Source organism: Papaver somniferum, chromosome 10 (genome assembly GCF_003573695.1).
Source record: "Papaver somniferum cultivar HN1 chromosome 10, ASM357369v1, whole genome shotgun sequence".
Classification (NCBI taxonomy): domain Eukaryota; kingdom Viridiplantae; phylum Streptophyta; class Magnoliopsida; order Ranunculales; family Papaveraceae; genus Papaver; species Papaver somniferum.
The window spans coordinates 70,285,333-70,357,421 of NC_039367.1; the positions used below are offsets into that span (position 1 = coordinate 70,285,333).

A 72,089-nucleotide genomic window follows, 5' to 3' on the forward strand; every position below is an offset into this window, starting at 1 on the left:
ACTTGGAGTCACCTCTTATCTCCAGACGCGTGACTCCTGCTTGCTTGGCTATTGACAGCCCTATGAGGAAGGCTTCATACTTCGCTGAGTTGTTGATGCATTGGAAGTCCATCTTGAAGGAGTATGAGAATACTTCCCCAGTTCGGGATACTAAGACCACGCCCGCTCCTCCGGTGTTATTGCAAGGGGTGGCAGAGCCGTCAAAATACAACAACCACACTTCTTCATCGAGAACATAGATGTCTGGAAATTCTCCAGTAAGATCCTCGTGTAGCCCCGTAGTGCCTTCTCCAAGGAATGCTGCTAGTAAGTCTGTGATTGCTTTCCCCTTGATAACTCTAGGCGATGCACATGTTATGTCCATCTCTGACATTTGGAAGCCACTTGGTTGTCCTTCCCGTTAGGACTGGTTTTGAAAGTAAAAACTTTGCAGGATCAGATTTAGATACGAGTACCACCTTGTTGGACAGTAGGTAATGCCTAAAATTATGAATAGAATGGATTAGAGCTAAACATGCTTTCTCCGCCTTGGGATATCTGAGTTCAACATCTCTTAATATTCGGCTGAAGTAGTATATGGGACGTTCGATTCCCTCGTCGTCCTCTTGAGCGAGCAAAGCCCCGACATCGGTATCACTGAAGGCAGTGTAGAGACACAGCGGCTTCCCTTGTACGAGAGACTTCATGATGGCTGGAGATGACAGTATTCGTTGAATTTTTCGAAACGCTTCTTGTTGGGTTGCGGTCCAGACGAAGCTGGCTCCTTTCTTCAGCAAGGGGGTGAATGAGGCAATAAGTTAGGCCAGACCAGGTATAAATCGTCAAATGTAGTTCACCTTTCCCATGAAGCTTTGGAGTTCCTTCAAAGTTCGTGGAGGCGGCATCGTGAGGATGGCTTGAGTCTTGGACGGGTCTACCTTGATCCCTTCTGCAGTTACTTGGAATCCTAATTATTTGCCTGAAGAGACAACGAAGCGCATTTCAAAGGGTTCATCTTCAATTTGTATTTTCGACACCTCTTGAAAACTTGCCGTAAGACTCCGGTGTGGTCTTCTCGAGCTCTTGACTTGACCACAATATCATCTACGTAGTCTTCTACTTGTTAATGCATTATGTCGTGGAAGATTGCCGTCATAGCACGTTGATATGTTGCACCGGTGTTCTTTAAACCGAATGGAATAACGGTATAGTAGAAATTTCCAAGGGGGGTTCGAAAGGCTGTCTTACTTGCATCGTGTTCATACATCCTTATCCGATTGTAGCCGCTGTAACCATCCATGAAGTAGAACATGCCGTGTCCACTAGTGGTGTCCACTAACATGTCGATGTTGGGCAGAGGAAAATCGTCCTTGGGGCAGCACTTGTTCAAGTCTCTGAAATCTACGCAGCACCGGATCTGTCCGTTTTTCTTCTTTACTGGTACAACATTAGGTTTGATGAAGCCGGCAGCTAGCAACTTATGAATTTCGTTTTTGATTTGCTCTTCCACTTCGTGTCTGAATTGCCTCGGAGACTATTTGATCGGCTTGGATCCAAGTATGACATGTAGATGATGGGTGACCAATTTTTTATCCATACCAGGCATTTCCTCATATGTCCAGGCGAATACATCTTGATACTCCTTGATAAGTTGGACAAGACTCGCGCGTTCGTCTGTGGACAAAGTCGAACTGATAGAAACAAGCCTGGGAGATTCTTCATTCGCGATGTTAACAGTCTCGAGCTCGTCAGTTGTGGAGTTGGTGCCATCTTGTATCTGTCGCGGAGCGTCCAATATCTCCTCTTGTGGCCCGTCGTTCTTAAAGCATTCATCTGGGCGGAGAGACTGGGTACCAGTCTCCCCTGCTAATTGCTAACAACGGTGTCGGTATATTGTTTTCCCCTTCTGATCACGGCTTGCCTCGAAAGCTCGTTCCCTCTTGGTGTGGACGTGGGTTGCGGTTTCACCTGATAAAGAAGAATGCCTGGTCAGCAAAGGTGCGTCGTGGTGGATAGCCCTCAATGATGCAAGTCGGTCCTCCTCCTGGATTGACGCCCACGTGGGGAGTGGGGTGCACAAGACTTTGTATGATCCTTGCCGCAGGGTTTCCCTTGGCTCGAACAGTTCCATTCCGCATATTGGTGCGTAGGGAGACAATGATGCAGGAATACGGATGACTTCCTTATTCAGCATGGTCTTCAGGCACTGGTGATACGTTGAAGAGACGACCTTATTGTCATGAAGCCACGGTCTCCCTAGTATCATATGATAGTCCGACTCCTTCTCTATGACTTCAAATTTTACTTTTGACTGAACGGGCCTTACTGATAAATTCAGATTGACATACCCGTATGTACTGGTCTGGTTTCCTTCAAAGTCTGTCATTGTGGTAGGTTGTCGTACGATCTTGCATGGGCAAACCTTGGCTTCCCTGAGAGTCTTGAGAGTAATCACATTCGAAAATGCTCCTGTGTCGATGAGGGCCCTCCTGAACTCTGAACCCTTGATGCGTGCGGTAACATGCAGGGCCTGGTTGTGACCTTCCTCCGCCATCATGTCGTCATCTATAAATTTGACATTATTTACAGATGTTTCCGATGCGTTTAGGACTTCTGGACGTGAAGGAGACAGGTGTACGTCCAGGGCTATCTGGTTAATTGCAGCAGACGTCTCCGTCCGCTGATTCTTCGAGAGGTGTAAAAGTTCACACAAACTTTCCACTAGAGATGCCGCTTCCTGATCCACTGGTCTCTGGTTCGTAGTAAAGCTGTTGATTTGAGAGGGACCAGTCCCCGGTGTAGTAGTCTCCGGAACGCTCATCTCTGATGTGATCTTGACGAGGAGATCAAGTACGCCATTTATCGCTTCCTTGATTATCTCCATGTTCTTCGTATGAATCTCTTGTACCCGCGCTAGTTCACTCAACGTTGGAAGTCTCCTGATTATACCATCAGGTACGCCGTTGGGAGGAGGGGTATCTCTGTTGGAGGAATCACCAGTATTTGAGGCCGTTGAGGCGGTCCTAAGACCAACCATTTTGAAACCGATCGAATGGTATTGAAGAAATTGACTTTACAACCGAGAGATTAACCTCCCACTGTGGTCGTCAATTGTTTATGGGTGAAACTATTTCTGCTAGTTTTGGTAATTTGGGATGTGTGGATGAGAAATGAATCTAAACCCTAAACAAATGCACTACACATGAGTGCTTGTGATTCGAGAAATCAATCTGTACAACTCCAGCCTAAACCAAGAAATGGTCGTTCCAGACTTGCTTCGGTCACAAAGTGAAGGAGATGGGGTTGATCTTGGGGAGGGAAGAGAAGAAGGTGTTGAGATTGTGGAGGTGTTGGCTGTGTATGACTTGTATCGGAAAGCTGAACTGGCTTACAGAATGTAAGATATCAGTTCTGGTGTTTGGATACGATTATACCAACACTTGGTTTATGTTGTCTTGTTTTGTCTTGGAAATAGGGAGGAGAACCTATTTATATAAGTCATTGAACCTAACCCACGTCTCTCATGGGAAGTGGAGAAAGTGGAGTGATGGATTAGTGGAGTTGCGTGTGTTAGTGTCACACGATCAGTCTTGACCACTTATCCCATCATCACTAACCGTCCATGTCTTCCTGACACGTTCTTGTGATGGCGCGTTGTGCGCTGCACGCTGTAAACCGCCAGACCAATACCCCAGTAAGTATCCCCCAGTTTGTGACATGTTTGATGTCTCGAATATGTGGATCGTGGGACCCACAAAAAGTAGCCTGTGATGCTAGATTAAATACTAAGTTATTTAGGAAGTCGATACTTGTGAAGTATCATGTGTATTTTATGCAGGTAATGCACCGAATATATTCAGCATGTCTGAAGGATCGCTGTTTTAAGGCTTAACGGAGTAAGTCGCGGTAAAATAGCATCACGTTCATCCATCTTCGAGTGATCGTTTGGAGGTTGTACAGGTAATTCCTGACTTGGCCGATCACTTTGTGTGGAAGAGTGGTGGAAGGTGATCGTGGTGATGCCTCACTGGTCTCCTAACTCCTGTCTTAGGCTGTTCGTCCAAGCTGGTGAAGTTGGACAGACGAGATGGCTTGCGACCCACAACTGCGACCTTCGGATTAGGGTTTAGGAGGTGCTTGAACACCAACCTTTAGCTTGGTCGAATCCAAGCACGGGACACGTTTTTGGCAGGGCCGATTGGGCATGCGTGTAGACGGCATGCTGGTGTAGGTGTCTGTACCTTACTGTCCCATGGAGATGCGATCTAAGCCACTCAATTTGTCTGGCAAAGAGGAGCGGCTGAGATTGATTTGCGACAGAAATCCCATGCCGCAAAGGAATTGAAGACCGCACGTCGTGCCTACTTCGGGCGCGCGTTTCGAGACGACCAACCATGGTCGGTCTTGGCCGATCAGTCAAGTATGTATGCGGGCCCACGGTGATTGTGTTGACATGCTCTGGGCCCTTTGAATCTACATCTACACCCTCCATCTATGCCTGCGAAGATGGATGATTGAGACTGATTTGCGACAAATGTGATATGCCGCAAACCCTAATTAGGGTTTCACGTCCACCCTGTATTGGATGGACGAATTGGCAAGCCACACTTCTCTTTTGGGGAGGACGACCATGTGGGGCCCACGTTGGGCCGGTGGTGAACGCGCCAATACCTGCTTGGTGGCTATGGGTCCGATCTAAGCCATCCAATCATGCCGGTGAAATTGGATGGTCGTGATCAATTTGGGACTTTTGGTGGAATTTCCTGCGACCCTCAATTCTTCACGTTGACACAACTTCAGACAAACATATATTGCAATCTGGTCAGGTTAAGGAAGAGTCGGTCATGCAGGTAGGAAGAAGGTCCGCCGGTGTACACCACGACGCTTGTTCGACCGGCTTTGGGATGATCCACGCCGTCCAACCACGCCCGTGAAGTTGGACGGACGTGATGAACTTGAGACTGCCATAGGCGGCCTTTGTTTGTACGATTCCTCCAAGCTGCTCCATACCAGTCTGGACATCAAACTTCAGGCTGGTGTTCGGTGGTAGTTTGGGAGGCATGGTAGGTATTCGACCGACCAGGGCATAAGTGGGCCTGCTGGTGGTCATTAATGTAGTAGCATGCTCCTGCTGAGGATCGTCTAGGCTGGTTAAATCATGCGGACGACTTGTGTGGCCATGATTGTTTCTGAGACTGATATGGACAGTCCAGATTCAAATATGTTTAATCGGGTTAGTATAACACACAGAGAGATGTAGCCTTCACGAGTATTTCGTGCGTACCTCATTATCAACGTTTGGAGATTCATGTTACTCTGTTGAGAGCAACACTCAGTCGTCATGCCGCACTAATAATGAGAGTTCAGCGGAACAGGAAATATAAGGTTAGTCATGTATTAATTGATAACGCTATAAATTCACAGGGTATAAGAGATTGTTTCTACATGCTCCAACCTGGATGAATTAGTAAAGTGGAGAAGTATTCATCACTTATCAGTGGCTCTATCCTTTGAATGATGTCAGCGCATAATTTTTTGGCTTTTTATAATTTTAGCCTTAAATGAAAATCCACCATCAACAACTAAACTAGCTAGCTATGTATATGATTACGAGTTCAACCAATTTGCCACTTGACAAAATAAGGAATCAAATCATACATGATGATATTTTTAGTGAAACATGAATGATAATTATGAAATAAAACTAATTCATTAAACTAAAAATCATGTTTTGTGAAATCAAACTAATCTTTAACCAATAATAGTAAACTAGCTACTCATGTTTATGGAGTTCGTAAAACGAATAAAAACAAAACTTTCATTTCTAAACCCTAGAAAAAATAAATAAAGAAGATATATTAAATATTGGATCCCTTTTATGTGAACAAGATTTTTTCTTTTGTAGCTTTTTTCTTTCTTCTTTCAAAACTAGGTTAAGCCTTCTAATTTTTCTTCTAGCCCAAAGTATTTGTCCATCTGCTATAATCCACCAAGGTCCATGAGTTAAAATAATCACTTTGGAATTTTTATGAAAAATTGGTTACCAGAGTGGTGACGTCAGTGACGTAAATTGGAAGGAATACTCCTTCTGGTCACCAGAATATACTGCTACCGGCAACCGAAGTCAACTAACTTTCAACTGTTGACTTCTAACGGTCCATGTGGTTAGGGTCAAAGAAACAAGTTAGCTGGCTTGACTCGGCTGTCTGGGTATTACTCACTGGGTCAAATCGGATCAGTGCCAGCTCACCGGACGGTCATCGACTCATCATACTTAACCGTTTACCGACTGTTTTTCCGACGAATTCAGACATTAATTTAGTCTTCTTCCTGCAATATTTTCACACCCTAACATACATGTTTTGTCCAATCTCAGGCCATTTCTCCTAGAATTCTATCCACATGAATTCATACCAATAGCAAGGGATGCACATGGGTCGGTCGGTTTGGGTTTCACCTAAAACCACCGACCGACCCACTAGTCCTCGGTTTTAAAATTTTGAACCACCCCCCTCCCCCCCCCGATATATCTCTTGGGTTTTAACCGCCCCACATCAGGTCGGTTGGGTTTGGGTTAAAATGCAGGTTTACCCAGTTTTTTTTTTTTTTTTTGCAGTAGTTCAATAATCGATTGATTCAATTCAGAGAACGAGTATATACGATTAAATCCATTGATTCAATTCATATAAATAATCATTGTAATTAATTTATTAGAAACCAAAATTTTACATATTTTTTAGTTAAAGATGAATTCGTATGTTGTTGTCGATTACAATTGATGAATTTATAGGTTGTTGAATCGAAGATGAATTGGTGATGAATTAAATCTTCGATGAAGTGGTGAGACTTTGAGATTGAGAATTGAGATGAGACTCATAGTGAAAGAAAAGAAGAAATAGAGAACTGAGGAATAATAATAAAAAAAAATGAACTGAAGTTAGAGAGAACAACATAGGTCTTTTAGGTTCTAGGGCATTGAAATATGGATACCTAGGATTAGCTCTCACCAATGGATGTAGCTATCGGGTTATTACGGACATGTTCGGTCGGATTTTACATAAACCATAGAACGAACCATCTATAACGGGTTTTCAAAATTAAAAATGCATACCAAACCGTTGGGGACGGGTACAGTTTAAAACGCGGATAGGTCGAGTTCGAATAAAAGGTTCCTTTTTCGTGTAGCTCTACTGGCAACATCGAACTACTCATCTTCCATGTCTTTGCTTGGCTCAAATTCAATCCCTAAAAATGTTATAGCATAGCTCGGTCGACCTAGCATGCGTTGCTATATCAAGCATGTTTGTCAATGTTCGTGTTCCAAACTATGAGTCTTGATTTCTAGTCTACATAGCTAAGTCTCGGACTAGGATAGAAAAGTGTTGTTGAGCTCAAGGACTTCATGACGATTCATCATACAACGACGAAGATCTACTCAAGGAACCGTGGAACTTCATCAACAAAAAGGTATGTGGAGACTTGAACTTATCTATCACTCAAAAGTCTATTTACTTTATCTCCTACTTCTTATGAGACAAAAGTCGTATGCTATATAGACTGGATCATACACATTTGATATTTCGAGCCGAGTATATCTCGCCTATCTATATCTCGAAATCATGTGTTGGTAAAGCGTTTCGCTTTGATCAGGTTTATCTTCACCTAGTGACGAAAGTCATAATGTTTCAATCACTTTGAAAATCGCTTTGACGAGAAATGGTGTAATAACTATATAACGTCCTCTAAGAATGTTTTAATGGTTGGAATGAGAGTTTAGGTCTATATAACCAGTGATGGATATAAGCATTGTGTGGTAACACATATGTGCATAAGTCATATTCCTTAATCCGAAGTTTGCGAACTTTGTTGATTGAGAGAAACCGGAGGAATTGGCTTTGCCAAGTCCGTGAACTCAGTTTGCGAACTCAGTCCGCGAACTGACGGAAGTTCTCTTACCGAGAATTTCTGCTGGGATTTTCAAAAACTCGTTTGTGTGTTTAGTCCGTGAACTGGCGGAAGTCTCTTTGCCGAGATTTTCTGCTGAGTTTGGAAACTCTGTCGGTTGCCTTAAGTCTGCGAACTTGTTTGCGAACTTGAGTGGGTTATGATCTAAAGATGTGCTCTGAACATGAAACTTAAATTACTAAGGAATGCAGTATGCAAACGGTGGCTATAAAGTTCATGAGCCGATTCAATCGAATCGAATCATCTTTATTTCAATTGTGTCTTGTGTACTTACATAAGATATCATATCAATTGAACAACTCTCTAACTAGTTCTTTTGAGTCAATTGAACTAGTTATGGTGAAGAAGAACAAGGTTAATATGAAATGCTCATATGGTTAACCTTTTGGGTTACTATGTTGAACCAACATACACGTATACGTTTGGGAACGGTTTTCACAAACCCAGTAAACGTATATCTCAAGTGTGTGTGACTAGCTAAGTTTTCGATCTAACTGTTGAGAAATATTATCTTGAATCTAAATCAGGTTTTCATCTAATGGTGAATATTGTTTGCTTTGTACCTAAGGAAAAATCCTGATTTGAAGACTATATAAAGGAGATATCTAGCATTGGGAAAAACTAATCCCCACACGTATGTGTGATACTAGTGCGCTCGCTAGAGTCGATTCTCCTCTAACCTTTGGGTTTCTTCTCTAAAACCAGGTTAACAACTTAAAGACTTCATTGGGATTGTGAAGCCAGACCGATACTACTTTTACCGTAGTTGTGTGATCTGATGGTGCATCTTCTATCGTACGAGTACAATCTTATTGATTGGCTTGATATCGTGAGATTTCTCCGATAGGCAAGATAAAGAAGTCACAAACATCTTCGTCTCACTGTTTGTGATTCCTTGACGTCCTCTTGTTTATACAAGTAAGACTGTTGAGAGGTGATTGATTAATCTAGGCTGTTCTTCGGGAATATAAGACCGGACTATCAATTGGTTCCTGTTCACCTTGATTTCATATCATAAGACGGAACAAAAACCTAGGGTTCTTCTGTGGGAGACAGATTTATCCTTTGATAGACTTTTCTGTGTTAGACAGATTTGTTTATTATCAAGTCTGCGATTTTGGGTTGCAACAACTCTTAGTTGTGGGTGATATCAGCTAAGGGAATCAAGTGCGCAGTATCATACTGAGATCTGAGGCGTAGGGAGTACAACTGTACCTTGAATTAGTGGGAGACTGATTGGGGTTAAATTATAGTCCAGTCCGAAGTTAGCTTAGAGTAGGATAGTGTCTGTAGCGGCTTAATACAGTGTGTATTCAATCTGGACTAGGTCTCGGGGTTTTTCTGCATTTGCGGTTTCCTCGTTAACAAAATTCTGGTGTCTGTGTTATTTCTATTTCCGCATTATGTTTGTTTATATAATTAAAATAATACAGGTTGTGCGCTTGAATCAATCAATTGGAAATCCGACCTTTGGTTGTTGATTGATATTGATTGATCCTTGGACATTAGTCTTTGGTACCGTCCAAGTATTCCTTGTGTTTTATTAGGACTCGCTGATTTCTATTAGCTTGAGTAATATCAAAAACAAGAGAGAGATATTAACTCATTGTGGTACTTTTTATCTAGATTGAGTCTGACTGTCTAGTTGATTCTCTAGCAAAGTATTTCGGAGTTAGTCCATACCAGATTGCTAAGCGAAATATTGGGTGGTGTTGTTAGACCCCCGCTTTTATCAGAGTAGGCAAACACGTTAAAGACCTTATAAGTCTGTGTTTGTAGCGATCTGATTATGGACGAGTCTATCTCTAATAACGTACCAGTTCATAAATCACCAGATGATTCTAAAAGATTGGATTCTCCTGAGAGAACTGTCATATCTAAGTCAATATCTAAACATTCTCTTGATGTAAAAACTGTTGATTGGGAAACTCTCCTAGAAGAACAGTTGGATGAACTTTCTGATGAAGGTGATTCAGATATTGATAGAGATGTTGATGAGGAAGTCTCAGAGTATGTTAAGTTTTTGGATTCATGGTAAATGAAGAAGATTACAACTTCTCATGTATCACCTCTTCTGATTCCTCTCCGTCGAGAAAACAAGAATTGAGAAGATGTTACGCATGTGTTTATTTTTCGAATCGTTCTTGCGAATCGATCGTCAAGAATTCTGAGGAAAACCTACGTATGAAGTCACTTGAATGTGATAATCTTTATCAAAATTACTTTTTGTTAGAAGAGAAAATTGCAGAATCTAAAGAAAGGTTTAACTCCCAGCAAACAAGTTTTGACGACAGAGAAAATGCTCGAGAAAAACGCCTTGAGGCTGATTTAGCTGCTGCTCTTGATAAAATCAAGATGTTGGAAGATGAATTGAAAAAGTTCAATACTAGTTCAAGAAAATTAACCACTATGCTAGGAGCAAGTAAAAATCATCGTGATACACGAGGATTGGGCTATAAGGGAATAGATGCTCCAAGTACTAGCAAAGAGGTAAAATTTGTCAAGGCTAGTGATTCTTCTCAAAAAAAGGTTTCAACTGATGGAAAAAGTGAAATACCTTCACCGGAAGTTAAGGTTCAAAAGAGCAAAGTTTATCAACCTCCAAAGTTAGCACACACGGATCGAGGTAAGAACATTCCTTATGTTTGCCACTATTGCGGAAATAAAGGTCACCTGAAAAGGAGATGTCGTTTCCGTATAAGGAATGAGAAACTTCATGATGTTCTTGTTTGGGCATCACAAGAAGTTGTGAAGCCAAGATCATACGTTAATACTGATCCTCTTAATGTTACAGGTTGTAATTGTCCAACCTTTAGGCAAAGGAATCAGTGCTATGATAAACCTAGATTTGCCTACAAACGTCGTACAAATCCTTTTCATAACCCTAATGGTTATCAAAAGGATAACTTCGTAAAGACGAAGACAAGATCCGATGCTCCCAATTGGAGAAAGACTAACTTGCAAAAGAATAGTCAATCCAATTCTCTTCCGAGAATTCTAGAAGAGAGTGATGGGAAGAAGGTTCCGACTGTTCCTAAACGCACTCAGAAGTGGATACCGAAGAAAGACAATGATGTTTTGAGTGTGAAAAGCAATGATCTTCCAGAAAACTCCATGACTATGGAAAAGGCAGTATCCATGATGTTGGAACTTAACAAGTTTTTTGGAAAAATGGAATTGGATGTGAAAGGTTCTAAAATTGATCTCTTTCATGATAATCCAAAGGTCACTTGTGGTGAGCAAGACTTTGTTCACCCAAACGCAACTTGATTGTGTTGGAAGTGCATCCTCACCAAGGAATGCCCTGCTTTGTATACGGTGAGGGAAGCACAAGAATTGGGGCACACATATTATGTTCGGTAAGACGGTAGAATTCGATTGGATTCATCTGAAAAGGTATGTCTATAAACTTGATCAAGATTTGTACTTTTATTATCTTAGAGAACGTATAATGATTCACATACCTTTCTTATCGTTCTTTTCTACCTAACTTGATCTGTGTTTAAGGTTCTTAAATGTTTAGGTTTGAAAATAATAGTTCGTGATGTTTGGACTACATGGTACACCTACCAGGTATGCATAGCATATTTTAAAATCAAAATCCAGGGGTTTAAGTTCGCGGACTTGAAAATTCGTTTGCAAACCCGTATGCATACTCGACGTCGATATTCGGTAAACTTGTTTTGGACGTATCTTCCTCGTCCGAACTCGGAATGACCTCATTCTTTTTGAATTTTCTTCCTATTTGAATTCTCTTCAAAATGGAGATGAGAAACTTTGAATTTGGATGATTTAAGATTGGTATTTTTCCTGTCTCTTGTTTTTGAGTGTTTTGCTCCGTTTTGTTGCACTTGTTCCACTTCTTGGACTTGGGCACTTGGATTCTTGGAGTACTACTCTTCTAAGATAATTCGTAGCTTTTACAAGAATGTTGTTGGTGAATCACAAAGAAGGAAGTTCAAGAATGGAAAGTAGTACGCAGTGCTATGGAATTCTTGAATGTTCACAATCATCCTTTGTGAACTATGGTGCATAGTCGTTATTGACTTTGTATGTTCTTCTTTGATTAAGAAAATCTTTTTATACGCCTTTGGTAGATATTATTAGTATAAATCCATGCGAAAAAGATTGATTCTACCCTATAAGGACAAATCATCTTGTATGTGCATTACGAGTTTGTCTTGTTGCCTAGAAAACTTCTTATGAGAATGTGTTTTTATTTTTGAGAAGGATTACTAGAGTTTGGAATAGCCATTATTGTGATTACACATTGCTATGTCCAACGGTTTCATCTTCTTGTTTTTAGATTTATTGGTTTAAATTCTAAAAATATTTGGAGGATGATGTTTTTGCAGTATTTAATCTTTATGATTTGTTATATTGCAACTTTTTATGGGATATGTATTGTTTGCGTCCGTGAACTTGAAGGTCCCATATGTTGTCAAAAGTAAAGTCGTTCATAAATTGGTATTCATATTGATGAAAGGACGAATGTACTTTTGACAAATACAAAAGTTATGCCTATGCAGTCATGTATTTGATGGAAAATAGGATAAAATATTTTGTGTGACAAGGATAAAGTATATTATGTCGTTATGCAAATAGTGATGGAAAGATAGAATATATCCTTGTATGTATTCCACAGTAATGATCATCACTGATCCATATCTTATGTATTACTGTGAGGCTCCGTAATGTGTCTTATGTCGAGCACGATACAACGAAGTTGATTAATTTGATTAGCTTTGTTGGTTATTCTGTAAGATACTTTATGTTGAGCATCTTTGATCTAAATTAATCATCTTGGTTGGTTATTTAGTTATTTGCTCCGAAAGTCTTCTTTTGTCGAGCAAAACAATTGACAATTAAATTGATTACTTCTGTGATTAGTTTGGTTGTGTATTCCAATTAGATTAATTATAGGTTCTCTTGTAATTAGTCTAGTTGAGTATTCATATATTCCACAAGTCCTTGTGTTGAGTATATGAACGGCTATACTAATCATGTTCTATTGGTTAATGTAGTCGTATATTCCGTAAGGTTTTCCTTATGTTGAGTATGTGAACGATTAAGTTAGTCATTTTCGTATGATTACCTTAGTCGTTGCTCTGTAAGTTTACTTATGTTGAGCACAATCAATTAAATTGATCACTTTTGTGGTTTAATTTAGTTGCGTATTCCAATTAAATTAGTCATGAGTTTACTTGTGATTAATTTGATTGAGTTTTGGATATAGAAAATCGTTCCAATGGTTTTTGGTGTCCATTTAAAAATCCTTCTTTTCTTTTGAATTAAGGTCGCTCTTGTTGTTCTTTCGGGAATGACATCAAATGGGGGAGAGTTCTTTTGAACTTGTGCTTAATGGAAATATCTTGCGGGGTGTGCGTCTGTGGAATTTTATAAAGGTTATCTTGTATCTTAAAACTCCTTGATGAATGCATTTAGATTCGGCTTTATGATTGCATCTAAATTAAGTTCGTATGTATTTTTCTTTTAGTCTATGAAACGTCTCTTCTCGGAAATTTCATTAGGATCCCGTTCTTGTACCTTTGCCAATTTTTTTGACAAAAAGGGGGAGAATTAATGTGTAGTTCTACTACATATACATATGGTTTTCGGATCATTGTGTAAGGGGGAGTGGTTTCCATGTGAGATGGAGTATTGACTAAGGGGGAGTGATACATATCACCGTAGTATTATTGTTAAAGTCGTGATGCAATTGGACTTTGATGTTACATAATAATACTATGTTACTGTATAATGATGATCGAGAATCTCGATTTCTCTCATTGTTATAGCTACATATCTTCAACAACGGTGATGCTAAACTTACAACCTTTGGGATCATTGGAGTACTTGGAAGGACGAAGATTTCAGGGAACGTTGAAGATTAGACTATGGAATAGGAGCCACTAAAGTTTATCTTTTTTGTATTCCATATGTATTAACAGTTTTTTCACTAAAATTGACAAAGGGGGAGATTGTTAGAGCATAGCTCGGTCGACCTCGCATGCGTTTCTATATCAAGCATGTTTGTCAATGTTAGTGATCAAAACTATGAGTCTTGATTTCTAGCCTACATAGCTAAGTCTCGGACTAGGATAGAAAAGTGTAGTTGAGCTCAAGGACTTCATGGCGATTCATCATACAACGAAGAAGATTTACTCAAGGAACCGTGGAACTTCATCAACAAAAAGGTATGTGGAGACTTGAAATTATCTATCACTCAAAAGTCTATCTACTCTATCTCCTACTTCTTATGAGACAAAAGTCGTATGCTATATAGACTGGATCATACACATCTGATATTTCGAGCCGAGTATATCTCGCCTATCTATATCTCGAAATCATGTGTTGGTAATGCGTTTCGCTTTGATCAGGTTTATCTTCACCTAGTGACGAAAGTCATAATGTTTCAATCACTTTGAAAATCGCTTTGACGAGAAATGGTGTAACAACTATATAACGTCCTCTAAGAATGTTTCAATGGTTGGAATGAGAGTTTAGGTATATATAACTAATGATGGATATAAGCATTGTGTGGTAGCACATATGTGCATAAGTCCTATTCCTTAATCCGAAGTTTGCGAACTTTTTTGATTGAGAGAAACCAGAGGAATTGGCTTTGCCAAGTCCGCGAACTCAGTTTGCGAACTCAGTCCGCGAACCGACGGAAGTTCTCTTACCGAGAATTTCTGCTGGGATTTTCAAAAACTCGTTTGCGTGTTTAGTCCGCGAACTGGCGGAAGTCTCTTTGCCGAGATTTTCTGCTGAGTTTGGAAACTCTGCCAGTTGCCTTAAGTCCGCGAACTTGTTTGCGAACTTGAGTGGGTTATAATCTAAAGATGTTCTCTGAACATGAAACTTAAATTACTAAGGAATGCAGTATGCAAACTGTGGCTATAAAGTTCATGAGCCGATTCAATCGAATCGAATCATATTTGTTTCAATTGTGTCTTGTGTAGTTACATAAGATCTCATAGCAATTTAACAACTCTCTAACTAGTTCTTGTGAGTCAATTGAACTAGTTATGGTGAAAAAGAACAAGGTTAATATGAAATGCTCATATGGTTAACCTTTTGGGTTACTATGTTGAACCAACATACACGTACACGTTTGGGCATGGTTTTCACAAACCCAGTAAACGTATATATCAAGTGTGTGTGACAAGCTAAGGTTGCGATCTAACTGTTGAGAAATATTAGCTTGAATTTAAATCAGGTTTTCATCTAACAGTGAATATTGTTTTCTTTGTACCTAAGGAAAAACCCTGATTTGAAGACTATATAAAGGAGACATCTAGCATTGGGCAAAACTAATCCCCACACGTCTGTGTGATACTAGTGCGCTCGCTAGAGTCGATTCTCCTCTAACCTTTGGGTTTCTTCTCTAAAACCAGGTTAACGACTTAAAGACTTCATTGGGATTGTGAAGCCAGACCGGTACTACTTTTATCGTAGTTGTGTGATCTGATGTTGCATCTTCTATTGTACGAGTACAATCTTATTGATTGTATTGAGATCGTGAGAGTTCTCCGATATGCAAGATAAAGAAGTCACAAACATCTTCGTCTCACTGTTTGTGATTCCTCGACGTCCTCTTATTTATACAAGTAAGACTGTTGAGAGGTGATTGATTAATCTAGGTTGTTCTTCGGGATTATAAGACCGGATTATCAATTGGTTCTTGTTCACCTTGATTTCATATCATAAGACGGAACAAAAACCTAGGGTTCTTCTGTGGGAGACAGATTTATCCTTTGATAGATTTTTCTGTGTGTGACCGATTTGTTTATTATCAAGTCTGCGATTTTGGGTTGCAGCAACTCTTAGTTGTGGGTGAGATCAACTAAGGGAATCAAGTGCGCAGTATCCTGCTGGGATCAGAGGCGTAGGGAGTACAACTGTACCTTGAATTAGTGGGAGACTGATTGGGGTTCAACTATAGTCCAGTCCGAAGTTAGCTTGGAGTAGGCTAGTGTCTGTAGCGGCTTAATACAGTATGTATTCAATCTGGACTAGGTCTCGGGGTTTTTCTGCATTTGCGGTTTTCTCGTTAACAAAATTCTGATGTCTGTGTTATTTCTATTTCCGCATTATATTTGTTTATATAATTGAAATAATGCAGGTTGTGCGTTTGAATCAATCAATTGGAAATCCGACCTTTGGTTGTTGATTGATATTGATTGATCCTTGGATATTGGTCTTTGGTATCGTCCAAGTATTCCTTGTGTTTGATTAGGACTCGCTGATTTCTATTAGCTTGAGTAATATCAAAAACAAGAGAGAGATATTAACTCATTGAGATACTTTTATCTAGATTGAGTCTGACCGTTGAGTTGATTCTCTAGCAAAGTATTTCGGAGTTAGTCTATACAGATTGCTAAGCGAAATATTGGGTGGTGTTGTTAGACCCCCGCTTTTTCAAAAACTATGTGCTTTTACTCTAGAATCAACTTTAACTTTCTATTATCTCCTTAAACTCTAAATCAATAGAATCCTCATTAGTTCTCCAACCTATTTAATCTTGTATCCATGTATTTTCCTAAATCATTAACCATAAAAACTCCTCCAATTCTTGACCAAGATCTTCTTCTACATTATGGAATCAATAGACACATCTTCAATCTCTTCTTGTACTCTCGACTAGAAAAAAAAACCCAAATTTCCAATTTTATTCATCACCAACAAATCATTTTCATACCCTTCTTCATTTCTCAACAACATTTGCATCTCTCGGAATCTCATCTATTGTTGTTAAGTTTAGATTAGAATATCAAACCTACTCTTGATCTTCACCATCGATTTCCATAGGCATCAACAACATCACCTTGACACATAAACCATACAAACCCCACATCGTAACTGAAACTAAATGGAAACAACATCAACAACTCAAATAAATCATCAACATCGATCACCACCACCATACTCTGTTTAGCTCAGTCTCCATCATCAATGGAAACCATAATAAAAGTCGTTAATCTCTCTAAAGAACTTTAATTTATATATCAACTGAAGAACGAGCTTAGATCTTTTTCTAATTTTTGCATAAGAAAAACTGTTGAAACAGAAAAATCATAATAAAAAAAAAAATCTTGCTTAGAATGTTTACTAAAAAAAATCTGCGCTTAGATTTTCCTCCCTCTTTATACATGTAAAGATCTATTCAGAAACAAAATTTAAAAGAGTTTTGACAACTCTTAATTATTGGACATGTTGTCCATTTAATATAGTTGCTTGATCCATTCACAGCTTCCCCCACGTTCTTACTATTTCCCTCCAAGTGAACTTTTTGTATACCTTTAGCAATAACCTATTCTATTGCTTAAAAAGAGCTAATGCTTCGTCTAATGTCTTTCGAGATATTCCCCTTTCTTCCTTATAATTACCTGTAAACTTTCTTTATCTTAGAGCAAGCTTTATGGTGGAAGAATTTCATCCTCTATACCATCTCAGTATTTGGAATCGTCCATGGAAGCTCAAGTCTTATGCTGGAATCATAGAAATGCTAAAAAGAATAGCGTTTGACTTGATCAATGATATTTTACTAAAATATTTACATGGTTGAAATTAAGAGTGGCTTTTCTACATTTGACTTATGCTAAAAGACGAAAAAACACTATTTGAATAATTTTTTTTTGTCTTTTACCAAGCTATTTAGAATAACATTTTCTTTGGATTGCACACACCAATTCCACAAAAACATGGAATATGGCTTGGAAAAAGTGTGGATGGTGCCAACTTGGAATCCATTAGACTTGACATTCCACACTTTTTCCAAGTTTAGAATAGGTTGGATTCCACCATAAAACTTGCTCTTAGTCATATATGAGTTGCAAAAATATCTTTATCAAAAAAAACATCAAATTTATTTTCTCAAAATCCACATTAGGTGGTTTCCAAGTTGGTTAATATCCCTTGGATTATTTCTTCGGTTCACAAAGATAAACTTTTCCAAATTTGATTTTTATAAATATTTTTGGTTTGTCTATAAATCTCTAAAAATACACAATTTTACTCTATTTTATCTCTTCTACGAATTTGCTTACAATTTTCTTTTAGTTGAGCATGGGAATATCTTTACAGGTGCTCCTTGTTTATTCAACTACAATATCTAGAGATCTGAAGAAGACAAGTGCCAATCCATCTACTACATCAATCTCAAAATAGTCATACTATTCCATCCATTTCCAAATGTATGAATACCGTGTATGAGTGATCAAAAGAAGGATTGCACCGCCGGACACAACACTGGAATATCCAAGAGGATCGCGCCGCATTTAATCGAATTTGGATAAGGATTAAAGAGTTTCATAACGATGAATTAATCAAAATTCCACAACAAGAAATGTAAAATTGCAGAGGTTTGGTTGTGTGGAATAATTTGTGGACCATCCACGTTTCTTTAACTATCGTAAACTACACGTACATTGAATGGTATCTCGTCATTCGATTCTTTGGCTAACCGTATCTTGGAACAAGCGACCCTACTGCTGTAATAAATATTTTGTTTTTAGAGTAGGAGCACATTGTTAATTTGAGCTTAAATATGATTAAATGGTAAGCTCATAGCTAAAATTGTCTGGCATCAGTTTGAAAGTTGAACAATAATTCATAAACCAAACCATTTGTTTAGGCGGCATATTCTTCCAACATTCTTGAAATGCTCCCAATAATTGAATCTTTCATGCAACAAATGGAATATGCTCCCCACATTTGAGCAAGCAAAACAGCTCACTCTGTAAAAAGTCGTTATTAGTCCCATCAAAAAAACGGAGCAAAATGTCATCGGAATACAAAAAATCTCCCAGGTAATCAAAAAGAAGTACTAACACAATATGGATATGTTCGATATGAAACTCGGTACATCCCCTACCAGGAACCATGGTGAGAACTACTGAAGTAATTTATGGAACACTTTTTGTATAATCGATTGCAATACCACATTGGTAACGCAATGGTGCTACATTGAGATGTTTTTTTTTTTGAACAAATCCAAAATTACATTTTCCAGACATTCACGAAAAGTCATGAATCCAACAAACAAACAAACACCAGACCCAAACCAATATAAACCGTCAGATGTAGATCATACTCATCAGATTTGATATCCACCTGTCGTAGAGTCCTTGTTTCCCCATAAGCACTTCTAACTTAATCAAAAATGAATAAGTTGTTTTTACCCGTAGGTCGCTTAATTAAACTAACTAATCACTCTTGAACCACTAACATGTTACATAGTATATAATAGTTATAAATTCCATTTTCAATTTTTTTCTTCACAAAAAAAAGAGAAACAGAGAAAATATCTTCTTATTCTTCTTCAACAATGTCGTTGGAGAAACTGATTTATAGTAATGGAGAAGAAGAGAAGCAGAGATTATCTGAGCCGTTGGTGTCTTCGTCCAATAGGTCATCATCACATCAGAGCTTCCATGAAAGAAGCAATGAAGAAGAAGAAGAAGTGGAAGAAAAGATATTTGAAGAATTACCAAAAGCAACGATTGTATCTGTTAACCGTTCCGACTCTAGTGATTCTAATCCTTTGCTTTTATCTTATACTATTCAACTTCAATACAAACAGGTACCACTACCTTTGAATTTCTCCAATTTCACTCTCATTTTTGGATGAATTTTTTATTCCAGTTGAGTTGGTTTGTGAATTGTGAATTGGTAACTTGAGAAATTGGAGCGAAATGCTCCTGTCTTGAGATTAATTTTCAGTTGCATTTATCGCGTTTTTAGTTTGTCGTTTGGTTAATTGTGGTTAATTCTTTTAATTTTTGGTGTCTAAATATGGTAATTAAGGTTTATAATTAGGGTATTTGGGATTCTTAACCAACTGCAGGCAGTGTGTTTAGGCTGAAACAAAGTGCATGAGATACTAAAGGGCCAATGGACCCCACAGCTACGGTTAAGGCAGCAGTATTTAGTGTTCTAGGACTAACTACAGTTGTTTTGTGGATTTCTTTTGACTGTGGGATCGGTATCTGGCTTTCTAAGTGTACATTTGCTGTTAACAGTTCAAATGGCGGTTACTGAAGAAAGCTCCTCAAGTTATCTACTTGCATTTACAGTTGAAGAAACGAGCAATTATTGAAGAATTCCATGAGAAACAAGAGCAGGTGTGTGTCTATAGTTCTATTGATGTTTGCTTTAGTGTTTTTTTTTTCAACTGTAAACAAGTTGCTAGTAATGATTTAACACTTGATGTTTCATTCCGGATTGAAGGCTAAAGATTGGCTTCGGACGTTAGGAATAGGAGATCAAACAACAGTTATGCATGATGGTGATGATTTAGACGATGAGACTGTTCATTCGCACCACGAAGAAAACACTAAGAAAACGCAAGTGGTGCTGTTGCATGTTGGTTGTTCAGTTAAATTCTTAACGTAAAACACCTTTTCTTCTATTTCAGTATTGATCATTTTCTATTGGTTTCTTATGCAGGAATGTTCCGTCACGTGCTGCTCTTCCAATTATTTGCCCAGCACTAGGAAAACAGCAATCTGTTCTAGATACAGCTAAGGTCGCAATGCAAGGGTATCTGAATCATTTTCTGGGGAATTTGGACATTGTAAACTCCAGAGAGGTATTTTTGCCAAAACAAATTCTCCTTGTAAACATACTTCTGAACTACAAACTTTAGATGCACCTTTCCTACTCTAAAGTTAGGGTGTTACGATGTAAAGGTCTGCAGGTTTTTGGAAGTGTCCAAGTTATCATTTGCTTCAGAGTATGGTCCTAAGCTTAAAGAGGATTATGTAATGGTGAAACATCTACGGAAAATCACTAAGAGGGAAGATGATGATGGAAAATGTTGTCCGTGCCTCTGGTTCAATTGCTGTAGAACCAATTGGCAAAAGGTAATATCATCTTATCCATGAAACCCAGGTTTACATTCTGGATAATGCCTTTTTAAGTCAGAGATTTCTTCTTTGGCATCATCAATGTCATATTGTTTCACTTGGACTGCTGTAGGTCTGGGCTGTATTGAAACCTGGATTTTTCGCCTTGCTTAATGATCCTTTTGACACCAAACTCTTAGATATAATCCTGTTCGATGTACTACCATCCTCAAATGGAAAGGGAGAAGGCCAATTTTGTTTAGCAAAAGAAATTAAGGAGCGTAATCCTTTACGTTATTCATTTGTGGTATGCTGCTATTGACCTTATAGTTTGAACTTTCAAGATTTCAGTAAATGGAGGACTATTGGATTCTTAGTTTAACCTGTGAAATTTCTTATTGTTGGTATTGCAAATGAATTAATGACGATAGTCTTGCTCTAAGTTTTTGCTTGATCAATGTCTGAAAATCTCAAAAGGTGTCTTCTGGAGCCCAGAGCATGAAGTTAAGAACAAGAAGTAGCAATAAGGTTAGAGATTGGGTTGCCGGGATTAATGAAGCTGTAATACAGCCACCTGAAGGATGGTGCCATCCTCACCGTTTCAGCTCTTTTGCTCCCCCAAGGGGATTGACTGAAGATGGTAGCCAGGCCCAGTGGTTTGTAGATGGGGAGGCTGCATTTGAAGCGATTGCCAAAGCAATTGAGGAAGCCAAGTCAGAGGTTTGTTCATGTGAAAACTTGCTTACACATATAAGGAATTCGTTATGTTGCATTGTTGCCTAATATGATTAAGAAAATTTTGAAGTTCATTGGAAGTTTGTGCAGATATTTATTACAGATTGGTGGCTGTGCCCAGAGCTGTATCTACGACGGCCTTTTAGTGAATGTGATTCCTCTCGGCTCGATGTTTTACTGGAAGCAAAAGCCAAAGAAGGGGTTCAGGTACTGTTCACTCTTAATCTATATCATTGCCATGGTATAGTTGTTCCATATAATTCTTGGAGAAGGCACTTCTTACCAATTAGTTTTTGGGTGAAGGTCAAATGTTATTGGTAAACGTGTAACAAAGTAGAAAATGTCTTCATGTCACAAATCTCTCTATTTCTCTTTTAAATTATGATTTGTAAATTTTGGTTGACATCTGGTTTGCTCCAGTTTTGATTTGGTAAGTAACACGTTGCAGATTTACATTCTTCTTTACAAGGAAGTTCCCCTTGCCTTGAAAATTAACAGTATGTACAGCAAGCAAAAGCTTCTTAATATTCATGAGAACGTGAGAGTACTGCGTTATCCTGACCATATCTCAACAGGTGTTTATTTATGGTACGCAATATTCTTTCTGAAGTATGCTTCATTCATTTGTACAATTCCGAATCAGAAGGTTCATTGTCTGGCTGGTTCATTCAGTACTCTTTCGGGACTTGATATGTTGTAGACTCTGATGGACTTCTTTTCTTCCTATGTAGGTCCCACCATGAAAAGCTTGTTATTGTCGATTACAAGATTTCCTTTATTGGAGGACTTGATTTATGTTTTGGTCGTTATGACAACTCCGAACATAAAGTAGGTGATTTCCCTGCTGTGATTTGGCCGGGAAAAGACTATTACAATGCAAGGTAAGTTTTCATGTTATCTATCTGGAAATGGAAGATGATACAGTGCTTTAAATTTGACGTGTTTTAACTTTCAATGTTCTTTCTTGTCAGGGAGTCGGAGCCGAACTCTTGGGTGGATACGATGAGAGATGAATTGGATCGTTGTAAGTACCCACGCATGCCATGGCATGATGTCCATTGTGCTCTATGGGGCCCTCCTTGCCGTGATATTGCAAGGCATTTTGTTCAGCGCTGGAACTATGCAAAGGTTCATAGTTTGTTACTTTAGATATATGTTAAATGCTTAAAGTAAGTCTCCTCGAGGTTGTAACCATTATTACCCTCTTTCAGAGAAACAAAGCTCCGAATGTGCAAAAAATTCCTCTACTCATGCCTCAGCACCACATGGTTATTCCACATTACTTGGGAAGAAGAAACACAGAAATAGTGTCCGAAAGTACAAACAAGGAAAATAGTCACGGGGACACACCATTCCAGGGTTCTCTTGCCTCCCCAGCGTCAGTACAGGACATACCGCTGCTTTTTCCTCGGGAAGCTAATGGACTAGTTGTGGAATACGAAAACCAAAACTTGAACAGCTCGGGCGAGATTCCCAATCCTAGGAATCAGCAAAGCAGCTGTGATCCAACCCTTTCAGTCTTTTCTCTGAATTCTAAAGCCAAACCGCCAGCTTCAGATCCCATGGATATTCAGAGAAACATGTGTTTAAATGAGCAGTCTGGCACGCAATGTTCAGATGCATGGTGGAAAGGACAGGAGCGGGGAGATCAGGTCATTTCTGCTGATGAAGCTGGACAAGTTGGTCCTCGCGCTTCTTGTCGTTGCCAGGTTTGTTTATCCTTTTTACTCTATTGAAATGCTTAAATTTAGTTATAAGGTTCCAATAGAGCAAGGTGGTTTTTCACATTTATTGGTTACGAGTCTTATTCTGTCTATTGCATTATATCTTTTTTTTTTCTTCTTCAAATATAATGTTATGTTGGAAACTGTCGATGTTGTAGGTTATTCGAAGTGTCGGTCAGTGGTCAGCTGGAACAAGCCAAACTGAAGAGAGCATTCACAATGCTTATTGCTCTCTGATTGACAAAGCAGAGCACTATGTTTACATCGAGGTAATGTGTCTGCAGGGAAAGAAATTTGATCATTCATTCTTAAATAAAGATGAAAAAATGCTAAAGATTATGGGCATTGTGCATGTATAGATACCAGATGCATAAGACAAGACTGTGAAGTCATAGTTTTAATTAGCTATCGTGATCCCGTGTTTGCAGAATCAATTCTTCATCTCAGGTCTTTCTCAAGATGAGATAATACATAATCGTGTCTTGGAGTCATTATACAAGCGCATTTTACGAGCATACCAAGAATCGAAGTGTTTCAGAGTTATTATTGTCATGCCACTCCTACCTGGCTTCCAGGTACTAAATCTTGGTAAACTCTATAAATTATCAATTTAGTGCTGTTCAGTTTGTTTCATCCTTTATATTGTATCTTACAGGGTGGTCTGGATGATGGTGATGCGGCATCTGTAAGAGCAATAATGCATTGGCAATATCGAACAATTTGCAGAGGAAAGAATTCAATATTGCAGAATTTATATGGTGTGCTTGGTCCTAGAACACGTGATTACATTTCTTTCTATAGTCTCCGAGGTCATGGCAGACTCTGCGATGGTGGCCCTTTAGTAACCAATCAGGTGAAGTTCCATTATTGGATGTACTACTTCTATATGCATTTGGTTGTTAATGCCATAATTGTATGGCCAATTACTGCGCATGCCCAAATTCTTGGTCTGCTAAGTTTCGTACTTATCATTTCCTCCAGGTATATGTGCACAGCAAGGTATTGTTGATTGATGACCATACAGCCATGATTGGATCAGCTAATATAAATGATAGGAGTTTACTTGGATCAAGAGACTCCGAGGTAATGTTGTATCTATTCTTTCTTTTGCTTTTTTTCCGTATATCAAGGTTATATATACATGATTAAAATGAATCAAACATCACTTGTTGTCATGCTATTCCAGATTTGTGTAGTTATAGAAGATAAAGAATTTGTAAATTCATCCATGAATGAAAAGCCATGGAAAGCTGGTAAATTAGCTTCTAGTCTTCGTCTTTCTCTGTGGGCCGAGCATCTTGGTATTCGTGGTGGAGAGGTTAGTGAACCTGAAACAGAATTTACGTTTCTTTACGTCAAATGCCAATAGGTGACCGACCAATTAAGTTACAACTGCTTATTGGCACTGCAAAAAAATCCATATAATTCTCGCATCTTAATGATTTATATACATTAGTGTCTAACATTGTGCCACAACCTTTACAGATCAATCGATTACGTGATCCTGTCACCGATGCAACATACAAAGATATTTGGATGTCAACTGCAAAGGTGAGAGTTGATAAATTTAGTGCCAATCGTTCCATTTTTGGGTGACACATTGAACGACTCATTATAGTAACTTACTGTGTTACGATGTTGTCATGACTGATTGTACATTTGATGGTTTCGGTTCATATCCAATTTGATTATCATAATCTAATTTTACAGGAAAATACGAGTATCTACCAAGATGTCTTTGCTTGCCTTCCCAACGATAAAGTACACTCGAGGTGTGATTTAAACACGAGTTCTTTCCTCTCTTTTAGCTCTTTCTTATGCTGGATCCTCACATTTTTGTTTACACAGATCTGCAATCAGACAAAGCATGGCATACTGGAAAGATAGATTGGGATATACCACTATTGATTTAGGAGTTGCTCCAAGCAAATTAGAGGCTTTTCATAAAGGAGATGTGAAGGTAACAGATCCCATGAAAAGATTAGAATCCATAAGAGGACATCTAGTTTCATTTCCCTTAGAATTTATGTGTCAGGAAGAAGATTTAAGACCCATGTTCATTGAGAGTGAGTTTTATGTATCTCCTGAAGTCTTCCATTGATCATGCAACTCCCTCATAAAAAAAGTAAACGGTACGCGAGTTATAACCTCAGAGGTGTCACCATCCTTCCACAAAAAACCCATCAAAACAAAAATAACACAAAAACCCCATCAAAACAAAATTAACACAAAAACCCCAAATTTAAATATTGCTTTCATCAAATTTTATTTTGGTTTCATCAAATTTTACGATGAAACCAAAATAAAATTTAATGAAACCAACATTTAAATTTGGAATTTTGTATCAATTTTTAAAAAATTTGGGGTGTTTGTATCAATTTTGTTTACGATAGAGTTTTAATGGATCTCAACATTTGAGTGAGATTTTTGTACCACAAATTTGGTCATCTTGGATTTTTATGATTAGTTTTGAAAAGTAAATGTGTAAATTCTACCTCCCTCCTTTCATTTTCTATTCCCCCCCTTTTGGGCCGAAAAGCTTTCTAGTATTGATTGTTTTTAATTAGACTTTTAGTTAGCGGCCAGATTCGTTGAAAAAATGGATGCGCCATTGTACAGTTTTACACCAAGTGCTTAGAAATTTGAAATGCAAGTCTTTCTACAAATTTGTCATGTCACCCGTAGCTTATTCCAATTAATACTTGTAGCGAAAAGATGTCAAGAGCACTAAGTCGGTGGACAAGGCTCTGAACAAGAGCAGGACTCAGTCAACATGACTAGCCCTTAACCAAATAAAGACAATTGTGAGTAATAACAGTACTGTCAGATAGAATAAAACTAACTCTCTTCGTACACTACTCAATACACTGTCATAACACCCTCTCTCAAGCGAGTGCAATCTGGAATAATACACTGTCATAACACCCTCTCTCAAGCTAGTGGCTAGTGGCATTTAGCTTGTCTCTAATAAACTCAAAACGAGCAGAAGTCAACATCTTTGTCAAAATGTCAGCAATATGAAGCTAGTGGCATTTGGAATAGTGACAGTTAGCTTGTCTCTAATAAACCTGCCGTTTTTAGGGGCCATCCCAAAGGATTTAGGGGCCATCAATTTATACCCAGCCAAAGACTCTAGTTAAGGGGTACCCTATATGATATTGAAGTTACATAAATGCCCTTCTGGTAAAACTGTATAAAAACCAAATCAAAAACAATTCTACTCATTTCAACTCTTCTTCTTCCAGTTTCATATTATCTTCCGATTGTGGAAGAAAAAAAAAATTTCCTCGTTCAACCGAAACATCGCCGCGAATCGTAAAATCAAAACATCGTCGATTCGATTATAAAACAATGGATAAGAGAAATGAAACCCACAGACCTAGAACCAAAAATGTTGCTCGGGGTATCGATCCAAACATTGGAATTTTAGCAAGAAATAAAGAAATTCTTGCTGCAAATGAAGAAGAACGCGAAGAACGCGAAGAACAAGTACCCGGCAATGTAGTCGGTGGTGGCGATTCCGAGACTCAAACACTTCGTCAACTTCAAATGGCCCCAATTAGGTAAGAATCTATCATTTTTGGGGTTTATTTCGCTTTAATTCGTCGAATCGAGAAAAAAAATTTCTAGGGTTTTCGGTTATTTATCCAGATTCGGACGATATGCATGCTCATTTACTTCCGAATGTAGTCGTGTTCTTCATTTTTCAAGAACATCGACAGTATTCGGGAGAAAGATTTGATGATTATCTGCCGAATATTGGTGGCCATATCTTCCTGGATACAAACTGCTAATAATCGGTAGTTTAATGAATTTTTTGGCTACCGAATATATTTAAGTAGACACAAAGTATTCGGAAGAACACTCACTACCGAATGTATATATTGAAAAAATCTCAAAATTTATGATATAGGAAAAATCCCATTTTGGGGCCAGTATTTATTCGGAAGACAATATAATGTTTTATACCTCCGATTGTGTAGGATAAAATTTTAGAGTTTCTGAACTCCAGTTGATGAATATTCGGTTGTAAACGTGTTTAGTTATATTCCGATTGTTTTTCATTCAAAAAATATGTGTCTTCTTACTTCCGAATTTGTACATTCGGGTTATAGAGGTGCACTTTTTCTTCCGATTGTGTAGGATGAAAAATTTACAGCTTCTGAACTCCAATTGATGTATATTCGGTTGCAAATATGTTTAGTTAGCTTCCGATTGTTTTGTATTCGGGAACAATATGTGTCTTCTTACGTCCGAATGTGTACATTCGGGTTATATTTCCATACTTTGTCTTCCGATTGTATAGTTTGTAAATATTGTTCCTTTCTTTGTTGTTTAGACAAAGTCGAGAAGGGAGGAAGAAAGTGACAGCTAGTGCTAGGAGGGAAAGGAGTGCCAAAGATAATTCAGGTGCTCAACAAAGCGAACAAGAACAAAGCAGTCAACAAGGAGTGCAACCAACTGTTGAACAACAAGGCAGTGAACAAGGGGTGCGACCAAGTGTTGAACAAGCCGCTCAACAAAGTGCAGGACCAAGTGTTGAACCAGTTGATCCAGTGGCAAGAGTAGAAGAAGAAGGACAACCAAGTGGTACCCAAAAAGCCAAAAAAGGAAAAGATGTTGTAAGGAAGGATATTGCTAAGAAAGCATCACATCTTGTCCCTCAGCACTTGAAGAAGAAGGGTATTCCAGCAGGCACAATCCTTGGACTACCAGCGGATGGAGGAAAATTGCTATTTGGATACAAAGACTCATGGGCCAGAGAAATATATGAAACCGAGGTAATAAAATTACTATTTTTTATTAATGTATTGTCTATGTGTTATATCGTAATACTTGTATTAATAGGATCATCAAGATGCGGTCCGTCTACTCAAACCTACCGCCGCACCAACAAAAATGCTTGCGTGGCCTTTATCCGGTGAATGTGAAAGGTTCAAGACAATTGTTGCCAACTCGGGGTTAGCTAATGCCGCCGAGAATTCATTGTTGGAACATGATCGTGTGGCCATATCGGCGTTCGTGGAGAGAATGTATCCTGAGACCGATACTTTCCATATGCCGTTTGGGGAGATGACGATCACCCCGGATGATGTTGTGCAGATTCTTAACCTTCCCGACCAAGGCACAGCTGTGAAGTTTAACTACACAAAGCAGTTAAGTTGGGCACAACTTTATTCTCTAACTAACAAGTGCTTAGGTTGGGATGAAGAGACAACAACAGCAGAGTTTAGGAGGCATGCAAGTTACAGAACAAGACAGATCAACATTACAGCTTTGATGAATATGTTTCGAGGCACCTTGGAGAAGGAAAAGAATGGAACGTTAACTGATGAGCAAGTGAACCACGCTGCCACCGCATATCTCCTTTGTGTATTGGGATGTGTCATATTCCCCAATACTTCTGGCAACCGGATCGACGCCAACCTTATACAACTTTTGGATCCTCTCCATGAAGTCGGTGACTATTCTTGGGGCACGCATGCCTAGCATTCTTGATGGAAGAGTTGAGAAAGGCTTCGAGGCTAGGAACCTGCCAAGTTGCCGGGAATGTGGCTCTATTGCAGGTTTTTTCTTTAACTCTATAACTCACTCTATAGTTATTCAGTAGACAATACATATGATGCATATCCATAACTCCAAATGACGCATATTCGGTAGGAAATTATCCATCTCTTTTCCCGAATGTTGGTTATTCGGTGGTTAAGTACTTACTTTGTTTTCCGATTATATACAATCGGAAATATTCTTTTGATATTAGAACCGAATATACAGGCCAGAAAAGCTATAGGTTACTGAACTCCAAATGACGCATATTCGGTAGGAATTGATCCATCTTATTTTCCGAATGTTGGTTATTCGGTGGCTAGGTACTTAATTGTTTTCCCGATTATATACAATCGGAAATATTCTTTTGATATTAGAACCGAATATACAGGCCAGAAAAGCTATAGGTTACTGAACTCCAAATGACGCATATTCGGTAGGAAATGACCATATATATTTTCGAATGTTGTGTATTCGGTGGATAGCTACTCAGTTTTGTTTCCGATTATATATAATCGGAAATTATGTTTGGAAATTACTACCGAATATACACAATCTATTTACTAAAACTTGGTTTCTTATGTATATAGGCATGGATCTATGACCACTTCCCTATCCTGAAGTTGGCCGGAGAGAACCCGGGGTGGTGCAAAGGTACTCCTAGAGGAACAAAGTATATATTTGAAGACAACCGTTCTAGGACAAAGGAGCAGCAGTTGATTCGCATGAGGGAGATTTTGGACCAATTGAAGGCCTCAGACGTATGCTTTGATCCATACAAGGAAGATCGAGTCAGTGGGCATATAAATGTTCGGTCGGACTTGTCCCTTTATTTTGGACCATTGTGGCACCCCACAGGATATGTGATGTATAACCCCTCTAGGGTGATGCGACAACACGGGTATATACAACATCAACCTCTGGAGAAAATGGGGGATTACTACAAATTGGAGTTGGAGTTGTGTTCTTCTAGTGGTGACAATCTCACGATTGTTCACACAGGCCCACCTACTGTTCTTGATAACTGGGATAAGAGGAATGACTTCATTATCGACACTGGTAGACGAACCATCCGAGGTGATGAAAATTCTCCAGACTATATGAGTTGGTATAACAAGGTATCACATCCTTTGGTTATCCGTGAAATCAAATCCAACACTACTGCGGCGGGTTCAAGTTATAATTGTATCATCAAAGACAAACCAGCTGGTTATGATAGACTGGTGCGTGTTCTTATATTTTTGTTCATTTTATATTATTCCTATAAATCTTAGGTAATTACCGTTTGATGTTATGTCATTACGTATAAAAAACAGGTGAATAGGTTCAAGCGTGTTTCCAAAATGTTAACTGCATGCTTGAAGAGCGGAGATCCCATGCCAGCTGAGAAGATCAAAGAGGCTAGAGATCTAGTTGATAATATGGATAACGAAGATTATGCTGCCCAGTTTGGGGAGAAAGTCACGAAGAGGCATCAGCCCAAGGTGGCAGTATCAAAGACGGGTAAAAGAACTCGAGCTTCATCGAGCGCTGAAGCTGCTCCAACTGAAGCTGCTCCAACTGAAGGTGCTCAAACTGAAGGTGCTCAAACCCGTGGTCGTGCAGGACTGGGAGGTAGTCACGGTCGTAAAGTAAAGAAGAGCAGATAAATGACAATGATTTTTGTTGTACATTCGGAAATTTGTTTGGGTAACTAAGTTAGACAAGTTCAAATGACAATGATTTGTGTGGTATATTCGGAAGTTTTGGTAACTAATTTAACTTCCGATTATTTCAAAGACAAAATTTGAAAAGTATAAGTTTTTCCAAATTCTGATTTTTGGGCCATCGTACATTCGGAACTTTATAAAAAACCTATCCTCCGAATATCACAAGTTCAAAACAAACCACGCCATGGCTCCAGGTGGTTCCAAGGGCCAATATTGAAGGTTAGACATCCCATATTCGGAAGTTTTGGTAACTAATTTAACGTCCGATTATTTCAAAGACAAAATTTGAAAAGTATAAGTTTTTCCAAATTCTGATTTTTGGGCCATCGTACATTCGGAACTTTATAAAAAACCTATCCTCCGAATATCACAAGTTCAAAACAAACCACGCCATGGCTCCAGGTGGTTCCAAGGGCCATATTGAAGGTTAGACATCCCAATTCGGAAGTTTTGGTAACTAATTTAACTTCCGATTATTTCAAAGACAAAATTTGAAAAGTATAAGTTTTTCCAAATTCTGATTTTTGGGCCATCGTACATTCGGAACTTTATAAAAAACCTATCCTCCGAATATCACAAGTTCAAAACAAACCACGCCATGGCTCCAGGTGGTTCCAAGGGCCAATATTGAAGGTTAGACATCCCATATTCGGAAGTTTTGGTAACTAATTTAACGTCCGATTATTTCAAAGACAAAATTTGAAAAGTATAAGTTTTTCCAAATTCTGATTTTTGGGCCATCGTACATTCGGAACTTTATAAAAAACCTATCCTCCGAATATCACAAGTTCAAAACAAACCACGCCATGGCTCCAGGTGGTTCCAAGGGCCCATATTGAAGGTTAGACATCCCATATTCGGAAGTTTTGGTAACTAATTTAACGTCCGATTATTTCAAAGACAAAATTTGAAAAGTATAAGTTTTTCCAAATTCTGATTTTTGGGCCATCGTACATTCGGAACTTTACAAAAACATTATCCTCCGAATATTACAAGTTCAAAAAAAACTGTTTCCTGGAACCAAACAACACCATAATCGGAAAGAAAGTTGACTCATAAATAACCGAATATTACAATCAGTAGGTTGTTTAAAAAAAATCTACCGATTTCGTATAATCGGCTAGTTTTTATATTAATAATACTCCGATTACATCCATTACATAAAGTTCAAACGGCCTTAACCTTACAATTTCGTCAAAAGCACCTAAATCCATACTCCTAATTGACCATAAAAGTATTAAAACAGATCATAACTTCCAGTGACCATAGAAATTGTCCCTCTTGATTTTGTAGCATCCTTCATGTTCAAATCGTTTCCCGTAGAGGTCCACATACCGGCGATCCGCAAGATTTCTCTGAAATTACGAATGAGTAACAAGTTAGTACTAACTTTTGTTAATGTGAATTGGAGTTACAGAGATACTTACTCGTTTTTCATACATCCACCAAGGAAAAGCGTTCCTAACAAACCGTTCCTCATCTTCAAGTTTGTCAATCTCCTTATCTAGCGCATTCTTTCTCATCTTAATGTCATTGGATGATCTTCGAATTCGATTACCATCTAAGGCCTCAAATACCATTAAGATACGGTTCCATATCTGCTCTTCGGATTCCGATTTGTGGAGATTGTGAACACGATCATGAGTAGTTACCACAACCCACGCTCTATAAATAGCACAATCTTCTTCTTCGGCAAAAGCAATATCCATGTTTTTTGTTATGAGAATTAAAACTGAAGAGAGGAAAGAGTTTGGTGCAATTGGGGTGATAGATATGAGTTTCTTTATATAGGTTTAGGGTCCAACGGCTCTTTTTGTTTTTCCCAAAAACTCCAACGGCTAATTTGACGAAAATTGAATGTGGAGAAACCAATAATCGGTAGGTATTGGATTTAGCATATCTACCGATTATGGTAGCTTTAAAAATTTGAATTTGCGGCAACTTATAATCGGTAGGTTTTGTAATATATTTAACTCCCGATTAACGCTGAATCCAAAACACGAACCAAGAAATACTGCACCTCGTATAATCGGACGTCTGGCAAATATTTTGGCCTCCGATTGCATTCGGAGGGTAACAATGTTATCATATCCTCTGAATATATAAGGGTAATTTCGCCATTACGAATTACGCGAGATAAGGGCTGGCTACATTTTCCCTTTGGGTGACCTTTTTTGTTTTATTGTTGGCCCCTAAATCCTTTTGAGTGGCCCCTAAAAACGCCAGGCTAATAAACTCAAAACAAGCAGAAGTCAACATCTTTATCAAAGTGTCTGCAATTTGATCCTTTGTTGAGATATATCTGACCTGCAAAGCTTTTGCAACAACCAACTCCCTAACAAATTGAAAAGAAATCTCCACATGTTTTATTTTGTTGTGAAAAAATTGGACCGGCAGATAAATGTGTTGCACCCATGTTGTCACACCAAAAAATAGGTGGACCAAGAGAAGAAAAATGAAGCTCCAGTAGGAGAGATTGAACCCAAAGTAGCTCAAAGGTAGCTTCAGCCATGGCTCTATATTCTGCTCCAGTAGAAACAAACTTCTGTTTTCTAAGGCACTGACATATGAGATTTTAACCAACAAAGAGAGCCATCCTACTTGTAGATCTTCTATCAACAAGATCACCTTCCCAGTCAGCATAAAAAACACATGAAGAGGTAAAGCAGTAGCTCTCTTGAATTGAAGACCATAAATCTGTGTGCCATCAAGATACCTGAGAATCCTCTTCACTGCACTCGAATCATCCATGAAGGATTATGCATGGATTGGCGGGCTTTATTAACGACAAATGAAATATCTGGTCTGGTAACATTTAAGTACTGCAAAGCCCCGACTGTACTTCTATACAACTGAGGATCATCACAGGCAGATGTAGAGGAGGTGGCATGAGTATCGGTGATAACAATATGAGTTAAGGTTGGCTTAGCTGCAACAGTTGAGTCTTTTCCAAAACATTATGAATATATTGTCGTTGATTAAGATGAACAACAAAATCGTTACAGTAAGTGGCAAAAATACCCAGAAAGATGTCAGGAAATTCTAGCCGAACTGGTGCACACAATTCGTATAGAATTCTAACAAACGCGGAATAAACAAGATCTTGGAATATCATGATGAATGATAAGTAAACCAAACACAAGCAACAATAGTAAAACGAGAAAGATAAATCAACTCACAAGACACAAGGTTTATAGTGGTTCAACAATACATACAACGTGTATATATTGTCTACTTCCACTTTGAACCGCACCAACTCAAATCCACTAAGCATAAACGATTACATCGTAAAACTTGTGTGAATCCCAGAAAACCCTTAGTTATACCGCAACAATTACCCGATACTATCACCTTGTCTCTTGTTCCTCATCAATTTGCACTCACTACGAAACCTAGCTTTTATCCAAAAGCTATTACAAGGAAAACTCTCTTTTTCTCTCTATGCTCACAATATTTTTCTCTTCACAATAATTCTACAAGGCCTAGTTACCTATTTATATATGTTACAAACTTGGCCAATAAGAATCTTAGTCGGTTAGGAAACCTCTTCCTAAAACAAACACGACTAAACTAAAGTAGGAAATAAAAGACCCAAGGATTGGCGAACCGGTTGGCCAACCCCCCTGATTTACGAAATTCAGGGCCTTGGCATTGGAGAACCCGGTTGGCCAACCCTCCTAGTTCACTAATTCAGAGACTTAGGGTTAGCGAACCCGGTTGGCCAACCCTACAATTCGTGAACACAATTATTAAAAGTCTTCGATAACAAACAAAATAAGTGTAAGGAACCTAAATCCTTAATAGAAAATTCAGACCCAAAAGTGGAAATGAGAGATTAAGTACCAGAATCTGAACTCCCTGTGACTAAGATGTCATCCACATAAATGAGCACATAATGAGATAGTGGATACCCTATAAAATAAGGATGTATCTGTCTTAGAAGAAAGAAATCCCTGAGAGACAAGTAATTGATTAAGCCTCTCAAACCAAGCTCTAGGAGCCTGTTTGAGATCATCTCAAGATATTTTAAGAGCACAAACATGATTAGGATGTAGTTTATCTGCAAATCTAGGAGGCTGCTACATGTAAACTTCCCCGTTGAGAAAATCATGTAGAAAAACATTCTTAACATCAAGTTTCCTAATGGACCTTCCTTTGAACAAAGCAACAGATAGCATAAGTCTAATGGTAGTTGGTTTAACCACAAGATTAAAAGTATCCTAATCCCCTCTATGTGATTGTATCCCTTAGCACAAACATGAATAGGATGTAGTTTATCTGCAAATCTAGGAGACTGCTACATGTAAATTTCCTCGTTGAGAAAATCATGTAGAAAAACATTCTTAACATCAAGTTGCCTAATGGACCTTCCTTTGAACAAGGCAACAGAGAGCATAAGTCTAATGGTAGTTGGTTTAACCACAAGATTAAAAGTATCCTAATCCCCTCTACGTGATTGTATCCCTTAGCTACCAATTTTGTTTTACAACTCTAAAAGGAACCATCAAATTTTTTCTTGACTCTGAAAACCCATTTATAACCCACAATACTCATTCCTGGTTTGTAAGGAACATAGTCCCAAGTACCATCGATCCTGAACTCGAGCATCAATCTCCTCACACATAGAAGTCTTCCCAACCGGTTTCTTGTTAGCCTCTGCAAGTTGTAGGAGCATCCAAATCCTCAGAATTAACAACTTTAGGTTTGGAAATGTCATTCTTGCTTCTGTGACCATAGGATGAGTGACAACAACAATAGCTGGCAAGACTGCAGGGAAAGGAATGTCATTACAGGAATGGGTTCATTCACAAGAATTGGTGCTGAAATAGGAGGAGGTGGAATAGGGGATGGAGGTTGTGGTATAGTGATAGGTGTCACAAACGCCTTAATTTACTATCTATTGTTTATGTTTTCTTTGCTATTTTCTTGTAAATTTTGTATCTTATATTTTCTTTTGAGTTATTAGGTACTTTGGAGTTATTTCAAGCAAAAGAAGAAGAAAACACTTATTTGGAGGAAAAAGGAGAAAATGGGTATTCCATGGGCGAATGATATCGGGAGCTCATCTGAGGATAAAAGACAACCAGCTGGAGTTTAATAAGAATTTCTAAAAGCACTCTTGGGTGTTGATAGCTGTCCCATACTAATAGACCTAGTTAGGTCGAACTCAGCTGATTCAGACAACATTTCATTTCTATTGTTCAGCTGCAAATGGGGTGAACTGCTGGTGATTCAAGTTTGAGAAGATGATTTCGATGTTCAAGAAGGCAAAGAAAGGATGGGTTTAGATAGAATTTGATATTTCTATTAAGGAGAGTATGATTGTTGCTTCTGGGATTCGAATTGCAGGCAGAGGAAATGGGTTTGCTGATGCTGAGAAGAACAAGGAAGAATTGATGGTTCTGGTTAGGGTTCTGAGTCACAGATGGAGATTCTAGTTCGAAGACAAACAGAGAACAATGCATTTGAAACGGATTTTTTATATGGCAGCAGTATGATTTGAATTTGGGGATTCTGAGTTAGGGTTTGACCAAGAACATATGGCAGTGAATGAGTTGAACTGAGAAATTGTGAAGAACAGATTGAGAAGAAATAAAAACCTGGGTTTGCGATGGGTTAAACTCAAATTCGAGTTTGGGTTGATTATGGAAGTGAACTGAGCTTTAATGCCGGGAGTTGGTGGAGGTTGCTCTGAAGGATTGATGTTGTTCAAGATAGTGGTTGCTGATGTTTCTGAGTTGCAGAACAGGGAATGTGAGAATGGTGGTGAAGCTAAATGCTAGAAGCTGAGACTGCAGATGGATAATGGTTTGATGTGCTGGTTAAGGAATGAATGTAGTGCAGGAACTGAGCCAAGGAGCAGCTGCAGTTGCAGGAAAGAACAACGGAGATTTGCGAGTCTGAGACAAGGAAGAACTTGGTGGTATGAGTTGGTTCTAGAAATCAGTTGAGATGGTGATGGTTGAGATTGCATTTCAAGTTGTAATGGCTAGGTCAAGAGGATGGATTTATGCTGAAAGGGTATGCAAGAAGAAGTTGCGGTGATTGGTTAGAATGGATGTGTGAAAGTACTGCTGTTAGTTTGAGTTTGTCTATGGCAGAGAAGGTTAAGTTGCAACTGGTGATGCCATTTTCGGCAGTAAAGATTAAGATGAGGTGGACTGGTATTGCAGGTGGAGTTGTGATTATGGGTGTTGCAGGTGGAATGTTAGCTGAACAGGGAATTGCAGAACATGGGTCTGTAAGTCAGACTTGCTTGAGGTGCAGTTAAACTGAGATTGTGCTGGTTTTGTAACTGAATAAGAGCTGATAATGCTGTTTTGGTGAGAGTCTGAGCTGAGCAAGAGTTGCAGATAGAGTTACAAGTGCTGCTGAGAATACAAACAAGGAACTGGTAATGGAATTGAATGGTTCTTAATGTGTGCAAGACAATGGCTCTGGTTATGTTACAGAGCTGAGTAACTACTGGGGTTATGAGCTTAGTCTTGGATCTGCAATGGACTGAGACATGGGTTGAAGGAGTTGGTGCAATATAGTTATGGAGTTGAGGTTGCAGTGAATATTGAAGCTGCAGAATGTTTGAGTTCATGGTAATTGTTGCTTCCAGGGAATGAAATGTGCACTTGGTGGTGAGTTGAATTGTTGGAGGACGGTGCTTGCAGCTGAGACAGGGAACGTATGAGTTGTGTTGCATGGTTTAGTCTTAGGCAGAGATGGAGCTGTTGAAGATGGCTTGGAATTGAACTGATAAAGCTGCAGAATACAGTGAGATGGGTGAAATTATAAGATGCAGGAGCAATTGCAGGTTTGAGCTACAAGAGTTGGATGGGGTTGAACTGAAGAGCTGAAACAAATGGTGGTGTTCTGTGTTGAATGCATGAATTGCAGCTGCAGTTGGAGGTGAAACTGAGCCTGAGATGAAGTGCTGAATAGATGAATCTTAGGGGTTGTGTATGACTGAATGACTGCTGATGATGGCGATTCTGGTGGTACTGAGGTTGATGAGTAAGATGTGTGTGTGCGGTCGGCGATGGAAGAAGGTTCAATAGTGGTGAATTGAACGTGAATGTATGTTTGCAGGGAAGTAGATGATTGAAGAATGAACTGTTACTTCTGGAAACTGATAGTTGAGTGAAAATTAGGCTGTCAGGTCCAGAGAACTGACAAGCCAAATGTTCTAAGAGCTAACGGGCTTGTGGGCTGTGTTGAGGCGAAAGCAGGAAGTGAGTTATGGGATGGACATTTATCCTTAACCAAGATTTGGAAGTCGGATATTCACACACACATCAGGAGAAGATTTATAAGCGCATATTCACACAACAACAAAGGGGGACACTTTATCTCATATCTCATCTTCTATTTTTGTTCTAGGGTTTAGAAAGATGAAATCCTTTCTTTTTCTTCTTGTGATGAACTCCTTGAACATGAGTAGTTAATTTTATTATTGGTTTATGGATTAAGTTGATTTCACATAACATGATTTTGGGTTTAATGAATTAGTTTTGTCTCATATTTATCGTTCAGGATTTTCTGAAAATATAGTTGTATGATTGACGTATTACAATATGATTGAGTATTTATTTTGTCAAGTTGCAAATTGGTAGAACTCATATTCATATCTACAGCTAGTTTAGGATTAATCATCGAGCGATAATCCTTGAACACAAGTAGCATAAATATGATTGTAGGTTATAGTGATATATCCTTGTAATCATATGAGAACCATGACCTTTGTTCGAATTGTTTGCGCAATGTATTTCAATTGCATTGATTAGCCTAATTTCATGAATTCTAATGCTCCATGGGAATTGAACTTGATTAGCGAAAGGCGTTAGGTTATTCTTTTGGTAGAATTCATATTTGCATCGTTTTACATGTATGTGTGATGATAAGAGGAAATTGCGGGATATTCTTTCGACTAGGTATCTTAGGGCTTTTGATAATGAGAGATTAAATATCAATTCTAGTTATTAAGACAAGAACGTGTTAGTGAATGAAAACGAAATCCTTGACCAATACTTTCACATCCTTGATTTGCGTGTTTACTTTTCATTGTTTTGCTTTTATTTTATTTTAGTTTATATAAAAATCAGAAAACCCCCATTGTTTTATATAGGAAACGATAACATATTGACAACCTAAGTCCTCTTTGTGGGAACAATCCCTTCTTGCCCTTGCTTCATTATATATTTTGAGTAGTAAGAAAGCGTAATTATTTTTGACGTCAACGACAGCGATCAAATGTTGGCGCCGTTGCCGGGGAGGCAGCGGTTGTCACTTGTTTTTGGTTTCTTATTTTTTAGGTTTGTTTTTGTTTTTCTTATTTTCTGGTTTTTAACCTTGGTTTGAGAATCTTGTTTCAGGTACCAATTTCTATGGACGAAGCATATTGGAACAATCAATACGGTTATCAACCTCAACAAAATTATGACAACACCCTTGCGGGGAATACAATCAAAACCAATCCTTTGGTTATGGTCAATATTCTATGTACCCTTTGAGTTATTCTCATACATATCAACCTTCTTATGGTAGGTATGTAAGTGAGCAACCACAAGGAGGGGAAATTAGTTGTACTCCTATTCATATTTCTTCGAGTTTGGTAGATGAGATGCAACAATTTATGGTCAGCATGGAGTCAGTTTGTAGAAAACCAAGCATGGAGCCAGTTTCATCGATCGAATATGCTAATAGTATGTTTGGCCCAGTTTCTAATCGTAGTTATGATCATTCACCCATTCAAAGGGAAGATAATTGGCCTAGAAATACTGAAGTAAGTGATTCTACTTTTTCCTTGTCGAACGAGCTTTACCAACAAATGAAACACTATTTTCAAAATTTGGATGGATCACTCCAAGAGCTTAAAAAAGGTGTTTCCAATTTAAGACAAGGCATTGAAGAATACAAAGAGGACATGCAAAATTATGCAAAAAACCAATCTTTGGGAAGTGGTATCCAATCTTATGTTAACTATGATAGTGAAGATGTCTATGAAAATACATCGCTTGAACCAATTTATGGTGACATCCCCGAGGAGTGTACAATGGAGTCTTTTTGCAATCAAGGTGAAGATGAAAAGGAATATGATGACACTAGTGTAGCTTACTCGAGCATTGATCTTTATAACGATCAAGAACCTATTCAAAAGGTATAGCTTGAGGATGATGCAATGAGTGTTCTAAAAAAGTTCCTTATGGTGAGACTTGAATCCGCAGTGGAGTATGTACCTTGCAATGAAGAGGAGTATGTTGAGAATGAAACCGATATGACCAATATTGTAGAAGACCCAATTGAGCTTGCAAAGGATTGTAATGAAGATGTTGATGCCGAGATTTTGGTTAAGGAAGAAACGGACGAAGAATGGTTACAAGGTTTGATAGAGGACCATGATATACAAGAGGTGAATAATTCACTTGAGTTTTTAAAGGATGAAGAGGATTCCGTGATACAAGAGATTGTGATAGGTTTGTCTAACCCTTTGCATATTGTTTCTTCTCCTTTACTTGATTCTCATACTATGTAGGTTTTGGAACAAGAAACCGTGGTAGTCCCTGACTTCTATATTCTTTATACAATTCCAAGTGTGGACAAGAATAAGTGTGGGGGAAACTTTGATCGGTTAATAGCTTCATTTCTGTTTTATATTACTAATATTTGTGTGAAGCTAGTGTTTGCAAAACAGGTGCTATGGATGGATCCCCAACTTTTCTGATTATTGGTGTATGGAGAATTCTCTTGCAAGTCGAGCTGACGACTCTAAACCAAGCGCTAAATGGGAGGCAACCCACTGGTTTTGTGTATCTGTCTCTATCTTTTTATTTCTCAAGTCTTTTATCTTTATTTTCTTATTTTGGATATTTGCATATCAAAATTCCAATTGTTAGAGATTTTTGAACAATTTAGAAAAAACACTAGCCTTTCTAAGTAGATGGAATTTTTTCTTGACGATGAGGTATATATTGGCTGAGTGGGATTAGATGCCAACTAAATAGCTTGTTTAGTGTTTATCCTCTATTGTTCAGAAATAGCTATGAGTTGGAGTTTCAGTTTTTTATTATGTATTTTATTTTCTTATTATGTATATATATCATGTTTTGAATTTCCCATCTTGAACTTTACTTTGATTTACATTGAGGACAATGTAAAGTTTAAATGGGGGGGAGTGTTCTCATACAGAGTTTTTAGGCTTGTTAGTTTTCCCTTGTGTTTTAAAAAAAGAAAAAAAAATGATAAACTCCTAAGTCTAGAAACTTGTGCCTTACACTAATGGAAACATCGTGGTTGTAGGAGTTGAGGAACCCATTAGTAGAGCCTATTCATATAACAATGAACAAAATATAAAAACTAAATAACATGTTAGTTGTCACCATATGTCGGAGTCGTCATCATATCATGTTCTATTTTTATTTTTTCATATTTATCTATTGTTTCTCTAAGAGATTTGGGGGGGCACCAACATCGAATTGTTATCACTGCTAGGATGAAATAGAGTGATTGAGTTACTACAAAAAAGAGACCAGACCAATTTTACCAAACGGTGTATATATATATATATAAAAGATTGACACTTGGATAGCAATATGTGTGTGTTCTCCCTGTCTCCGTCGCCTAAGCAAGCGTGGAATGCAGGATCCATGGGAATTACCATGTAATCTGCTGACAAGAATCATGCGCTTGGATTCAAAAAGATCCAATCATGTTATCGATTTGATTGAAAAATAAAATAAAATAATTGAAAAAAGAAGAAAGAAAAACATAATTATTATTATATTGAATAAAATCGATCACCGGTTCCCTTGTATATGCCAGTGAATTGATCTAGAATTAAGTTTGTCGACCACTGGTTCCCTTGTATATGCCAGCTGTGTTGATATTAGAATTCAGACCAGTAGCTCAATCCATTAGGATTTTTAGGTTTGTTTTGGCAGTGACCTTCAAACAGATTTGGGAAACACCGTTCACCTTAGTCAACAGTCCGCCACCATCTACTTTCTATATCCATCTTCTTAATCTTTTCATGTGATTGTGGTTGATTCGATTCCGAGTATTGTGGTTGTGTTCAACTTTCTGATAAAGCTATATTACTAATTTATGAATTGGATTTGAAAGTGGGTACTTCCTCTTGTAATCATTGATAGTATGCCAATTAATAAAAATATTTAGTGCCATTCTTAAATTTTCACAGGTGGCTGGAGTTAGAAATATAGGTTTTGTAGGTATACCTCTTGTATACCTTCACGAGACTAAAACTCGTCCACTAGGGACACCTAGGGGTTTAAAGGCTTGTTATACGTGCTAAGTGTGACCGTAGCCTCGACGACACGGAGTTGTATGTATGTTTTAAAATTATTTTGTTTGATTTGCTCGAGGACTAGCAAAGTCTAAGTGTGGGGGAATTTGATAGGTGTCACAAACGCATTAATTTACTATCTATTGTTTATGCTTTCTTTGCTATTTTCTTGTAAATTTTGTATCTTATATTTACTTTTGAGTTATCAGGTACTTTGGAGTTATTTCAAGCAAAAGAAGAAGAAAACACTCATTTGGAGGAAAAAAAGGAGAAAATGGGTATTCCATGGGTGAATGCTATTGGGAGCTCATATGAGGATAAGGGACAACCAACTGGAGTTTAAGAAGAATTGCTAAAAGCACTCTTGGGTGATGATAGTTGTCCCATACTAATAGACTTAGTTAGGTCGAACTCGGCTGATTCAGACAACATTTCATTTCTATTGTTCAGCTGCAAATGGGGTGAACTGCTGGTGATTCAAGTGTGAGAAGATGATTTCGATGTTCAAGAAGGCAAAGAAAGGATTGGGTTTAGATAGAATTTGATGTTGCTATTAAGAAGAATATGATTGTTGCTTCTGGGATTCGAGTTGCAGGCAGAGGAAATGGGTTTGCTGATGCTGAGAAGAACAAGGAAGAATTGATGGTTCTGGTTAGGGTTCTGAGTCACAGATGAAGATTCTAGTTCGAAGACAAACAGGGAACAATCATTTGAAACGGATTTTGTATATGGCAGCTGTATGATTTGAATTTGGGGATTCTGAGTTAGGGTTTGACCAAGAACATATGGCAGTGAATGAGTTGAACTAAGAAATTGTGAAGAACAGATTGAGAAGAAATAGAAACTTGGGTTTGCGATGGGTTAAACTCAAATTCGAGTTTGGGTTGATTATGGAAGTGATCTGAGCTTCAATGCTGGGAGTTGGTGGAGGTTGCTCTGCAGGATTGATGTTGTTCAAGATAGTGGTTGCTGCTGTTTCTGAGTTGCAGAACAGGGAATGTGAGAATGGTGGTGAAGCTAAATGCTAGAAGCTGAGACTGCAGATGGATAATGGTTTGATGTGCTGGTTAAGGAATGAATGTAGTGCAGGAACTGAGCCAAGGAGCAGCTGCAGTTGCAGGAAAGAACAACGGAGATTTGCGAGTCTGAGACAAGGAAGAACTTGGTGGTATGAGTTGGTTCTAGAAATCAGTTGAGATGGTGATGGTTGAGATTGCATTTCAAGTTGTAATGGCTAGGTCAAGAGGATGGATTTATGCTGAAAGGGTATGCAAGAAGAAGTTGCGGTGATTGGTTAGAATGGATGTGTGAAAGTACTGCTGTTAGTTTGAGTTTGTCTATGGCAGAGAAGGTTAAGTTGCAACTGGTGATGCCATTTTCGGCAGTAAGATTAAGATGAGGTGGACTGGTATTGCAGGTGGAGTTGTGATTATGGGTGTTGCAGGTGGAATGTTAGCTGAACAGGGAATTGCAGAACATGGGTCTGTAAGTCAGACTTGCTTGAGGTGCAGTTAAACTGAGATTGTGCTGGTTTTGTAACTGAATAAGAGCTGATAATGCTGTTTTGGTGAGAGTCTGAGCTGAGCAAGAGTTGCAGATAGAGTTACAAGTGCTGCTGAGAATACAAACAAGGAACTGGTAATGGAATTGAATGGTTCTTAATGTGTGCAAGACAATGGCTCTGGTTATGTTACAGAGCTGAGTAACTACTGGGGTTATGAGCTTAGTCTTGGATCTGCAATGGACTGAGACATGGGTTGAAGGAGTTGGTGCAATATAGTTATGGAGTTGAGGTTGCAGTGAATATTGAAGCTGCAGAATGTTTGAGTTCATGGTAATTGTTGCTTCCAGGGAATGAAATGTGCACTTGGTGGTGAGTTGAATTGTTGGAGGACGGTGCTTGCAGCTGAGACAGGGAACGTATGAGTTGTGTTGCATGGTTTAGTCTTAGGCAGAGATGGAGCTGTTGAAGATGGCTTGGAATTGAACTGATAAAGCTGCAGAATACAGTGAGATGGGTGAAATTATAAGATGCAGGAGCAATTGCAGGTTTGAGCTACAAGAGTTGGATGGGGTTGAACTGAAGAGCTGAAACAAATGGTGGTGTTCTGTGTTGAATGCATGAATTGCAGCTGCAGTTGGAGGTGAAACTGAGCCTGAGATGAAGTGCTGAATAGATGAATCTTAGGGGTTGTGTATGACTGAATGACTGCTGATGATGGCGATTCTGGTGGTACTGAGGTTGATGAGTAAGATGTGTGTGTGCGGTCGGCGATGGAAGAAGGTTCAATAGTGGTGAATTGAACGTGAATGTATGTTTGCAGGGAAGTAGATGATTGAAGAATGAACTGTTACTTCTGGAAACTGATAGTTGAGTGAAAATTAGGCTGTCAGGTCCAGAGAACTGACAAGCCAAATGTTCTAAGAGCTAACGGGCTTGTGGGCTGTGTTGAGGCGAAAGCAGGAAGTGAGTTATGGGATGGACATTTATCCTTAACCAAGATTTGGAAGTCGGATATTCACACACACATCAGGAGAAGATTTATAAGCGCATATTCACAACAACAAAGGGGGACACTTTATCTCATATCTCATCTTCTATTTTTGTTCTAGGGTTTAGAAAGATGAAATCCTTTCTTTTTCTTCTTGTGATGAACTCCTTGAACATGAGTAGTTAATTTTATTATTGGTTTATGGATTAAGTTGATTTCACATAACATGATTTTGGGTTTAATGAATTAGTTTTGTCTCATTTATCGTTCAGATTTTCTGAAAATATAGTTGTATGATTGACGTATTACAATATGATTGAGTATTTATTTTGTCAAGTTGCAAATTGGTAGAACTCATATTCATATCTACAGCTAGTTTAGGATTAATCATCGAGCGATAATCCTTGAACACAAGTAGCATAAATATGATTGTAGGTTATAGTGATATATCCTTGTAATCATATGAGAACCATGACCTTTGTTCGAATTGTTTGCGCAATGTATTTCAATTGCATTGATTAGCCTAATTTCATGAATTCTAATGCTCCATGGGAATTGAACTTGATTAGCGAAAGGCGTTAGGTTATTCTTTTGGTAGAATTCATATTTGCATCGTTTTACATGTATGTGTGATGATAAGAGGAAATTGCGGGATATTCTTTCGACTAGGTATCTTAGGGCTTTTGATAATGAGAGATTAAATATCAATTCTAGTTATTAAGACAAGAACGTGTTAGTGAATGAAAACGAAATCCTTGACCAATACTTTCACATCCTTGATTTGCGTGTTTACTTTTCATTGTTTGCTTTTATTTTATTTTAGTTTATATAAAATCAGAAAACCCCCATTGTTTTATATAGGAAACGATAACATATTGACAACCTAAGTCCTCTTTGTGGGAACAATCCCTTCTTGCCCTTGCTTCATTATATATTTGAGTAGTAAGAAAGCGTAATTATTTTTGACGTCAACGACAGCGATCAAATGTTGGCGCCGTTGCCGGGGAGGCAGCGGTTGTCACTTGTTTTTGGTTTCTTATTTTTAGGTTTGTTTTTGTTTTTCTTATTTTCTGGTTTTTAACCTTGGTTTGAGAATCTTGTTTCAGGTACCAATTTCTATGGACGAAGCATATTGGAACAATCAATACGGTTATCAACCTCAACAAAATTATGACAACACCCTTGCGGGGAATACAATCAAAACCAATCCTTTGGTTATGGTCAATATTCTATGTACCCTTTGAGTTATTCTCATACATATCAACCTTCTTATGGTAGGTATGTAAGTGAGCAACCACAAGGAGGGGAAATTAGTTGTACTCCTATTCATATTTCTTCGAGTTTGGTAGATGAGATGCAACAATTTATGGTCAGCATGGAGTCAGTTTGTAGAAAACCAAGCATGGAGCCAGTTTCATCGATCGAATATGCTAATAGTATGTTTGGCCCAGTTTCTAATCGTAGTTATGATCATTCACCCATTCAAAGGGAAGATAATTGGCCTAGAAATACTGAAGTAAGTGATTCTACTTTTTCCTTGTCGAACGAGCTTTACCAACAAATGAAACACTATTTTCAAAATTTGGATGGATCACTCCAAGAGCTTAAAAAAGGTGTTTCCAATTTAAGACAAGGCATTGAAGAATACAAAGAGGACATGCAAAATTATGCAAAAAACCAATCTTTGGGAAGTGGTATCCAATCTTATGTTAACTATGATAGTGAAGATGTCTATGAAAATACATCGCTTGAACCAATTTATGGTGACATCCCCGAGGAGTGTACAATGGAGTCTTTTTGCAATCAAGGTGAAGATGAAAAGGAATATGATGACACTAGTGTAGCTTACTCGAGCATTGATCTTTATAACGATCAAGAACCTATTCAAAAGGTATAGCTTGAGGATGATGCAATGAGTGTTCTAAAAAAGTTCCTTATGGTGAGACTTGAATCCGCAGTGGAGTATGTACCTTGCAATGAAGAGGAGTATGTTGAGAATGAAACCGATATGACCAATATTGTAGAAGACCCAATTGAGCTTGCAAAGGATTGTAATGAAGATGTTGATGCCGAGATTTTGGTTAAGGAAGAAACGGACGAAGAATGGTTACAAGGTTTGATAGAGGACCATGATATACAAGAGGTGAATAATTCACTTGAGTTTTTAAAGGATGAAGAGGATTCCGTGATACAAGAGATTGTGATAGGTTTGTCTAACCCTTTGCATATTGTTTCTTCTCCTTTACTTGATTCTCATACTATGTAGGTTTTGGAACAAGAAACCGTGGTAGTCCCTGACTTCTATATTCTTTATACAATTCCAAGTGTGGACAAGAATAAGTGTGGGGGAAACTTTGATCGGTTAATAGCTTCATTTCTGTTTTATATTACTAATATTTGTGTGAAGCTAGTGTTGCAAAACAGGTGCTATGGATGGATCCCCAACTTTTCTGATTATTGGTGTATGGAGAATTCTCTTGCAAGTCGAGCTGACGACTCTAAACCAAGCGCTAAATGGGAGGCAACCCACTGGTTTTGTGTATCTGTCTCTATCTTTTATTTCTCAAGTCTTTTATCTTTATTTTCTTATTTTGGATATTTGCATATCAAAATTCCAATTGTTAGAGATTTTTGAACAATTTAGAAAAAACACTAGCCTTTCTAAGTAGATGGAATTTTTTCTTGACGATGAGGTATATATTGGCTGAGTGGGATTAGATGCCAACTAAATAGCTTGTTTAGTGTTTATCCTCTATTGTTCAGAAATAGCTATGAGTTGGAGTTTCAGTTTTTTATTATGTATTTTATTTTCTTATTATGTATATATATCATGTTTTGAATTTCCCATCTTGAACTTTACTTTGATTTACATTGAGGACAATGTAAAGTTTAAATGGGGGGAGTGTTCTCATACAGAGTTTTTAGGCTTGTTAGTTTTCCCTTGTGTTTTAAAAAAAGAAAAAAAATGATAAACTCCTAAGTCTAAAACTTGTGCCTTACACTAATGGAAACATCGTGGTTGTAGGAGTTGAGGAACCCATTAGTAGAGCCTATTCATATAACAATGAACAAAAATAAAAACTAAATAACATGTTAGTTGTCACCATATGTCGGAGTCGTCATCATATCATGTTCTATTTTTATTTTTTCATATTTATCTATTGTTTCTCTAAGAGATTTGGGGGGCACCAACATCGAATTGTTATCACTGCTAGGATGAAATAGAGTGATTGAGTTACTACAAAAAAGAGACCAGACCAATTTTACCAAACGGTGTATATATATATATATAAAAGATTGACACTTGGATAGCAATGTGTGTGTTCTCCCTGTCTCCGTCGCCTAAGCAAGCGTGGAATGCAGGATCCATGGGAATTACCATGTAATCTGCTGACAAGAATCATGCGCTTGGATTCAAAAAGATCCAATCATGTTATCGATTTGATTGAAAAATAAAATAAAATAATTGAAAAAAGAAGAAAGAAAAACATAATTATTATTATATTGAATAAAATCGATCACCGGTTCCCTTGTATATGCCAGTGAATTGATCTAGAATTAAGTTTGTCGACCACTGGTTCCCTTGTATATGCCAGCTGTGTTGATATTAGAATTCAGACCAGTAGCTCAATCCATTAGGATTTTTAGGTTTGTTTTGGCAGTGACCTTCAAACAGATTTGGGAAACACCGTTCACCTTAGTCAACAGTCCGCCACCATCTACTTTCTATATCCATCTTCTTAATCTTTTCATGTGATTGTGGTTGATTCGATTCCGAGTATTGTGGTTGTGTTCAACTTTCTGATAAAGCTATATTACTAATTTATGAATTGGATTTGAAAGTGGGTACTTCCTCTTGTAATCATTGATAGTATGCCAATTAATAAAAATATTTAGTGCCATTCTTAAATTTTCACAGGTGGCTGGAGTTAGAAATATAGGTTTTGTAGGTATACCTCTTGTATACCTTCACGAGACTAAAACTCGTCCACTAGGGACACCTAGGGGTTTAAAGGCTTGTTATACGTGCTAAGTGTGACCGTAGCCTCGACGACACGGAGTTGTATGTATGTTTTAAAATTATTTTGTTTGATTTGCTCGAGGACTAGCAAAGTCTAAGTGTGGGGGAATTTGATAGGTGTCACAAACGCATTAATTTACTATCTATTGTTTATGCTTTCTTTGCTATTTTCTTGTAAATTTTGTATCTTATATTTACTTTTGAGTTATCAGGTACTTTGGAGTTATTTCAAGCAAAAGAAGAAGAAAACACTCATTTGGAGGAAAAAAAGGAGAAAATGGGTATTCCATGGGTGAATGCTATTGGGAGCTCATATGAGGATAAGGGACAACCAACTGGAGTTTAAGAAGAATTGCTAAAAGCACTCTTGGGTGATGATAGTTGTCCCATACTAATAGACTTAGTTAGGTCGAACTCGGCTGATTCAGACAACATTTCATTTCTATTGTTCAGCTGCAAATGGGGTGAACTGCTGGTGATTCAAGTGTGAGAAGATGATTTCGATGTTCAAGAAGGCAAAGAAAGGATTGGGTTTAGATAGAATTTGATGTTGCTATTAAGAAGAATATGATTGTTGCTTCTGGGATTCGAGTTGCAGGCAGAGGAAATGGGTTTGCTGATGCTGAGAAGAACAAGGAAGAATTGATGGTTCTGGTTAGGGTTCTGAGTCACAGATGAAGATTCTAGTTCGAAGACAAACAGGGAACAATCATTTGAAACGGATTTTGTATATGGCAGCTGTATGATTTGAATTTGGGGATTCTGAGTTAGGGTTTGACCAAGAACATATGGCAGTGAATGAGTTGAACTAAGAAATTGTGAAGAACAGATTGAGAAGAAATAGAAACTTGGGTTTGCGATGGGTTAAACTCAAATTCGAGTTTGGGTTGATTATGGAAGTGATCTGAGCTTCAATGCTGGGAGTTGGTGGAGGTTGCTCTGCAGGATTGATGTTGTTCAAGATAGTGGTTGCTGCTGTTTCTGAGTTGCAGAACAGGGAATGTGAGAATGGTGGTGAAGCTAAATGCTAGAAGCTGAGACTGCAGATGGATAATGGTTTGATGTGCTGGTTAAGGAATGAATGTAGTGCAGGAACTGAGCCAAGGAGCAGCTGCAGTTGCAGGAAAGAACAACGGAGATTTGCGAGTCTGAGACAAGGAAGAACTTGGTGGTATGAGTTGGTTCTAGAAATCAGTTGAGATGGTGATGGTTGAGATTGCATTTCAAGTTGTAATGGCTAGGTCAAGAGGATGGATTTATGCTGAAAGGGTATGCAAGAAGAAGTTGCGGTGATTGGTTAGAATGGATGTGTGAAAGTACTGCTGTTAGTTTGAGTTTGTCTATGGCAGAGAAGGTTAAGTTGCAACTGGTGATGCCATTTTCGGCAGTAAAGATTAAGATGAGGTGGACTGGTATTGCAGGTGGAGTTGTGATTATGGGTGTTGCAGGTGGAATGTTAGCTGAACAGGGAATTGCAGAACATGGGTCTGTAAGTCAGACTTGCTTGAGGTGCAGTTAAACTGAGATTGTGCTGGTTTTGTAACTGAATAAGAGCTGATAATGCTGTTTTGGTGAGAGTCTGAGCTGAGCAAGAGTTGCAGATAGAGTTACAAGTGCTGCTGAGAATACAAACAAGGAACTGGTAATGGAATTGAATGGTTCTTAATGTGTGCAAGACAATGGCTCTGGTTATGTTACAGAGCTGAGTAACTACTGGGGTTATGAGCTTAGTCTTGGATCTGCAATGGACTGAGACATGGGTTGAAGGAGTTGGTGCAATATAGTTATGGAGTTGAGGTTGCAGTGAATATTGAAGCTGCAGAATGTTTGAGTTCATGGTAATTGTTGCTTCCAGGGAATGAAATGTGCACTTGGTGGTGAGTTGAATTGTTGGAGGACGGTGCTTGCAGCTGAGACAGGGAACGTATGAGTTGTGTTGCATGGTTTAGTCTTAGGCAGAGATGGAGCTGTTGAAGATGGCTTGGAATTGAACTGATAAAGCTGCAGAATACAGTGAGATGGGTGAAATTATAAGATGCAGGAGCAATTGCAGGTTTGAGCTACAAGAGTTGGATGGGGTTGAACTGAAAAGCTGAAACAAATGGTGGTGTTCTGTGTTGAATGTATGAATTGCAGTTGCAGTTGGAGGTGAAACTGGGCCTGAGATGAAGTGCTGAATAGATGAATCTTAGGGGCTGTTTATGACTGAATGACGGCTGATAATGGCGATTCTGGTGGTACTGAGGTTGATGAGTAAGTTGTGTGTGTGCGGTCGACGATGGAAGAAGGTTCAATAGTGGTGAATTGAACATGAATGTATGTTTGTAGGGAAGTAGATGATTGAAGAATGAACTGTCACTTCTGGAAACTGATAGTTGAGTGAAAATTAGGATGTCAGGTCCAGAGAACTGACAAGCCAAATGTTCTAAAAGCTAACGAGCTTGTGGGCTGTGTTGAGGCGGAAGCAGGAAGTGAGTTATGGGCTGGACATTTAGCCTTAACCAAGATTTGGAAGTCGGATATTCACACACACATCAGGAGAAGATATATAAGCGCATATTCACACAACAACAAAGGGGACACTTTATCTCATATCTCATCTTCTACTTTTGTTCTAGGGTTTAGAAAAATGAAAGCTTTCTTTTTCTTTTTGTGATGAACTCCTTGAACATGAGTAATTAATTTTATTATTGTTTTATGGATTAAGTTGATTTCACATAACATGATTTTGGGTTTAATGAATTAGTTTTGTCTCATATTTATCGTTCATGATTCTCTGAAAATATAGTTGTATGATTGACGTATTACAACATGATTGAGTATTTATTTTGTCAGAACTCATATTCATATCTATAGCTAGTTTAAGATTAATCATCGAGCGATGATCCTTGAACACAAGTAGCATAAATATGATTGTAGGTTATAGTGATATATCCTTGTAATAATATGAGAACCATGACCTTTGTTCGAATTGTTTGCGCAATGTATTTTAATTGCATTGATTAGCCTAATTTCATGAATCTTAATGCTCCATGGGAATTGAACTTGATTAGCGCAAGACATTAGGTTATTCTTTTGGTAGAATTCATACTTGCATTGTTTTACATGTATGTGTGATGATAAGAGGAAATTGCGGGATATTCTTTCGACTAGGTACCTTAGGGCTTTTGATAATGAGAGATTAAATATCAATTCTAGTTATTAAGATAAGAACGTGTTAGTGAATGAAAACGAAATCCTTGACCAATACTTTCACATCCTTGATTTGCGTGTTTACTTTTCATTATTTTTCTTTTATTTTAGTTTAGTTTATATAAAAATCAGAAAACCCCCATTATTTTATATAGAAAACCATAACATATTGACAACCTAAGTCCTCTCTGTGGGAACGATCCTTTCTTGCCCTTGCTTCATTTTATATTTTGAGTAGCAATAAAGTGTAATTATTTCTGACGCCAACGACAACGATCATATAGAAATTTGAGGAGATTGAGGATGAGTTGAAACCAAAGTGGATGGAGACGATACAAATATAGAAGTAATAGATGGAACTGATACAAAAGCATCACAAAAGAGAGACTCATATGGAAAGTCAATTTCATCAAATGCCACACTTTTGGAGATGATCTACATATGAGTAAAGGGATTGAGACATCTGTACCCTTTGCTTATACTTCTATAGCCAGGAAAAATGCATTTGACCCACATGTTTTCTAGTTTATGATTATTATAAGACCTGATACATGGATAGTATGCACAACCACATTTAAGAAAACGATAATCTGGACACACATAATAAAGAGATTCCAATGGAGTAGAATTACCTAAAATAGGTTTACGTAATCTTTTGATCAAGTAGTTGGTGAAAAAGCGGGGGTCTAACAACCACACCCAATGTTTCGTTTAGGCAATTTGTATGGACTAACTCCAATATAATTCTGAGAGCACCAATTAATAAAGCGATCTCAATCAAGAAATATATCCAAGAGTTATATCTCTGTTTCACAATGTAATCAGCAAATCAAACAGATAGAAATCCGCAAGCCTGATTATTATGTGAAACTACTTGAACGGTACCAAAGACCAATGTTCGAGTGTCAATCAATTTATATAAACAACCAAAGGTTGGATTATCTAATTGATTGAACTATGGGAAACCGCAAATGCAGAAAACCCCCCGGACCTAGTCCATATTTGAACACCACACTGTATTAATACGCTACAGACACTAGCCTACTCCAAGTTAACTTCAGACTGGAATGTAGTTGGGACCTAACCAATCTCACAATGATCAAGGTATGGTCGCGTTCCTTACACCTATGAATCCTAGTAGGACTCTGCGCACTTGATTCCCTTAGCTGATCTCACCCACAACTAAAAGTTGCTACGACCCAAATTCGAAGACTTGATAAACCAATGTGTCTCACACACAAAAAGTCTATTGAATAGATAAATCTGTCTCCCACAGAAATACCCACAACTTTTGTTCTGTCTTTTCATAAATCAAGGTGAACAAGAACCAATTGATATACCAGACTTATATTCCCGAAGAACAACCTAGTAATATCAATCACCTCACAATAATCTTAATCGTATGGTAGCGAAATAAGATATTGTGGAATCACAAAAGATGAGACGAAGATGTTTGTGACTACTTTTTATCTTTCCTATCAGAGATTAAATCTCGAGCAAATCTTAGAGAAGATAGTACTCAATCATGACTGAAAACAACAAGATCAGAACACGCAACTACAAAGAAAATAGTTGGGTCTGGCTTCACAATCCCAATGAGGTCTAATGCTCAACTACACAATCTATCCTAGTCCGAGACATTACTATAAGTAGACTAGAAATCAAGACTTATAGTTTTGATCACTAACATCGACAAACATGCTTGAGATAACAACGCTTGCGAGTTCGACCGAGCAGTGCTCTAAATCTCAAGCTTGTTGTCAAGTTCAGTTGCCAAAACTATAAGTCTTGATTTCTAGTCCACTTATAGATAAATCTCGTATTAGGATAGTAAGTGTAGTTGAGCATTAGACTTCACGGCGTTCATCGATTGAAGACGAAGAACTACTAAGGGGAGCTTGTGGAACTTCATCAACAAAAGGTATGTGGAGACTTGAACTAATCTATCACTCAAAAGTCTATCTACTCTATCTCCTATTTTGAGACAAAGGTCGTATAACTATATAGACTCCGATTATACACATTTGATATTTCGAGCTGAGTTTAACTCGTTTACATATTTCTTGAAATATGTGTTGGTAAGATTTCACTTTAACCAAGTTCATCTTATATTATTGACGAAAGTCAAAAGATGATCATGTGAAAATCGCCTTGTAACATCTTACATGATTTGTGTGAGACGGTCATTTGATGTAGACTCGAAATGTTTCGTATTGATCATTTGATCACTTGAAAATCGCTTTGAAGCTAATAGTTTGTGTGAGACAGCTATTGTCGTCTTCTAAGAATGTTTCAATGATTTAAATGAGAGTTTAGAACACTTAACCATAATTAGATTATGTGCACAGTATGCATACTAGCATATGTGTTGATCCAAGACCGAAATGTAGTATGCATACCCGTATGCGTACTGGCGAGGTCAGGTAAAGTCCGGGAGCTAAAGTATGCGTACCAGTACGCGTACTGGCGAAGTGAGTTGAAGTCCGGGTACTATAGTATGTGTATCAGTATGCGTACTGGACTCAACTGAAACTTGGAAGTGTACGACGACATGCATACCCGTTTGCATACTTGCGAACATAGTCCAAGTCCGGCTACTTAGGTATGCGTACCCGTTTGCATACTTGAGTGGGTTATGTTCTAAAATCGGTTTGTTTATAAACTAATACATTTATATAATAAGGTGTTTGTGGGTGAAAACTGTTTCTGCTGATTTTGGTAATTTTGGGTGTGTGGATGAGAAACAAGTCTAAACCCTAAACAATGCACTGCACGGGAGTACTTTTGATTCGAGAGATCAATCTGTACAATCTTGGCCTAAACCAAGAAATGGTCGTTCCAGGCTTGCTTCGGTCACAAAGTGAAGGAGAAGGGTTGGTCTTAGGGAGGGAAGCGAAGAGAGTGTTGAGACCAGAATGGTTAATTATGAATATGTGGCTTGTTTATGACTTGTATCGGAAAGTGGAACTGGCTTGTAGAATGAAAAGCTATCAGTTCTTGGTGATTTCTAGATACTACGTTGTTGCCGACCAAAACTTGTGTTTTCATGGAAATAGGTGAAGCCTATTTATACAAGTCATGTTGAAACGTACCCTGGTCTCGTAGGAAGTGAGAACGATTGAGTGGTGTCAGAATGGAGTAACGTATAACCGTCAGAAACCCATGCTTCCATGATGAAGGAAGTGGATCCGTTTACACCCGTTACTTCTTGCCGCCACTAATTGTCACGCTACATGACACTTTCTTATAACGGGCGCATTGCACGTCGCACGCTGTAAACTACCAGACCAATACCCTGATGAGTATCCCCAGTTTGTGACATGTTTGATGTCTCGAGTGTTTTTGTGGAAAACGTGTAGCGGGTTGCTATGTGTGGCTAGTCAAAGTCAAGAGTCTTGCCGCAGGAAAATAACATGTGATGCTATTAGGCACGTCTTGGCTGATCGCCTAAAACTTTCCACAAGTCTGTCAGTTCGGTGGCGAACTTGGATGGCTGAGATTTCATCTCATGAAGAAGGGTAGCCGTTGATTATGGCTACCTTATGTTGGCGTCTAGTAATGGAAAGGTGGCGTTTTTGGTGTATGCCAGTGGCACTGCGGCATGACTGGTATAGCTCGTGCATGCCAGTGGCACGGTGGTATAAGTGGCGCCTGGCGTAGCCATGGCCACGAGATTTAAGAGGCTGGTCTCCTAAAACTTTCCACAAGTCCGTCAGTTCGGTGGGGAACTTGGATGGATGAGATTGCATCTCAAGAGAAAGGATGGCCATTGATTATGGCCATATCTTGTTGTATAACAAAGTGGCGCCATTGGCATGCCAGTGGCATAGCCGTGGCAACTGTTGTGGCATATTGGTGTTAGACCCAAGTATGACTTCGGTAACATTGGCCATGTTACTAAGTTAATCTTAAGGACTTAGGAGAGTTACTGAACTCCGATGGCATGGCAAATTTTTCCTGAATTAAGGTTTGGCGTATCGCAACTTTGCCTCTTTTAATACTGTGGCAGGTTTAGAGCGACCTGATTGGTCGATTAAAAGAGGGGCCTACCAAACGCGGGCGTGGCCACACTTCTGGTGTGCGTGTGGCAAGTTTAGAGTGACCTGATTGGTCTATGGGAAGGGGGCCGACAAGCAACATGGGGTCGGCCTCATTCTAAATGCGTGTGGCACATTTAGGGCGACCTGATTGGTCGATGGAAAGGGGGCCGACAAGCAAGGGCGTGGCCACACTTCCAGTGCACCATGGCGGATTTAAAGTGACCTGATGGGTCGATGTAAAGGCGGGAGACAAGAAGTATGGGGCCAGCCTCATTCTAAGTGCATGTGGCGCATTTAGAGCGACCTGATTGGTCGATGGAAAGGGGGCCGGAAAGCAAGGGCGTGGCCACACTTCCAGTGCACCGTGGCGGGTTTAAAGCGATCTGATTGGTCGACAAAGGAATAACGGACATTTGGGTAGCATGGGGCGTGGCCAAGTGGCGTCGACTAGACTATGGCATGGCCACGCTTCCCTCGTTGTTTCTCCTACTCTGCGGCTCTGTTTATTCTTTGCTTTCTGACTGAGTATTTTGCGCAAAGGCCTTAACCTTGGTACTTGGAGGTTCGTGCTACTCTGCTGCGAGTGAACAAAAATCCGTCATGCCATACCGATATTAAGGGTTCTGCCGGGGAACATAGCACCAGAAAAGTACTCAGTGAATCTTATATTAATATTACTTATAGGCAAGGCGCCGAAATTTACAGAACATCTGAGATGGTTGCTACATGCGCCAGTCTGGATAAATTGCATGTAAATATATTGAACGGCTCAATAAATATTCCAGTGGAGAGGTTAACACTCATGGCTCCGTTTCCTTACAGAGTGACGTCACATCAGATGCAAGGTTTTACAATTTTAACCCTAAGCTAAAAACCACCATCAACATTAAGTCCCATGCTTAGACGTAACAGTGGCATTGTTGCGGGGTAAGCATGAGATGCTGACAGACAAGGATAAAACCGAAACGGCAAGTCATGAATAGATTGTCAGGAAGATTTGGCTAACCTTTGTCAGGGGGCATGAAAAATATGTGATCCTTGCATTGGCGGCTTTGCATAAATTCGGCATGGCCACGGGGTGTTGGCATCAACGCTGTAACTTTGGCTACTAATTGAGAGAGGTGGCACTGCAACCTGGTCCGCGGAACAGGCGCTGGCTGGCTAGGTAAGGTAGATGGCGCTGCTTTGGCTGGCTGGAGCAAGCGGATATGACGCATTTCAACGCTAAGATGAAGATGTGTTGAGGTTGTGATGTCTGACAATACGGTAGTGAGTGTTGAGGAATTTGCACGTCTCAACACTAAGATAAAGGATGTGTTGAGGCAGCATGCCTGGCAACACAGTGGTAAGTGCCGAGGAATTTGCACGTCTCAACACTAAGAAAAAGGATGTGTTGTGGCAGCATGCCTGGCAACACAATAGAGGTGTTGAGGAATTTGCACGTCTTAACACCAAGAAGAGGGTGTGTTGAGGAAGCATGCCTAGCAACACAGTGGTGAGTGTTTAGGAATTTGCACATCTCAACACTAAGAGAAAGGATTTGTTGAGGCAGCATGCCTGGCAACACAATAATGGTGTTGAGGAATTTGCACGTCTCAACACCAAGAAGAGGGTGTGTTGAGGAAGCGTGCCTAGCGACACAGTGGTGAGTGTTGAGGAATTTGCACGTCTCAACACTAAGATAAAGGATGTGTTGAGGCAGCATGCCTGGCAACACAATAGTGGTGTTGAGGAATTTGCACGTCTCAACACCAAGAAGAGGGTGTGTTGAGGAATTTGCACGTCTCAACACTAAGAGAAAGGATGTGTTGAGGCAGCATGCCTGGCAACACAATAGTGGTGTTGAGGAATTTGCACGTCTCAACACCAAGAAGAGGGTGTGTTTAGGAAGCATGCCTAGCAACACAGTGGTGACTGTTGAGGAATTTGCACGTCTCAATACTAAGAGAAAGGATTTGTTGAGGCAGCATGCCTGGAAACACAATAGTGGTGTTGAGGAATTTGCACGTCTCAACACCAAGAAGAGTGTGTGTTGAGAAAGCATGCCTAGCAATACAGTGGTGAGTGTAGAGGAATTTGCACGTCTTAACACTAAGAGAAAGGATGTGTTGAGGCAGCATGCCTGGCAACACAATAGTGGTGTTGAGTAATTTGCACGTCTCAACACCAAGAAGAGGGTGTGTTGAGGAAGCATGCCTAGCAACACAGTGGTGAGTGTTGAGGATTTTTCACGTCTCAACACTAAGAGAAAGAATGTGTTGAGGCAGCATGCCGGGCAACACAATAGTGGTGTTGAGGAATTTGCACGTCTCAATACCAAGAAAAGGGTGTGTTGAGGAAGCATGCCTAGCAACACAATGGTGGGTGTAGAGGAATTTGCACGTCTTAACACTAAGAGAAAGGATGTGTTGAGGCAGCATGCCTGGCAACACAATAGTGGTGTTGAGGAATTTGCACGTCTCAACACCAAGAATAAGTTGTGTTGAGGAAGCATGCCTAGTAACACAATGGTGAGTGTTGAGGAATTTTCACGTCTCAACACTAAGAGAAAGGATGTGTTGAGGCAGCATGCCTGGCAACAAAATAGTGGTGTTGAAGAATTTGCACGTCTCAACACCAAGAAGAGGGTGTGTTGAGGAAGCATGCCTAGCAACACAGTGGTGAGTATTGAGGAATTTGCACGTCTCAACACTAAGATATTTAAAATTTATTGAATATACCTACTAGATATAAAACATTTAGTTTAAGGATAGTTACTTAGCTCTGTCTCCGCTAGGCAAGTACTTCGCGCATGATTGGGCTTTGGGTATTTTAGGCTCCCCCATGAGTGAGCAGCATCAAGCGTTAGTGATGACATCAGGATGATGACGGGTTGATAGACGGACGTCCTCAGGTCTTTGATGGGATGAAACAAAAGGTGGCCACAACTATGAACCTTGGATGGCTGCGATCACTGTCCTTGAAAAGTAGGAGTGTGATGGCTACATGCACTAACCTTGGAAGGAAGGAGTGTTGAAGCGGTTTCGGCTCCTGGAGAGGACGTTGAAGCTTATGGAGCAGAACGCCGAAGCTTCGGCTTTGGATCTGGGAGAGGATGTTGAGGCTTCGGCTATGGATCCTGGAGCAGCTTATGGAGAGAACGTTGAAGCGGAGAGGCTGCTGGAGCGAACGTTGAAGCGGAGCGACTTCTGGAGAGAACGTTGAAGCGGCTCTTGGAGAGAATTCCAGTGAAAGCGCCATTAACCCTTGACTTCGAAAAACAAGTTGATATGATATGGCATATGGGAAGACGGCACACAAATAGTGCTGGTCGGCAAGTCGTGTTTTTCTCCTCATGGGAAAGAATGCGCTTCTTCTGTTTGATTTTCCCTTGCAACTCTTAGAGTCTTGACAATTACAATGTTAAAGTTGGAGACCGCGTCAATCAGCGTGCTGTCAAACTCGACATATTTCAAGTGAACAGTGGTTAGGAGTCCCCAGTTCCATCTATCAATCGTGCTTTCCATGAGAGGTTGGGGTTTGGAACGGCTTCGCTGGCTGGAAACAACTGCTTTCCTGATACAGTGTTGTTGAGGGATGCAGATATGTCTTGACGCTGCACCTTGGAGAAATACAGAATCTCACATAAATGTTTCATCATAGACTGCACGATTTTTTGGACGGAGTCCCCAGAAATCATGCAGCTCCTGACGGGAAGAGGGTCTCTGTGAACTCAGGAGGGTTGCTGATTTTCTTTGCCTCGATTTTGGAGAAGTCGTTCCTGATCTTCACGTGTGATAACATTGGATTGCTGATTCTTTTCTACTGGGCGTTCAGGAGCAACACGAGCCTCTTCACCTATAGAGGCGCGTCCTACTGAAGTTCTTGCGCCGGATGTTAAAAGTATTCCTTGTCAGCTCCATTTGGGGTTGACGTGACTCTTGCAGTAGCCGTTCCATTAGTGTCTTGAGGAAGATAGGTATCTCTTTCTGAATTGTAGCCATGTCTGTCTGAGCCTCACGAGAATCTTTTGTCTTTCCATCAAATCAACAATGGTAAGAGGAGGTTGGCTTCCTCTGGATCCTCCAGTCTCTCGTCCCGGTGGTGGAGTGGTGGCGACTTTGGTGACAACTGGGGGTGTCACGCTTAAAGAAATATTGGGAATAGCGGCGGCTATGGCTCTGGTAATAGGAGGTGTTACACCAGAGGGGATGCTTCCGGTGTTGCTGGTGTCGGCGCTAGAGGGTGTAACGCCATGGGATGTGTTGACTGCACTTGCATAGGATACATTGGTGTTGGACATTTCCTCTTTCTCTCGTTGGATATGTCCACATACTATGTTTGCATCGTCGTTGGCGGGGGCACATACCTCAGACAAGGATTCAACATTTTGTGCCATCTCTAAAATTGGTGGCGTTCTCCGAGGAATGTTTGCTGGATCTTGCTATAGCCGGTTCGCCATACTCTTTACAAGACAAAACATCTTATTTTGCAGCTTGACAATATCAGCTCGATTTGCGGAAACATCTTCTAATAATTTTGCCATGCCTTCCATGGTGATTGGATTTCGAACATCGCGGCTTTAGAAGTGCTTCGGATGGCCGGGTAACTCCTGAAGCGGAAGGTTGGGATTGGTGATTGAAGTGAATTCTGGTTAATGATTGAATTTATACCTAAGACCCACCATCTTGAGTTTGGTAAAATTGGAATGAAAATCGAGAATTTGGCTTCGCAACCGAGAGATTAATCTCTCACTGTGGTCGCCAATTGTTTGTGGGTGAAAACTGTTTCTGCTGATTTTGGTAATTTTGGGTGTGTGGATGAGAAACGAGTCTAAACCCTAAACAACGCACTGCACGGGAGTACTTTTGATTCGTGAGATCAATCTGTACAATCCTGGCCTAAACCAAGAAATGGCCGTTCCAGGCTTGCTTCGGTCACAAAGTGAAGGAGAAAGGTTGGTCTTAGGGAGGGAAGCGAAGAGAGTGTTGAGACCAGAATGGTTAATTATGAAGATGTGGCTTGTTTTATGACTTGTATCAGAAACTGGAACTGGCTTATAGAATGAAAAGCTATCAGTTCTTGGTGATTTCTGGATACTACGTTGTTGCCGACCAAAACTTGTGTTTTGGTGGAAATAGGTGAAGCCTATTTATACAAGTCATGTTGAAACGTACCCTGGTCTCGTAGGAAGTGAGAACGATTGAGTGGTGTCAGAATGGAGTAACGTATAACCGTCAGAAACCCATGCTTCCATGATGAAGGAAGTGGATCCGTTTACACCCGTTACTTCTTTCCGCCACTAATTGTCCCGCTTCATGACACTTTCTTATAACGGGCGCATTGCACGCCGCACGCTGTAAACCGCCAGACCAATACCCTGATGAATATCCCTTAGTTTGTGACATGTTTGATGTCTCAAGTGTTTTCGTGGAAAACATGTAACATGTTGCTATGTATGGCAAGTCAAAGTCAAGAGTCTTGCCGCAGCAAAATATCATGTGATGCTATTAGGCACGTCTTGGATGATCGCCTAAACTTGCCACAAGTCCGTCAGTTAGGTGGAGAATTTGGATGGCTGAGATTGCATCTCATGAGGAAGGGTAGCCGTTGATTATGGCTACCTTCTGTTGGTGTCTAGTAATGGCACGGTGGCGTTTTTGGTGTATGCCAGTGGCACTGCGGCATGACTGGTATAGCTCGTGCATGCCAGTGGCACGGTGGTATAAGTGGCGCCTGGCATAGCCATGGCCACGAGATTTAAGCGGATGGTCGCCTAAAACTTGCCACAAGTCCGTCAGTTCGGTGGAGAACTTGGATCGATGAGATTGCATCTCAAGAGGAAGGATGGCCATTGATTATGGCCATATCTTGTTGTATAACAAAGTGGCGCCATTGGCATAGTGGCGTCTGGCGTAGCCATGGCGTGGCGGCATGCCAGTGGCATAGCCGTGGCAACTGTTGTGGCATATTGGTGTTAGACCCAAATATGACTTCGGTAACATTGGCCATGTTACTAAGTTAATCTTAAGGACTTAGGAGAGTTACTGAACTCAGTTGGCATGGCAACTTTGGCTAAATTAGGGTTTGGCGTATCGCAACCCTATTCAGCATGTGCGGCATGATGGTGTCGTGGCTGGCATAGTTAGCACATGCCAGTGGCACGAAGTAGCGTCTGGCGTAGCCTGGCCTCTAGATTTTGGCACATTGGCGTGGCAACATTGGCCTTGTTGCCACATCAATCCCAATGCTCTGGGAAGCATTACTTGGTTTGGTTGGCGTAGCAACTTTGCCTAAATTAGGGTTTGGTGCGTCAAAACCCTAATTAGCGCAAACACGCGTGCGACATGTGGCATGGCCATTGCACATCGATGTTTTGTGCAAATGGTTCCATAGCCACGCCAAAGGAACCATAGCCAGGCCATCATGTGGAAATGACCACAAGAGCAGGATTCCCACGGGTGGCCATGTCATGGCGCCATTATTAGGGTTTCCTGGGTCCTGTACAGTTCGTGGCATGTTGTGGGGCCCGGAGTGGCATGATTTGCACCACGACTGGAAATTAGGGTTAGGACTAACGCCACTAAACCAGAGTCGTGTTTGTAATAAACTAATTGAATATGTTAAGGCGTTTGGCCATGAACAAGGGGTGGGTTAGCACATTGGCGCGCTATTTATGGTAAGTTTCCACGTTCGGCATGTTTCTGTGGCAAAGTGGCGCGTTCGGAATGTTTGGCATGCCAATTAGCGTATTGGCACGACTTTTGGAAAGTCAATTTGGCATTATGACCATCTGGCGCAACTTTGCCTCTTTTAGTATTGTGACAGGTTTAGAGCGACATGATTGGTCGATTAAAAGAGGGGTCGACCAAACGCGGGCATGGCCACACTTCTGGTGTGTGTGGCAAGTTTAGAGTGACCTGATTGGTCTATGAGAGGGGGCCGGCAAGCAACATGGGGCCGACCTAATTCTAAATGTGTGTGGCACATTTAGGGCGACTTGATTGGTCGATGGAAAGGGGGCCGACAAGCAGTATGGGGCCGACCTCATTCTAAATGCATATGGCGCATTTAGAGCGACCTGATTGGTCGATGGAAAGGGGGCCGGCAAGCAAGGGCGTGGCCACACTTTCAGTGCACCGTGGCGGGTTTAAAGCGATATGATTGGTCGACAAAGGAAAAAGGGCCGTTTGGGTAGCATGGGGCGTAGCCAAGTGGCGTCGGCTAGCCTATGGCATGGCCACGATTCCCTCGTTGTGGCTCCTACTCCGCGGCTCTGTTTATTCTTTGCTTTCTGACTGAGTATTTTGCGCAAAGGCATTAACCTTGATACTTGGAGGTCCGTGCTACTCTGTTGTGAGTGAACACAAATCCGTCATGCCATACGATATTAAGGGTTCTGCCGGGGAATATAGCACAGGAAAAGTACTCAGTGAATCTTATATTAATAAGTAATATAGGCAAGGCGCTGAAATTTACAGAACATCTAGGATGGTTGCTACATGCGCCAGTCTGGATAAATTTCATGTAAATATATTGAATGGATCAATAAATATTCCAGTGGAGAGGTTAACACTCATGGGTCCGTTTCCTTACAGAGTGACGTCACATTAGATGCAAGGTTTTACAATTTTAACCCTAAGCTAAAAACCACAATCAACATTAAGTCCCCTGCTTAGCTCGGAACAGTGGCATTGTTGCGGGGTAAGCATGAGATGGTGACAGACAAGGATAAAACCGAAACGGAAAGTCATGAAGAGTTTGTCAGGAAGATTTGGCTAACCTTTGTCAGGAGGCATGAAGAATCTGTGATCCTTGCATTGGCGGCTTTGCATAAATTCGGCTTGGCCACGGGGTGTTGGCATCAATGCTGCAACTTTGGATACTGATTGGCAGAGGTGGCACTGCAACTTGGTCCGCGGAACGGGCGCTGGCTGGCTAGGAAAGGTAGATAGCGCTTCTTTGGCTGGATAGGAGCAAGCGGATATGGCGCATTTCAACACTAAGATGAAGATGTGTTGAGGCAGTGATGTCTGACAACACGGTAGTGAGTGTTGAGGAATTTGCACGTCTCAACACTAAGAGAATGGATTTGTTGAGGCAGCATGCCTGGCAACACAGTGGTGAGTGTTGAGGAATTTGCACGTCTCAACACTAATAGAAAATATGTGTTGAGGCAACATTACTGGCGACACAATAGTGGTGTTGAGGAATTTGCACGTCTCAACACCAATAAGAGGGTGTGTTGAGGAAGCATGCCTAGCAACACAGTGGTGAGTGTTTATGAATTTGCACGTCCCAACACTAAGAGAAAGGATGTGTTGAGGCAGCATGCCTGGCAACACAATAGTGGTGTTTAGGAATTTGCACTTCTCTACACCAAGAAGAGGGTGTGTTGAGGAAGCATGCCTAGCAACACAGTGGTGAGAGTTGAGGAATTTGCACGTCTCAACACTAAGAGAAAGGATGTGTTGAGGCAGCATGCCTGGAAACACAATAGTGGTGTTGAGGAATTTGCACGTCTCAACACCAAGAAGAAGGTGTGTTGAGGAAGCATGCCTAGCAACACAATGGTGATTGTTGAGGAATTTGTACGTCTCAACACTAAGAGAAAGGATGTGTTGAGGCAGCATGCCTGGCAATACAATAGTGGTGTTGAGTAATTTGCACGTCTCAACACCAAGAAGAGGGTGTGTTGAGGAAGCATGCCTAGCAACACATTGGTGAGTGTTGAGGAATTTGCACGTCTCAACACTAAGAGAAAGGATGTTTTGAGGCGGCATGCCTAGCAACACAATAGTGGTGTTGAGGAATTTGCACGTCTCAACACCAAGAAGAGGGTGTGTTGAGGAAGCATGCCTAGCAACACAGTGGTGACTGTTGAGGAATTTGCACGTCTCAACACTAAGAGAAAGGATGTGTTGAGGCAGCATGCCTGGCAATACAATAGTGGTGTTGAGGAATTTGCACATCTCAACACCAAGAAGAGTGTTTGTTGAGGAAGCATGCCTAGAAACACAGTGGTGAGTGTTGAGGAATTTGCACGTCTCAACACTAAGAGAAAGGATTTGTTGAGGAAGCATGCCTGGCAACATAATAGTGGTGTTGAGGAATTTGCACGTCTCAACACCAAGAAGAGGGTGTGTTAAGGAAGCATGCCTAGCAACATAGTGGTGACTGTTGAGGAATTTGCACGTATCAACACTAATAGAAAGGATGTGTTGAGGCAGCATGCCTGGAAACACAATAGTGGTGTTGAGGAATTTGCACGTCTCAACACTAAGAGAAAGGATGTGTTGAGGCAGCATGCCTGGCACCACAATTGTGGGAAACTTGATCTTGGCTTCTGTAACGCACGCCAGAATTCCTTTAAGACTGTTCAGAGCTTACTATCCATTAGACCTCTGGTTTGTCATGATAATCTCTGTTCATCTAAGACTTTGGAAAACTTTGATGATGTGAAACAGTCTAAAGGAAAAATTAAAAGTTCTTCTAAGAAAAATCGTTCAAGAAAACTTTATCGATGCTCAAAGATATGGAATCTCACTAAATTAACTCTTAATATTTTTGAGGAATACTATCATGATGGATCGATTGAAAAAGATCTATTTAGAGCTTTTGAAAGCGTTTTTCAATTCTTAGAAGAACTTAATTTGACTAAGGAAAAGAATCCTTCTGATAGAAGTTATGTACCTGTCAAATCATATATTCATGATGTACGAACTATGCTTACTACCAACTCATGTGAAATTGATAAAAAGATTTCTTGTGAGCTCGGTGTAAATTCTATCCGTCGGAAAACGTCTTTCCTCGGTCATAAAAAAAGGATTTAAAAAATTCTATTAACCCTGAGTATCATCATTTCTATGATTATACTTCTGGTACATTTCACGAATATCAACCGTAAAAGTTGCATGAGGATCCCTCTGCACATCTAGCCTCTCGATAACAAGCTTGGATATACCCCTTTTGTATATAACTTGAGATGGGGCAAGTAACGGTTTGACTTTTGTGCTTGGGTTAATTTATTTTTCTGAGAAAAATTCCTTGACAAGTTCTTTTTCTCTACCCAAGGCTAATTAAAGTGATGTAGTTCTTTCTACTATCCTTTTACTGCACTGTACCGATCCTTTCAGTGTGCGAACCTTGGTTATTGAACGCTTTAGAAATCATGCCTTCCTTTTGTGGGCCGCGGTTCATGAACGGGTCCAAGCCCATTATGGGGTATATAAGAAGTATGGTACGCGTACCCTTATTGTTCATTCTCTAGTTCGCGTACGTGAACTTTTCTAGGCTTCATGTATCATCTCCATTAAAACTCATCTTTGGAGATTCAAAAGAGGCTAAGGATTTTATTCTTCTTCAAGAAACAAATCAAGTAAGTTTTTCCTCTTCCTTGTACTCTCAATTTCTAGATCTCATGGGTAATTTCAAGGCCTCAAAGAAGGTTTTAAAAAACTTGGATTCATCATCATCTAGATTGACCATACCTTAAAATCAAGATTCTATTAGAATTAGATTTGTCAATGATTCAAATAATAATATTTTTGAAAATATTTCTTCTAGTGGTTTCATTTTACAAAAGAAATTGAATGTGGTTAGTGGTCATAAAGAAGATTTGGTTTGTTTTGAAAAATTTAATCTTGGAAACATCTTTAATGGTCTTGGTGAAGGCTTTGACACTCTCACAAGAATTTTCTATGCTAACATCCATGATGTTGATCTTGATGACATGGAATTCAAGACCATGATAAATAGAGAAAGAATTTTTGTTAATAGAGAGTTGATTTCAAGGATTACCAAAATTCCTTTGGGTAATTTTTGCCTTTCTAGACCAAGAGATGAAAGACCATCTTATGAAACCATTCCTAATGGTCTTTGTGGCAAGAGTGTTGATTGTATTGAAGGGAAATTTCCCACTAATTATCTTAGTCTTGCTTTGATGTCTTTCAGAAAACTTGGTATTTCTAATCTTTGTCCCTCTACAATTGAGAATTCTCGGTGGAGTCGTGAGTTTACGGAGTGAGTCTATTTCCTTGAATTGGGTTATCGAAGTCTTGATATTTGCGGATTCATCATTCTTCAAATGCTCTCAATGACGTCATCCAACAAGAAGTTAGGCTTTCCTTGCTTAATTGAGCAAATTTGTCGAGCATATTCTATTGCTCCTATTGGAAACTCCACTGGAACTCTCAAACTTGTTCGTCCTTGTACTTTCAAACGTATGAAGGAGAATGCTTGCAAAAGGAAAAGATGTGGTTCCCTTGACGGTTCTTGTGATCCTACCACCTTGAGTCTTCTTCTCACAAGGGTGTGTCTAAGATCAATTCCAAGGTAAAATACGTGCAAGAACAATTATGTGTGATTGCCACTAAGTTTCCCAAGATCAAGGAAGATATGGATAAAATTCAAGCCTCTTGGATGGTTTCGGATGGTGAAGATGATGATTAAAATCTTCATCTCTTGTTACTATGTCTAGGAAACTTCTTATGAGAATTTATTCTTATGTTTTAAGAAGGATAATTAGGGTTTGGAATAGCAATTATTGTGAGTACACATAGCTATTGCCAACGATTTTCATCTTGCAATATTTTTAGATTTATTTATTTAAATTTCTAAAGTTTATTTGGAAGATGATTTTGCAGTATTAATATTTATGGTTTTATATATTGCAACTTGTTATGGGATATCACTAGTACAAAATGACCCTTTAGCCACGCCAAATTGGCGTGTACATAGGGTTTTAGACACGCCATTTTGGTTTGGACTTGGCGTGGTTTCTGCTCGCGCTGTTTTAGGTATGATGGCGTGTACTAATGTTATTCTATATCCACGCCTACCTTGCGTGTCTATTGTTGCATGAAACAGACACGCCAAAACCCATAGGCGTTGCCATAGAGTGTCCCAAAAACTTAAGTACCGATACCCTATAGACAATCAATTTATTGTTTTAGTGTGTCCATTGGTACCCTATAGACACACAAGTTTCTTTTTGGCGTGGCTGTCTTTATGTTATGTTTAGCCACGCCAATTAATCTCGAAGCGTGTATATTACGCGTGTGACGCCTTTAAGCCGTTCAGATATGGCGCATCTAAACCATCCACCTGGCACTATCCAAATTCTCTTATATACTTTATAAATTGTGGTTAAATCTGAAATTCATATATGCCAAAAATTCATATTATTATTAATAACACAGTAAAAAATGTTGAGCTTTGGTCTAACAGTTTGCAAAAAAGAATATTAAAGAGCATTTATCCAACAATCATCAGTTTTTCTTCAACTTTTTTGATGGTGGTGTCTCTGCATGCAATGGATCAGGTTGTGACATTCTCGACGCGCCAAACCTTGTCTTCCTCTGTTGCCCATTTGAAAGTTGGTATGCCTTCTGCACAGTTGGTGCATATAACCTTCTTTGCGCCTTTTTAGTCTTCTGAGAAAGATTTTCAGAGGCTGCATGTATGACTCCTCGAATGTGGATTGACTGCTAGGTGCTCCTCGTTCAGTTTATCATTGTCCAATTTCTTCTCAAAATCTAAAACTGGTTCTGGTTGCTTATGAGGTTTTCCATGTTGTGGAGTTTCCTGCAGCAAGAGATTAAATGTATTATATATATATATATATATATTCTAAATCCAAGGCGAATTCATCTGTCATATGAATTATTCATCTGTCATATGAATTCTCAACAAGAGACAAACAAAAGTCATTTTTCCAACAATGTGATAAAGCCAACTTCACTAAAGGCCGCGCCATTTTTCACAGCTGACGCCCATAATAAAATCCGTAACCAAATATCATTTTTCTAATTTACACTGGCATTCATGTTCCATTAGGTGTTAATATATTTTTATCTCGTACTTATTCTTTAGTCAAACTGAATACACGATTGATTTGCGTAAAAAAATTTATATACTTGATTAACAAAGAAAAAGAGCTAAGAAACTAACCTTGTCATCAGAGATGAAACAATTATCTTTCGGCCATGCCACAAAACCATCTTTAGCTTCCCCTAATAACTTAAACTCACCACTTGGTTCCGTTAACACGAATGATGGATCTATGACCTCCAGAATATTGGCAACATAACAGTGTTCAGGAAGCTCTTGTTGATGTATTTTCTGGTTAGGCACCTTAGAAAAAATACTGCCTCTAGCAACGACGTTTCCCCTAGATCCATTCCAAAAATCGTGTTTTGCTTTCTGCGGAGATACGACATATGAACATCATATAAAACGAAGATGCTAGGATTAGAAATATAGATTTACGAAGAAAAAAAATAATAATAATAAAAAATACTCCATTAGATGTCTTAGCCATAGGTTATGCCATAGATGTGCACGACTTCTCTAGAGATATTGAAGGATTTGGTTGGGAATTACTGGTAGAGTTCTGCATAAGATTATGAGACTGCTTTTTAGACCATGAATGCGAAGACACTGATGAATTGAATAGGTAACAAATATACAAGGTTCTCCAAAATATACCCTAGCATCCGTGATTCATATAGTTGATATCATATTTCATACATATGGTTTAGATCATGCAACTGGTTTAAGACAACAGACTTACTAATTTTAGTTTTAATCCCGAGTATCCTCCTCGTCCTGTCCGATGTGGGAACTTGGATTGTGATATTTCCTCTGTTCCCTTCTCCGAATTTTTCTTGCAGAGGAAATAAAATAATTTCATCAGTATGCTGGGATAGACAATAAGAACGAAACACAAATTAGAAAAAGCAATGTGTATTCCATACCTTAAATATATGCGATTCTAGTACATAATTAAGGTATTCGACCCAGTCTTCTTGGTCCATTACCGTTTCGTACTTTCTGGGGAAAGTTTTTAGTTTGTCCGGTCTTTCCAGGAAGGGTTTTACATGATTATTGTATAATTTCCTTCTGAAGTCCCGCAGCTGAACAACTAGACGCTTCATGACCGCTTGCTTATATTCATGGGGCACCTCATAATGAAACTGCAATAACAACTAATTTATGTTCATCACAGACTCACAGTTCGACAACAAAAACGACGAATTGATAACTGCATATGCATATCAGAATTTCCTCCCACATATTTTGTTTTGTTGTTGCAGGGACTTCCTTCCAACATAAATGTTTTATGCCAAACATATCACGGGCCAAATAGCCTAGGTAACTACTGAATTCAATTCTATGGCCACCATCAGAATCCACCTCATCATCCCATTGGTCCTCCTCTGGGGGCACGTTGTAATCATCTTCTGCCATGACAAAAGCTGTGTAGTTACGTGCATCTCAGTTAGGAATTTGAGCTTATTTTGGAAAATATTAGCTAAACCTAACATGATAGGCTACATGTGTTACACCTCTTTTTTATTATATGAAAAGAAAACAAACATGAACTCATTGATGCATGTAACTTGAGGCTAAAACATCACTGCAACACACAAAATATCCTCATGAATATTGTGTTATCCACAAAGCGAAAGGTACCGGTTAAACGGCCTTATATAACTTTTTGTTACAAAAGCCAAGAGTACTAAAGCACCACATAATGATTATCAATTTTTAGCTTGAAGATGATAGTCAAATTGGCCAACTAGCAACATGGTATCATTAAAAGTGGCAACTTAAAATGCAGACGTTATAGGCTCGCCAAGTAACAAAGACTCAAATGATTAAATCTTGAGAAGCCTTATATATATGTGATTGACACAAAATCGTCCATCAAAATAGAGTTATATCTAAATCAAACCCAAACAATAACAAAAACCCTAGAAAACAATTAGCATCGTTAAGCTTTGTAAAACCTAACTAACTAGTAAAGCCTAACTAAGTAACATGAAAGAAAGATCCTTACCTAAATCTTATAATAGTTCATGCATGTAACTTAAGCCTAAAACAGTATTTTTGTAACAAAATAAAATCACCTCTCATCGTCATTAACTTGTTCTTTGATACAGCCTAATAAAAACCCTAGTCATGCTTTAACTAGTAAACCTATAAGATCTAACATCTGATTCCATGAGATCGAACAAAAAATCTAACATCAGTTTAATATTCATTCGATAATGGGTGGTATAAATAATACCAACAACAAAGATCGAGTCTGAAAAGGTAGGTTCCTGTAGGATCAGAATCTCGCAACAGTTATGTCTCAGCGAAGTTAACAATGGTATTGCACAAAAGCGTCGCAGAACAATTTCAGAAACGACATCAGCAAGGATCATGAGAAAGATGTGATAGTCTCGCGAAAATTAGAAAGCTTGTGAAGTCAACATTTGTAAGGTTGCGAGAATGTCGCAAACCATATCCGAAAATAAAGGACAGATTAGCTGTCATCCACTATGTATTTCCCTTATAAATAGTCATTCGAGTTGTAAAGGAAAGAGAGATCTTTTTTGAGTGAGAGATAAGTAAATAGGAGAGAGAAAGTTGAGAGCAGAGATCATTCTTGATTTCTTTATTTTCCTTGTAAGAATATTCAGAAATTAATCAATAAAATTAAGAGTGTAAACCTAAAAATAGGCTGATCAACGATAAAATCATACGAGGGGTATATTGTAGGATTTCCTGCAACTACATAATGGCGCTAGAAACAGGGAGATTGAAGATGGAAAGTTGAAGATTGTTGATTGAGAAAATTCAAATCAAGAAAGTGATTAAACAAATCAGTGAATCAGTTAGAGGAAATATGAATAAAATTAATGAAAATGGCAAAAAATTGGAGTGTATTATGATAACAAAAAGCTTGGTTAATGAATTCCATGAAAACATCAAAGGAAAAATACATAAACGAAATTTTGAAGGAAAGAAAATTATCGCGGTAGAAAAAACTTCACCTTTGAAAGATTGGGAAAAGCAAAGAATTGTGTTCATGGCAGAAGAAATACCAAAAGAAAATTTGAATCATACATCTCCATTGGTTGTCACAGTGCCTATTACACGAAAAGAGAAGGATACAACAATAAAATCCACAAGAGAATGGATGTTGAACAGAACTTTAATTGATGCAGGAAGTTCAGTTGATATAATATTTTATCATGCATTTCGGGGAATGGGATTTAAAGATGAAGAAATACCCAATTCAACATATTTTGTTCACGGCTTTGGAAAATCCACAACAAAACCTAAAGGAGAAATAGTGGTACGAATTCCACTTGGAGAAATCGAAACACATGTGACATTGTGTGTGGTGGATATGGAATCGTCATATAATATGTTATTAGGAAGATCATGGATACATGCGATAAAAGCTGTGGTATCAACGTTGCATCAATGTATTAAATTCCCCACTCCAAGTGGAATAGGTGAAATCAGAGGAGATGTTGATAATGCGAAATTATGTCATCAAATTGAAGTAAGGAGTTATGAAGAACAAGCAAAAAGGAAACAATTTCTCAGAAAATTGGTAAAGGAAGCAAAGAAGGAAGAAGAATTTAGAGTATATATGATAAGGGCGAAAGAAGGCAAAGGAATACCCAGCGAAATTTCGGAAGAAGGAGAAGGACCCGTAAAAGCAATTAAAGAACCCACACCAATGGGAGAACCTAAACCCAGATGCACTGTCGCAGAACCAACAA

The 72,089-nt window shown here is 39.2% G+C and overlaps 1 protein-coding gene across 1 annotated transcript; it reads left to right on the forward strand.

The window, feature by feature from the left end:
- Positions 1-19,222: 19,222 nt before the first annotated feature.
- LOC113319388 (phospholipase D zeta 1-like) lies at positions 19,223-25,882 on the forward strand. The gene is made up of 20 exons (XM_026567646.1): positions 19,223-19,531; positions 19,971-20,072; positions 20,179-20,294; positions 20,398-20,539; positions 20,640-20,813; positions 20,929-21,102; positions 21,273-21,515; positions 21,621-21,737; positions 21,979-22,118; positions 22,262-22,411; positions 22,502-22,658; positions 22,742-23,239; positions 23,413-23,523; positions 23,683-23,829; positions 23,910-24,107; positions 24,236-24,337; positions 24,441-24,572; positions 24,740-24,805; positions 24,965-25,026; positions 25,103-25,882. The coding sequence occupies exons 1-20, from the start codon at positions 19,277-19,279 to the stop codon at positions 25,353-25,355; spliced, it is 3,339 nt and encodes a 1,112-aa protein (XP_026423431.1). The 5' UTR covers positions 19,223-19,276; the 3' UTR covers positions 25,356-25,882.
- Positions 25,883-72,089: the final 46,207 nt, after the last annotated feature.

Coding starts and splice junctions, on each gene's coding strand:
- LOC113319388 (XM_026567646.1), top strand. CDS start 19,277: ATGTCGTTGGAGAAACTGATTTATAGTAATGGAGAAGAAGAGAAGCAG. Junction 22,119..22,261: donor TCAACAGGTGTTTATTTATG/GTACGCAATATT, acceptor CTTCCTATGTAG/GTCCCACCATGAAAAGCTTG. Junction 24,108..24,235: donor GCCCTTTAGTAACCAATCAG/GTGAAGTTCCAT, acceptor CATTTCCTCCAG/GTATATGTGCACAGCAAGGT.